Here is a 60,985-nt window from a genome sequence, read left to right as displayed (position 1 = left end):
GTCAAGCGGAGGAAGAGGAGGCCGCGCACAAGGTGGCAGATCAAGCGGAGGAAGAGGAGGCCGCGGACAAGGTGGCAGATCAAGCGGAGGAAGAGGAGGCCTCGCACAAGGTGGCAGGTCAAGCGGAGGAAGAGGAGGCCACGCACAAGGTGGCAGGTCAAGAGGAGGAAGAGGAGGCCTCGCACAAGGTGGCAGGTCAAGCGGAGGAAGAGGAGGCCACGCACAAGGTGGCAGGTCAAGAGGAGGAAGAGGAGGCCACGCACAAGGTGGCAGGTCAAGCGGAGGAAGAGGAGGCCACGCACAAGGTGGCAGGTCAAGCGGAGGAAGAGGAAGGAGAGGAGCATGTGAACAAATGTAGGGTAATAGAAAAATGAAGGCCAAACCAAATGTGGTAGGGTGAGAACAGGCAAAGTGTCTAAAACCAGAAAACAAGGACAAAAAGCTGTCACGGGTTTTGAGGATACAATAAAGCAACTTTGAAACCAACAAAGTATTGATCATTCTTAATTTTTAAAATCTAATACAGTCAAGCAAAAAAGTTGTTTTCATTGAAATAATGTTTTATGCATATTTTTAAAAAGCATCCATATTGAACATTGTAAAACATTGATTGCCTGCATTAAAAGTAAAAAAATGAACTTAAAATGTGTTTGTGGTTTTTACAGAAAACTGTTTAGCCTTACTTTTGTGCATGTAAACGGTTTTAAAATTAGTGTAAAAGCTAACAGAAGCTGCTCACTGCAATAAGAAAAGCAACTATTTTGTAATGATGTTGCTTTAGAATGAACAGAACTGGTGTTGAGTCTGGACTCCTGGGTTTTGGCCACAGCCATAAAAAGCACCGGGGACTAATGTAGATCAAATTCCTGCAGGAAGAAGTCAGGTATGAGGTTGGCATGCTAATTCTGGGCATGCAAAAAGGTTTTTGAGTCAAAGGTTTTGGTTGATATCTTGCTAGACTTTACATATATAGCAAGAAAGACACGGAGGTTGTGCTTGTGGGGGCAGCAATGTTTGTTTGGAGAAAAATGAATCTATCAGGAAGGTTGTGATGAGGAGGAACAGCTTCCACAAACTGTATCTGAGCTTTGCTGGCATGGGATGTCCAAGCAGAAGGTGTGTTTGAGGCTTGGCTCAAATGTGTGTTTTCTATCCTGTCAATGGTCTACTGGTCAGTTTTGTAATCATCAGACTTGTGGTATTAGGTCAGTGTATTTGACAACTACTACATAACTGTAGTTGACTGAACCTCAAAACTAATCAGTTTATTGTCTTCCAGTCGTTACAGGAAGCAGCAGCTTCCAAAATGTCTTTGCCGCCATCTTTGCTCTTCTAGTTCAGCCTCCAAGCTCCTGCATCACCAGCAGTAATGATATTAGGGAAAACTTCAGGAAATATACGTTTCTATCTGTTATGAAAATTTTTTTACTGCATTTTATTCAAGAGACATCTGAACAATTGTATAATTTTAAACTACTGAATCACTTATTGCAAAATCTTTGGGGGTGAAATTAAGCAAAATTAAGTGAAATTAAGAGACAAATGAATAAATTAAGAAAAACAACTTATTTATTCATGTTTGATTGTTTTTAAACATCAGTATGTTGAGCAGGGACTGCAGGAACTCATCCCTCAAACTTGACCATTCATTTTTTGTGTTGTGTTTTATTATTAGACAGCAGGGCAGTAAAACAACAGAAACAGAAAAAAATTATGCAAATGCAAAGACAGATAAACACCTGATTAAGGATTTCAAAGATGCTCTTTAGCAGAACTTGAACAGCAGGTGTCTCCACTGCTCAATGTCTGGGTTCAGTACAACTCCAACGTCACATGTCTCTTCAGGGTAAAACATCCTTATTGTATGACTGACAGGTTTATCTTCAGCTTCTTTAGTGGAAACACAGAGTGAAGGAAAGAGACATCGGAGCCGTCAGGTAGAAATTTGTTATTGAAACTTTTAACCAAACCGTTTGGTTTCAGACTAAACTGGACTTCAGTCCTGTTTTGTTGCAAAATGAAATATCTAAAAGTTTAAGAAGAAATTTAAGGATTACTTTGATTATAATTAATTACTTTTAATAAATTAGTAATTAAAAGTGGCTTTAATTACGAAAATTCAAAGCTGCCCTTTTGCAGTACTTTTACTTTAAATTTTTTTTTAAAAAACCATTTCTTAAAAAAAAAAAAAAGAAATTAAAGGATTACTTACTAGAATGTCTAATTTCAGCCATCTTATTTCTTCTCAACACTCATGGAGTTGCTGATGCTTGTGATGCAATTAATTTTTTGGTCTTTTTGATAATCTTAGTGTGCAATTAATTTTAATATGTGCCAAACATTTTCACTGTCACTCCAACATCAGAGTGCTGGACCCACCCTGAGCAAAATTAGTAAATTAATAAATGTTTGTGTGTCTTTGTCTTCTGACAGATCAACACCTGAGACAACAAAGGTGAGTTTTTCTGTTTGATCCTCCAATCATATAAGTAACAAGCAGGTCTTGTTACTTATGTGAATTGTCATTTTGGTGCTTACAATAGTAAAATTTCCACTTATCTTTATATTTTGGTACATCTGATGATGTCATTTTAAAAATATATATTTTTTTATGTTTTGAAGAAAACTTTTTACCAAATACTTTTTTACTCTTACTTCAGTAATTTCTTGGACGGCTACTTTTTACTTTTACCTTATTACAAATAGGTTAAAGTAGCGCTACTTTTACTTGAGTACAATTTGTGGCTACTCTACTCACCTCTGGTAATATATATAAAATAGTCATATTTTTAAAGACTATTATTGTTATTTGATTGAAACAGAGCTGTTGCCTTGCAGCAAAAAGGTTCTGGGTTCGATTCCCGATCTTTCTGCATGGAGTTTGCATGTTCTCCTTGTGCATGTGTGGGTTTTCTCTGGGTACTCCGGTTTCCTCCCACAGTCCAAAAACATGACTGTCAGGTTAATTGGCCTCTCCAAATTGTCCCTAGGTGTGAGTGTGTGTGCGCATGGTTGCTTGTCTCTGTGTTGCCCTGCGACAGACAGGCGACCTGTCCAGGGTGACCCCGCCTCTCGCCCGGAACGTTAGCTGGAGATGGGCACCAGCAACCCTCCCATCCCCACTGAGGGACAAGGGTGTAAGAAAATGGATGGATGATTGAAACTGAAAAACAGATGATTTTAGACAGATCAGATTGAAAACCTTGAAACTCTGAGTTGTCTTTTTTAACCTTTATCCCACTTTAGATAGGTTTCAACTAAATGTATCTCCAAATAAAATAAAACAAAAGTTATGAGATCTAGTATTTAACATGTTTTCAGTGAGTGATTTAACATCTAAAGTCTATTAACTGTTAACTTCAAAGTCTTCAGACAAGTTTGGAAAAATACTGAAACCAAATGTGCAGAGAATCCTGAGAGTTGATGAGGTTTAATATAAGATTTAACATCAGCTGCAGATATTCTAAGCTTACATGTAGCAAATACATTTATTTCAGATAAATGTTCACTTTTGTGTTCAATCTGTAGTTTACATTAAATGTTCACTTTTAATAATCAGCCGCCAGTCTGAAACGGCAGGTGGTAAACAGTAGGTGGGGCTCTCATGATGCATTACATGAACTTTAGCTTTGCAGGAAGATTAGATTTATTCTTAAAATAATATCTAGGTTATTTGTTAGTCAACTGAGTCCATGTTAATATTCAATGCCATAAATCATGTGAATGAAACACAAACAATTAGAGATTAACTGATTTCACTGACCAGGAAATGATTAGACAAATTGTATTTTGTATTTTCTTGGGTGGTTTTTGTGATTTTAAAGTTTCATGATCAGAAATATTAAATGTGTGTTAAAAAAAAACAGAGGGTGTGCTGCAGTGGCGCAGGGGTTAAGCACAACCCATGTATGGAGGCCTTAGTCCTCGACGCGGCCGTCGCAGGTTTGATTCCTGGCCTGGTGACCTTTGCCGCATGTCTTCCCCTTCTCCCATTACCAACTTTCATGTCAATAAAGGCCACTAGAGCCAATAAAACCTTAAAAAAAAAGATGAAATCTATGAGAAAACTTTTCTAAAGTGCTTTATATGAATATTTTTCTGACACTTGATGTACTTTTACACATTTGTGTAGGTCGCAAACAGCTGTTGGTGTAAAATAACCCAGACTATTACATTTGATCAACATTTCTGGAGAGTTATCAGAATTTATTTAATTGATTTATGGCACAATAATGATGTATTTACTGGACCTTTTTTTATTGCCTTGATTTTCTCTTCACAATAAAGCTTTGTTCAGCATTTAGTCTGTTTTATGTTTATTTTTATTGAGGAAACAAGTAAAAATCACAACAAAGTAAAAATTTCCAAAGTTTTGACCAAAAACAAACAAAACATCACATTTGACAAAAATATACAAAATAAGCAAAGATCTTTATTTTTTTTTACAAAACTGCTTCCTGCTGTAGTGCTGATTGCTACAGGAGGCATTCATAAATCAGTTTCCTGCCTTTTACTTTCATCCCTTTTATAACAAAAGTATTAAAACCTTTGCCAGGTTGTCGTTCCACTGTTGGTGCTCTAACATGCGGTGGACATGGAAAGTATTCAAAGCACATTAAATTTTTTTTTCTTTGTTTCATTTGGTAAAATAAAAAAGTAAATATTATTTCTCATGAAACTCAGCATCATCTGATAATGAAATAGGCTTCATTATAAGTGCAGCGATCATTGAAATACATTGAATATGTTGAAATAATCAAGCTGGAAAACACCAAGAATGTTTGGTTTATGCATATCACAGGGCAGCTCCACTCTGGGGAAGAGAGAAAAAGTCCCTTCCTGCCCAACAACACACTGCTAAGATGTTTTCAATAACGTTTTATTAGTAAGATATGTTGTACAATTGTTCCACCCAAAACAGAAAATGGTAAAAAAAAAAAAAATTAAAGCTGCAGTTTGTAACTTTGATTACTTAAAATTTTTTTTAAAAAACTTGTCAAAACTATCCCAATGTTGTGACAGTACGATATAAGAAAGATAATCTGTGAAAAAAAAGGAGCTCCATGAGGAGGAGGAGGGTCTTAGCACTGTCAACCGCCCCTGTGTACACGCTGCTCACATTTACCTGATTCACCACAACAGAGCCATGAATGCTCAGGATATTAACACAGCCACTGATAATGAACGGTTTTACTGGAATGATGCGTTTGTTTCTCCATCATTAGCACATTGAGCAGCAAGTACACAAGATTGGTTGACTGCGCCAAGACCCTCCTCCTGGCTCTGATTGGTTGTTTTTGACCAGGAGTTGTGCTTTTCTACAGCCAACAATAGTAGCACTCGAAGGATGTGGAGGAGCTCAGTCTTTCCACAAATTATCTGTCCCATTTTTTACTGCAACGACAAATATTAAATATTAAAAAAAAACTATTTTATAAAACACTGCAGCTTCAAAGGTTAAAATGTTAAAGTAATAGTCATCTGAACCATAAAGACAGGTACAAAAGATTTCTTAGGTCTCATAAGTCGATTCTTCACTTTAAAAAAACCCCAATAAACTAATTTTTTGAAAATCTTCAGAATAATTTCCAAAATGTCAAAATCTGAGGCGTTCATATGGAGGAATTCAAAGGCGCTAAACTCATGAATAAAGAGACGATACACAAAACTCCAGTCTCTCCGGTTCACTGACAACCAGGAAGGCATCTACTACACACCTGCGGAATCACATATTACATTTTCATCATCTCATTTTCATCGTCTCAGAATCCAAAATGTCTTCTCTTTTGCTTCTGGCTTTGAGCATTTATACCGCTTTCAGTCTGCTATTGTGTATTGGAAACCATCTGACCAATGGCATTCTGAATCTTGCTTCTGACTCTGTTTTACATTGAGTGTGTATTGGAAGTTCCGAGAATTCTGGGCCGACCTCGTGGACGTTAAATCTGCTCCTTCAGAGGACCATTAGTCAGATTGTTAGTTCTTATCTGTCCAAACAGAGACTCTGGCTGAGTCCCTTGCCTGCCAGGAATGTCTCGTACAACACCTTATTTGGTGTTGAACCAGCACAACATAACACATTCCTTTCAGTAAAACATATCTCAATGTGAATTAACACAACTTTTAACTATTAACATAATTATATTCCTCAACATTCACTGGAACAAAGGTTGTGGCGGCCACAGTTTGAAAATTGCCTAACAGCACAGCTGAACATGCAGAGTATCTGCATAACATGAAATCCATGCTCAATAATCACACTATAACATAAGGCATGTTGCTTATTTATGTTTATGCTTCTTTATGTTTTAAGAGATGTACAAACATCAAGAATGAGGATCATATTCTGGATCTCTTACAAGGCTACATTTTTATATAAGGCTGTCTTTGTGTTTTCTAAAGTATTCAAGCCTCATAATGATACTATAGTATCATTTGTACTATAGTAAATGATACTATAGTATCATTATGAGGCTTGAATACTTTATCCTCCAGAGGATCTGCGTACTTCTCTGAGAAGCCTTGGGGGAGCAATCGGTCTGCACCGCGTATTTTGTTGTGATACAGTAAATAGTGAGAATAGTGAGTTGCATTGCATGACATGCAATAATACTGAAAATGTGGCTGGGTGGTGTTATGATGATAATCAACCGCCTGGCAAAAAAAGACAGGGGGCAGACAGTAGATGGGGTTCTCGTGATTTATTACAAGAACTTTAGCTTTGTAGGAAAATGAGGTTTCTTTTTAAAATAAGTATTATTTTAAAAAATAAACTAATAAACTAAGTTTATTTTTAAAATAAGTATTATTTTAAAATACTTGGATATATTAAGTATATCAATTAAGTTGATAAACTGGCTAAATACAGATTTAGTCAGCTGAATCTGTATTTATACCTTGTCATAAATCATATGAATTTAACCCAAGCAATTAGAGATTAACAAATTTCACTGAAGAAATTATGTTGAAAATTGCATTTTATATTTCCTCGGGACGTTTTTGTGTGATATAAAATTTTGTTTCATAATCTGAATTATTAAATGTGCATTAAAAAGAAAAAGATTAATTTTCTGAGAAAAAACTTTGTACTTTTATACGTAAAAGTTGCAAACAGTCATTGGTGTAAAATAACCCAGACTATTAAACTTGATAAACATTTCTTGAAATTGGAGTTATCAGAATTTATTTCATTGATTCATAGTATATTCATAATAATTATGTATTTACTGGAGTTTTTTTGTTGTTTATGTCTTGATTTTCCCTTCAGAATAAAGCTTTGCTCAGCATTCAGTCTGTTTTATGTTTATTTCTGTTCTTAGGGAACAACTTCCTGGCTGTATCACAATAAAGTAAAAATGTGCAAAGTTTTGACCAAGAACAAAAAGACATCAAACACATTTGACAAAAAAAATGCACCTATTTAAGAAAAGACAAGGTTTTTATTATCTTTATAAAAAATAAATCCTGTGACTTAAGTGTGTTTCTTGTAGTGCTACTGATTTGCTAAAACCAAAAAAGCTTAGATTAATTCTCATGAATGTACATTCAGCATCTCATCAGGACAGAAAGAACTAGAAATGTTTGCAAATTTATTAAAAAAGAAAAACTGAAATATCACACATGGTCATGTGATATTTTAGATAAAAAAAATAAATAAATAAATTTGTAAAAAATATCAACATTTCTTTTTTTCTGCATATGGGATGCTGAGTACATTCATGAGAAATAATCCAAACTTTTTTGATTTTAGAAAATGGCTGCAATGAAACAAAGAGTGAAAAATTAAAGGGGTCTGAATACGTTCCGTTCCCACTGTACCTGTTTAGTAACTTTTCTTTGTTCAGGGCCACTAAAGGCTCGACTGAACCGCGTTTCTTCCGTACATGACTTGCAATCAAGCACAAATGTGTATTTGATCACCATAAACAGAAGCGTTTTTACAGCCTCATACCAACTTCCTCATATGTTTCTAGAAGCAGACGTGCAGAAAGAGATGAACAAACCATCTTTTCTAATCTTTATATCTCTGTTTCCATCTGCAAGTTAGAATGAGGCGGCAAAACTGGTTTAGGTATTTCTCACCATCTTGGGTCTTTCAAAGGACATTTCAGAGTTAAGGTTGAGAAAATGATCTGTTGCATGATTAGTTTCAAAAGAGGCGAAAACTGGTCACACATGCAAACATTCACATGCTGTCATAAACTCATCAAGTTATGAACATGAACTCCAGCAGCATATTTATGTTGTACTGTCACAACATGATGACTACAGTTTTAACATGATGACAGTTAAAACTATATATATATAAACATATCTTTGTTAAAGTTACTTAAGTTATGGTCAAATGTGGTTTGCTTTATTATCAGATCTACGTAAAATTAGTTTTATCATTTAATTAGCATAGCAGAAGATGGAATATCTTGAAATGTGTTGAATAATCTACATATCATCAATAAGTAAATAAATCCTAGAAATTTTAACTTATTTCTACAATTTAAACCAAATCATTATTTCACAATATGTAAGAAAAAAATCTGTCCTCACCTGGTTAAAGAGCCACATTTATCTATTATTTTACTCACAATATTAAGTTACTATAACTACTTATTTTACTTTAGAATAATTTTAATTCTTGTTTCAAATTACATGAACAAAATTTCTGACCTGATAATGAATTTTATTAAACATCACAATGAATTCAGCTCAGAAACATTCAGTGTGATCAGGACTTTATCCTCAGGCTTTAAAATAAACATTTTCCTTAATAAATCACCAGAGTCAGATCAATGTAACGCACTTCCATCTCACGATACAGAAACATGCCGCTAAGCATTCTGGGAAATAGTTCCTGTCTTTTTCTTCTTTCAGTTTTTTAACCTAAAAACTCTAGTTTATTAAACTCTTGGAGGTTTGATCAAATTAATAAAAACTTCAAAACAACTTACTGCTGTAAGTTTATCTTTCACAAACTCACATTTAGGTTCAAAATCTAAAACTTTACATTTATTTAACTTAAATAGTAGAAGACAGTAGACACAACTAAATGCAGCTCAATTCGATGTCAGTTATTGTAATGCAGTTTTATTACTACCCTGTACAAAGTCTAAAAGATAATTATTTGCCCTTCCTCTCAGATAAACTGGACAAAGGGATCTTTGTTGCGGCGTCTAACATTTCAATAACAATATCTACTATCACTACACATTGGAGTCATTTTACATGAATGAATTTGAATGCCACTAACTGCTGTGAACGTTAAAGATAAAACATGCACATAGATGCCTTTCCAAAGGAGTGACAAATATAATAAAGACCATCAAGCAAACTTGTTTTTGAGGATTTCAAGAAGTAAAAAGTTATGTCTAATGTTTCCTCTGCTCTTCTGTAAAACGTCTCACCAGCAATAAATAAATATAAATGTCTGTAGTATTTTATTGGGAATCTATTAAAAGGAGACATTAGGAGAAAGGAGATTATTGGGTGGGAAAGCAATACAGACTGAGGTAAAATATGCAAAATCTTCTCAGAAAGGCTTCAATTAAAGTCTGAAACAGGAATTATTACACTACACTTCTGTCATAAATTATATACCCTGTTTAGGATAATTGAAAAATGCTTAAAATAATGTTAATTTTTAATTCTGTGTATTTGTAAAATCTGATAATGACCATTTCTAACACTCTTTAGTAGTATATATCTTTGAAGTCAATGTTGTAATTTTAAAGATGTTTTGGGGTATTTGCTTCACATTCATAAAGAAAAAAAACCGGATACCATCCTTATTTTGGAGTCATTTCCTGTTACCTTCTTTTGAATAAATTCAAAAAAACCAATTTGTATGTTTAGATAAGATCCCAATGACTTTGGCAGGCAAATAGCCATCCACTCATTTCTCTATAAAAATGCCATTTGGCTGCTCAGAGGATTCAACGCAGGAAGCGAACAGGAAACCTTCTGAAGCTCCAGCTTTCAGGTAAAAAGACACATTTTAAAGAAAAACACTTTGACAGAAGGAAGAATTTGTTAAAATGTGATTTTGTTTTGAACTAAAGAGACTCTGTTCCATAATGCTTTGGTGCACATATGACAGAAAATATTTAAATAATCAGATGTTTTATTCTTTTAAGAATCCAAAAACATTCCAGGCTCTCGTTTACTGACAGATATTTTAAATTACAGCCTTCTATATGTCATTGCCCTCCTTGTGTATAGTAAATTTTTGTCACAGCTCTGAATTAAAAGCGCCGCTTCTTTAATTAAAGCATCTTTTAATCAAACAGCTGACTGGACTTTGTGTGCTGGTTGTGATTGTGGGACTTCTTCTGTCAACTGGAACCACGGCAGAAGAGCAAAGTTCACACGACAGAAATGCTCGAGGTCTATGGAAAAAATAAAGTAAGTCAGAATTACTGGACTCATGGAATATGGTACATTATTAGTGTTGATACACACTTTAAAACATTTGAGCCGCATTTAGTCGTGTCTACTGTCTTCTACTGTCTTTAAAGTTTTTGATTTTAAAGCTAGACGTGAGTTTGTGAAAGATAAACGTACAGCAGTTAAACCACCTTCAAAATGTTTTACAGTCTATGCACCTCTATGTTTTGTTGTTTTACAAAATTACTTCAGTTTGGCAAAGACAGCATCACTAATTTCAACATGGTGCCGTCAAAAACCCGACTTTGAGTTGCAGAGAGGAGTAAACTGACACATGTAGCAATGCTGGCAAAGGATATTTTCAGAAAAATCTGAATAAGTTCGTTACTTCACTAGTTAAATAGTTCTCCCTTGTACTTTGCAGATGAACCAGTTCTACAGACTTTGATAAAAGCTGCTCAGACTTTACACATTTTCTAAAATCTCATTGAAAACCTTTCATTATGTTTTGGGTTGTAGTAACTTTAAAAAAGCTCAGAAAAACTGCACAGACTCATATTCTGCTTAAAGTGTCATAAAAACCTCTATATCATTAAACTACAATGAGCTCATATAACCTTTTTATGCTGCAGATGGTTATGATAGCTTATTAAAATGCATTATTTATGACCGAAATGCTGCTGAATGGTGAATTTAGCTCATAGTGCTAAATGAGCCAAAACAAGGAAATATGCATTTATGTATTACTGGATAATTTTATTTTACCACTCAAAATATTGTTTTCCTTTTTTTTATCACAAGGCTTCAGTTTATATGCAATAAGAAAAGAACCTATTATCATCCTAACAAGCCGTGTTTTGTTTCCTAACAGGGAAAAACTCACTGGGAAAGCAAGTAAACCAGAAGAAGCTCCAGCGTCTTCAAACGGTGAGGCAGCCTAAATCAAAATGACCGAATCAAATCTGTATTAAAACTGTACATTTTTAATCCTGAACAACCGTAACAAGCCAGAAATAAAAGTGGGATATTTACAAATGAAGGAAGTATTTTTTATGTTATATTAAAACAAAATTACCTGCAAAGTATTACATTGTTTTAGCAAACCGTTTTTAGATTACAGAGCCAGAAGTCCAAAAGTTGACTAAATTACTGTTTAATTTTAACACATTTAACTTGTTTATATTGTCACTGTTCTTTCAGGTGCAGGTGATGGAGAAAATTAGCAACAAGGACCTGAAGTTACCAAGAACCTCATAACGCTGCGCAGCTGACAACGTAATTTCACTTCATGAGGTTGCAATAAAAAATCCCACGTCTTGTTTCGTTGTTAAACAGCTGATTTATTGTTTTACCGCTATAATAAACCTGGTGCTCATAACAAAAAAAGCTGTTTCATTAGAAGTCATTGCATTTATGTAAATAACTCTGTTTGCTCAAAATGAAAACTTAAAACCACATGATTACAAAGGCACAGTGACTGTAATTATTTCAAAGTCGATTAAAAATGTAAATAACCACAGAAATGTAAAACCAAAAACAACTTCATAGCATTCATACGAACACTATAGCAGCAGAGAAGATATGAAGATCTCTGTTTTTAAGAAAAAAAAAAAAAAACCTGACCATCAATAGTCTATGTAGAAAAGACAAAAGAATCAGGACTTAAAAGCTTGAGGAAAAAAATCAAAGGAGGGAAGAATAAAGCTTCAGATAATAATTTGATCATCTACTAAGTACTTCAATAGACTTTTTACTTTTCTACGCTTACTTGAGTAATTGCTTGGATGGCTACTTTTTACTTTTACTTGAGAACATTTTTTAAATACTTTACCCACCACTGCTTTCATTTAAATGTTTTGTGGGCGACAATTAAGGGTTTATAAAGTTCAATAAATGTATTTTTAAAACAAAAAGACAGAAAAAGAAAAAGTATATACACAACAGAGTAAGGAACCAGCTTATCAACGGAGAGTTGTTGGAACTGACTTCTGTTTGCCTTCTTATTCTTTTCAGGTGCAAAACAATAACTCTAGTAAATCCCCTTCAGAGTTTAAAATATTCAATCATCCTCTTCAAAAAAATATTCAGTTTAATTACAATTTAGTTTTTGCTTTCAAACTATCATCAAATCTAGCTTTGTCTCGACTTCTTTTGGTGAGCATTCAGAAACAAACACGATGAGTGCAGATAAGAGATGTTGTGAAAATGTGTTTTGAACCACAGCTTTTCTGTCGGTCATTACCTCATGACGAAGCATTTCACGGTTCACAGAGAAATAATTTCACGGTTCATGTAGCTCTAAGCTGCAGCAACACGCCGTTGTCTCTACAGACAGAAAAGAGGAAATGAACGTGTTGCAAAAACAGCAACGTTAAACATTAAAAGTCATGCAGGAATTTTCTACACATCATCCACCTGACAACATAAAATCTACTCTGATGTAGAAATATGTATTAGAAACTTTATTTTCCTCCCTGGTTTATTTCAATTAGAATAATTTGCATTCAAGTGAAGAATTTTTTAAAATTAAAATATGTGTATGTTAAAATGTATGCACTACAAAACAAGTACGTTCTAAATCCTAACAAAAACCAATTTGTAATCCTATATCCCTTGACAACAATGGACACTTTCCTTATTACTGACACAAATTCACAAAACGGGCTGCACAGTGGCGCAGTTGGTAGAGCTGTTGCCTTGCAGCAAGAAGGTTCTGGGTTCGATTCCCGGCCCCGGTCTTTCTGCATGGAGTTTGCATGTTCTTCCTGTGCATGCATGGGTTTTCTCCGGGTACTCCGGTTTCCTCCCACAGTCCAAAAACATGACTGTCAGGTTAATTGGTCTGTCTAAATTGCCCCTAGGTGTGAGTGTGTGTGTGCATGATTGTGTGTCCTGTGTGTCTTTGTGTTGCTCTGCGACAGACTGGCGACCTGTCCAGGGTGACCCCGCCTCTCGCCCGGAGCGTTAGCTGGAGAGGAACCAGCAACACTCCTGACCCACTGAGGGACAAGGGTGTAAGAAAATGGATGGAAGGATGGAAATTCATAAAACATGGAGTGAATTAATGAAGAAGCTGCTCTCAGCTTTGCACACATGAAATGATTCCCACCACGGTGAAACCAAGGAGAAGTTTTTAGTTTTTAATTGGCTGATGATATCAGTTTTATGAGGTCAAATAATTGGTGTAAACAAATGTATATTTACGTGTGAAAAATGTGCGAGAATTCAATTGTTTCAAAAGAAATATTCACAAAATGATCAAAATATCTTCAGCTAGATAGTTATCTCAGTCATTCACCAGTTTCTTACATCAGTCTTCCAGCTGTTAAATGTTTGAGAGGTTTTATGTTTGTAAAGCTTTTCTAAGTCGTCCATGTTGTTATGTTGCAGTGTCCAGTTCTGCTCTAGCTTAATAATCATTTTTATGGAAAAAGGTCTCATATTTTCCTGAAGCTCCTTCTGATGATGGGGAGTTAAGGCCAGAATAAGGCAAAATGACAAGAATAAAGTTATAAAATCACAAGAAAAAAAAGTTGAAACATTAGAATTAAGTTGTGCGAGACTAAAGTTACAATATTGCGAGAATCTTAATATTATGACTCGTTTTAAATCTTATTATCATACAACATAGTTGTCCAAATGTTACGACTTTATCCTTGTAATATTATTCTCTTTATTTTTTTAGAGTAGCCCTAACACTCCGCTGTCCTGATGCACAGTTATCATGGCAGCAGTTCAAGTCCTGCTGCAGAAAAACGTTCCCACATCATGACTCTTCCAGCGCTGTGCTTCACAGTTACGATGCTCTTTTGCCTTTTTCCTGCGTTTGATTCATGCCATGTTCTCTGTTCTGGGATGCAAATAAATAATTTTAGACTCAGCTGTCCAAAGAACAGTATTTCTAAATAGCTGAGTTAGTTGGTTTGGTGTCAACCACCAAAAACTTTTTATGGTTGCATTTATTTCCACATTCAAACAAATTAGAGAAATAGACAAAATGCATCAGGATGTAGCTTCACACAATCTGTTTCCTGGATCTTTTATCTTTTTTTTAATCCCCCAACTAATTTAATATTTTAAATTAATTACATTTTCACAAACTTCAAATACTCAAATATTTAGAATATCCTCTTATTAGCTCCTGTTTGCTTTCTTATTTACGAGTCAGAAAGGTTTTGAAATATAACATTTCATCATAAACTAATACGTGCTCCAGCTGGGGTTTGCTGTGACTGAGAGGCTCCTATAAAATAAAGCTCTTCAGTGTGTCAGGTTCATCAACACGTTGACAAGTGGAGCAGAAAACCTCTGAACTGCATCTAAGGTAGAACATTTAATAAAAATACCTCTTTTCACTCTTTAAATTAAAACTGCTAAAAATAAAACATTTGTTATTTGTTTGAATCTTTTAGGGCAGCTGGACCAGCGAATCCAGCTGGCTACCGACAGGAAGGTGTAACATTTTAAAATATATTTTTTATTAAGTAATAAAACAACAAAGCATATCTGTAAAATAAGCATCTACAAACTCAACTTAATAGGCAGTTTCTTACAATGAAATACTAAAATATAAACTTAAAATATTTCTTTTGTTATGTGAATTCAAATAATTTACTTTGTAAATTTTTCCCTGCTCAGATGAAAGGCCTGTTCTGGGTGACTGTGATCTTCTTCCTGTCTGCTGGAAACACTCTGGCTGCTTTAGACCAGAAATGGCTTTCAGATATTGTGCAAACCATCAAGAACAAGTGAGTAATTGATTTGTTTTGTTCCACCTATAAGCTACAGAAGCAGAGAGAGTGAAGCATAGAAAACTATGGCCTTGAACTCTCTATAGTGAGAACTGACTTGTGCTCAACAGATATTTTCTGAGTAATGTTTTCATTATTAAGACTGTAGTTTTAATATTGAAGACACAACCTGGTGCTTCACTTGGATGCTATAGTTTTGCTAAAAAAGCCTCTGATTTCAAACGGTTTTATAACCCGAAGTAAAAACGTTTTCTCTGCCATTACCTCCATTTTTTGACTTATAATCCACAAAATACCAGTTTCAAAAACCAGTGGCCCTAGATGCCAAAGGAGAAACAATGTATATTAGTATAAAAAAATGTTTTGTACTTTGATTTGGGTTTTTACTACCGGTACTTTTAAAAACAACCCAAGCTCTTAAACAAATCCCCGACCAGACGCTTCCTACCCAGAACCCAGAAGCTACCTACCAACCTTAGCAAAGCCCAACCTGTCACCAGGCAACCCAAGCAGAGCTCTAGCACATTTGATTGGCTGGTTTTACCGCTGTATGCTCTGTACAATGGCTGCTGGAAAAGACAAGTGTCTTGTTGTTAACTACTGTTCAGAAACCATTTGCTGCAGTTAGTTGTTGGTTGTGCAGGAGGCTCTACTTTTGCTTTTCAAAGATGTACAGTCATTTGATTGTGCATGTGTTTGAGCAGCAGCTAATTTGGATTTAAAGTGATTTTCTGAACATGTTTTGTTTGGCCCATAGACCTATCCTAACCTGTTCAAGTCTTTAATAAAACCTTCTATATTCCAATGTTTTACACTAAAATCAATAGTGATAGTTGTGAAATACTTTTCTTTGACAGGTATCAGCTGGGTGACACGTCCAGTTGGGCTGTAAATATACCACAGAACCAAGATGCAAGCCGTCTGATGGAGGTTCTGCAGGAAGACCCACCAGATGCAGTGAAAACAGCGGTTTCAAAGGGTGACGTGTACCAAGGCAAAAGAATGACAGCATCAACACAGTCACTCGCGATATCCCATGTGCTAGAGAAAATAAAAGTCAGCCAAACAGGAAGCCAGGGCAACACCATCATAATCTATTCTGAAAAATACCAAAATATAAATGAGAATGGCATTGCTGCCAACATTAACAAAATCATTCAAAGTTGGGGATGTTACGCCTTCGTATTTTCCAAAGTATTTGATGTTGCTGATGCTGGGATGTCGACAAGGGCTGAGCTCTTTAAGCAGCAGGAGCTTTCCAAATTTGGACTAGAAAATATATTTCGCTGTTATGAACCTGGTGGTTCTTTCCGGTGCACAAACTGCGGCTCTGTTGAAAATGTTGCTCCTTCCTGCCTTGTAGACACACCACCATCAAATGACGTCACAGAGTTGGAAAAACGCAGAATTAAAAAAGCTAGAGGAGGTGGAAGGGGGAGGAGAGGAGGAGGAGGAGAACGTAGGAAAGGTGGCAAGGTGAAGAGAGTAGGAGGAAAACAAGGCAATGTGGGAACAGTAAGAAAATGTCCAATGCATCACAAGGTGGGAGGAGGAAGAAGTACGAAAGGTGACAATGTGGCAAAAGGAGGAAGACGTGCACAAGGTGGCAAGAGGGAAAATGGAGGAAGACGTGCACAAGGTGGCAAGAGGGAAAATGGAGGAAGACGTGCACAAGGTGGCAAAAGGGAAAATGGAGGAAGACGTGCACAAGGTGGCAAAAGGGAAAATGGAGGAAGACGTGCACAAGGTGGCAAAAGGGAAAATGGAGGAAGACGTGCACAAGGTGGCAAGAGGGAAAATGGAGGAAGACGTGCACAAGGTGGCAAAAGGGAAAATGGAGGAAGACGTGCACAAGGTGGCAGGTCAAGAGGAGGAAAAGGAGGAAGAGGAGGACGTGGAAAGATGTCATAGGGTAAAAGAAAAAGGAAGGCCAAACCAAATGTGGTAGGATGAGAACAGGCAAAGTGTCTAAAACCAGAAAACAAGGACAAAAGCTGTCACGGGTTTTGAGGATACAATAAAGCAACTTTGAAACCAACAAAGTATTGATCAATCTTAATTTTTAAAATCTAATACAGTCAAGTAAAAAAGTTGTTTTCAATGAAATAATGTTTTATGCATATTTTTAAAAAGCATCCATATTGAACATTGTAAAACATTGTTTGCCTGCATTAAAAGTAAAAAAATGAACTTAAAATGTGTTGTTTGTGGTTTTGTACAGAAAACTGTTTAGCCTTACTTTTGTGCATGTAAACGGTTTTAAAATTTGTGTAAAAACTAACAGAAGCTGCTCACTGCAATAAGAAAAGCAACTGTTTTGTAATGATGTTGCTTTAGAATGAACAGAACTGGTGTTGAGTCTGGACTCCTGGGTTTTGGCCACAGCCATAAAAAGCACCGGGGACTAATGTAGATCAAATTCCTGCAGGAAGAAGTCAGGTATGAGGTTGGCATGCTAATTCTGGGCATCGCAAAAAGGTTTTTGAGTCAAAGGTTTTGGTTGATATCTTGCTAGACTTTACATATATAGCAAGAAAGACACGGAGGTTGTGCTTGTGGGGGCAGTAATGTTTGTTTGGAGAAAAATGAATCTATCAGGAAGGTTGTGATGAGGAGGAACAGCTTCCACAAACTGTATCTGAGCTTTGCTGGCATGGGATGTCCAAGCAGAAGGTGTGTTTGAGGCTTGGCTCAAATGTGTGTTTTCTATCCTGTCAATGGTTTACTGGTCAGTTTTGTAATCATCAGACTTGTGGTATTAGGTCAGAGCTATATATTGAGCACCACCTGGTAGGGAGTTTCATCAACTGGCAGGGAGGCTACAGGCAGACCTGGGTCATGTTTGTGAAAACAAAGAGTGGTGGAAGTTGTCAAGATAAGAAAGTAAGTCTTCAGGCTAGACTGGAAGACTACCCTGACGTAACCTCTTGAAACAGCTGGCAGGTATCAGATCACCAGACGGCCTGCAGCTTCTGTGGTCACAGAGGCAAAGATGTAGGAATATGAGGGATTCAGAAAGGCTATGGAGAAAAGCTTTAGTTTGACAAACAAGGAAATTCTACAACTTAGAAAGAAAAACAGTTTTTTTGTTGTTGCTGTTGTTGTTGTTGTTGTTGTTGATTAGAACCAAACAAACATTAACCAACAGGACTGAGACTTTACAACGGAGGAGGGGCTGTAGAGACGAAAGCTGTTCGTTGGCCAGCCTTTCTCCAGCCTTGCCCTTCATATATTATATTGCATATTCATATATTAAAAATGTTATCTTGTTTTAATGTAGTTGTAAAGCTAATCATTTAAAGCAGCATTCATATAAGGAAGTATGAGGGTGATTTTATGTTGAATCTGTTGATTCTACAACACACATTTAGAGTTAATTTAGTAATTTTAAATCAGCATGGACAACAGAGTGATTAAACTGTGCTTTTCTAAACATACACAACCACATGCACACATGCAGAAGCTCAATGCAGCCATTGTTGCATTTTAGGACACATTGTGCTGCATCACAGACATTCTGACTGATATTAACAAGCGATGTGCAGAAATACTGAAGGTTGTGATCAACGATACGGTGATCTGGACATTATGTCAAAGCTGATCAGATGGACTGACTGACTAGAGAGACCACTGAAGAATAATAACCTTATTGATATATTCCATGCTTTAAAACTTCAAACAGATCTGTGAAAATGTCGGGTCATAATATATGCAAACTTATGACCATTTTGGTGCAAGAACGCCTTAATTGAATGATTTGCTTTAAGTGGAATACTTGAATGATTGCTTTAAGTGAAATACTTTTATGCCTTTTTAAGTTCCTCTTCCTTGAGTTGAGTGGTACAAAATACAAATAATTGGAAGAGGATGATCCATCAGGCATATATTCTTATTCCACCAAATATACCAAAACCCCAAAGAGGACAGTGACGTGCGGCGAGGTTTATTGCTGGTGAGGAACTGACTTACAACTTATACACTATGCATGTTATTTCACGTACGGAAATTTCGCGCAGGCACACAACGCTGGGGGGCAAAACGACTAATCTTTTACATTCATCCATAGCCGCGTTAACTCAGCGAAACTTAGAAATGTAGGTATTAATTTCGTGCTATGATCCACAGCAAAGTGATCTGTATTCGCCACGCTACACGCAGACTCGTTGCCATAGCAACTGACAACAATGCCACTTCATGTTTTAAGATTTAACACCAAAAAACATTCAAGAATTTTGCACACAGAACTGAACATTTAGTTTGTTGTTATAGTACGTTTTAGGCTTAATGTTTTATTAATAAATAATTGCTGTGGTAGATTAGCTACCGCTTCTACTTTACTGAATTATTTAAACATTAACTGTAGCCCACAAAACGCACATTTAATTAAAAAACTAAACAAAAACATCTTATTGCTGTCTTACCTTTACGTGCACAAAAATATCCGTTCATCCAAAGCCAAGTCTATCCTCGGCATGTCTTTTCTACTCCGTTTGAGAATCATCAAACTGTCTTGAAGTAAAACTTTCAGCTCCGGTGTTGCTCTTCCTTTAGTTATTATCTCCTGCTTCAATTGAAAATCCACTTTAGAAAACTGTTTAAGTGTAGAAATGTAGTCTTTCATGTTCACGTCGGAAGAGAGAAGAAAACAAATGTTTCGCTGTACTTTACTTATTTGAGCTTATTTGAGCTAGCTCCATGGCTAGCTCACTGTGTCTTACTCTGCAGTTGTGCAGTCACAATATCTGGGAACATGAGCGCCCCTAGCGCTAAGGCAAGAGAACTGCCTGCCTCACCTCGAGTCTGTTCTCTGCCGTTTGTTATCACTCCTCTGCACACAAAACACTATACACACACAGCTGGTGACAAAAAACACTGTACATTATGTACATAAGCAAAATTATGGAAAATCAGCCCATATATTAAATGTTTTTAGCCATTTTAATGCCAGTGTACAGACAGGATGAACATGCTGTCATATAATGGCAGCCAGTGCAGTTAGCGAGAGGTTGCGCAATCCCAGGTGAGGCTCAGCTCGCTGCTGCCTCACCGGCTTCGCTTCTGAGCATTTGAATGGGAAAATGCGAAAATCCAGCGATTTTGAAGAAAAACTAATCAGAATTGGTTAAGCTAAGTAAAAAGCAGATACTTTATAGTACATGAAAATAGCAATATAAATGATTTTATATTGTATATTATTTTTCCATGATGGCAGGTGAGGCTCTGCTAAACACAAGTAAGATATTCTTGAGCAACCCATTATTTTATCACAATTCTAGTAAAAGCATCTGTCGAGGCTCGATGCGGTTCGAGTGTGATAGGTTCAGCCTTATTTGCAGGCGTTGTCCAATGAGGTGTTCACTTCCTGTTCACACATATAATAAAAATTACATCCCATCCGAGCATCGTTATAGCAGAACTGGATAGCACCCAGACAAAGTGGAAGACTCCTGGTGCATCTAACGAGAGGTAACAATATTATTATAACAACTTCTTGATGAAAAATGCACAGCAGCTTGGATTATGTTTGTGTTGCTTAGTCATTATTTATGAAAAAAATTAGACAACTTTCAATTGCAAAAAAGTAGTATAAAATTTAATAAATTTGTAACCAATAACTGAATTTGCCAATAAATAAATAATCTCTAAAACAGATAAATGTGGTTTAACAGGTGTAATACAATATATATTTTTTAAAATTTGAACTATAAAACCTTGCAATTTTCTGTCATTTCATCAGACCTGCAGCTGGCAGATCCCCCTGAAACTCAGCAGAAAGGTAAAACTCAATTTATTTATATTTTCAAATTTATTTGACCAGGGACAAGACATTCCCTGGTCAAGATTTTTAAAGGTTAACCTGTAAAACTAATGAGACAAAGAAACCTATTTAAAATTAACGATAAAATGTGACTTGAATTTACATATTAAAATATAATCGTTGCATGGTTTGTCATGAACTTGGTTGCTGCTTTTATTATTGTCTTAATGTCGGATTTGATCCATCCAGATGGCTGTCCTGTGCTGGGTGGTTCTGGGTCTGGCCGTCTTCCTGTCTCCTCAACGCAGTTTAGCCGCTGTAAACCAGGACTGGCTAACCAATATTATACAAAACCTCAAAAATGAGTAAGTTTTAAATCAGTTTTCATTGTTTCTTGTGTCTTTTATCCTCAAGAATATGGGATTGCATCAACTTATTTACAGGTTATTTGACATTCAATTTGTTGAATTAGAAAACCAGAGCAGTAGAGACGCAGAGCCAACTTGGATGCTGGGATTTTGCAAAATCACTGGAAAAAAGGCTGCAGTGCACTGAAAAGCATCAGACATTATTATTTTAGGGAAAGTTGAAATTATAGAGAAATACTCTCTCAAATGAATAACAAAAATAATAAAACTAATATAGAAAAAGGGTCAGTGATTGCGGTTCTATCAACATTTCTTTACTTGCATTTTGAAGTATTACATTAGGAAAGGAGATGTCAACATCCAAATGATCTTCCTCAATTTCGCAATTTTTTTTTTACACTTTTTTGGTTTCTCCAAAACAGTTAATGCGCTAAAAGATAGACAGAAACACATATGCTGAATAAGTTCTGGTAACGTTCTTTGTGGTTCAGGCATGAGAGTTGCAGTTTTTTTTGTACAGGTTTGGTGTAAGAGCAATAATTTAGCCATAAAAGGCCAAAAGGTGACAGAACATTACGCTGCGTTGAATGCTTTCTGTACTAGAAATCACAACAATCATGTAATCATTTTTAATGGTTTATCATCTGTCTTGCTTCGTCCACACTCCACTGAATTTCAAAGGAAATAGTAATTAAATCACCTACAGTGTTTTGGAGAATCGCAGCTTTAGCCACACTGGCCAAAATGCCTCTGATGCCACTGATGATGCAGCTGAATCAAATGAATTGTTTACAAAAACTTGCTAGGCAATTAAACCTTTTGAGGTGTTGAAGCAGAGATGCATCCAAAGGTCGAAGGACACTGGAGATGTAGACGTCCGCTCTGCATGATGCGTCTCATTAAAATTTTAAGATGTTACTGACGTTTCCGCCACCTGGTGGCGTCACGTGGTATTTCAGAACTTTCATGGACTTTTTTTTTTCTGTCGCAAGGCAAAGATTTGATTAACACGAATCTGGGACGGATCAGGTTTTTTAAATTTATTTATTTATTTATTGCTCATATTTTAAACTAAACAACCACTTAATTTAGTCCTTGCTATACCATTGTTGATATAATTTTGTTTTAAAAAACAAAGTGCTTTTGAAAACGCTTAATTTTGTTTGGTAAATATGTTGATATTTTATTAATCTTTTTCATGCTAAAGTAAGTATTTTCGAAATAACTGTGTTATGTCCATCAGTATATTAGGGTGACTAAATTTATGCAAAAAAAAAAAATTTTCTTAAAAAATCTGAAATTTTCTTAAAAAAGAAACATTTCTAAGAAAATATCTGAGATTGATCTAAACATTTCAGAGTTCTTCAAACAAATTTTTGACTTCTGAAACTGTACAATGATCCTTGTCATACATTATATCTTTGCTATGTCGAAATGACACAAAAAACAACAACAATGGCAGTTATAGTAATGAAAATAAACAATTTAAAAACTGTACAGGCAAATTAATTTTAACAAAGTGATATCTTGTAGTTTTCTGCAATAAAATGCAATTGTCAGACTGACTCAAGGTTTTTTTTTTATCTTATCAAATGATCATCTGATATGAACTGGAATACTCATAATTTATGTGTGTCTTTTTGATAGGTATGCTCTGGGTGACAGCTACAGTCTGGCTGTCAACCTCCCTGTGAACCAAGACTTAGACAGTCTTGCAGAAGTTCTTAAGGATGACCCTGCAGATGCAGTGAAACAAGCTATTTCAGCAGGTCAAGTGTACCAAGGCACCAGGGTCGTTGCAGCTGTCCAGTCTGGAGCGCTGGCCCAGGTTCTAGAGAAAATACAACCCCTGATAAAAAGCAGTGATGGTAACGTCCTCATCGTCTACTCCGAAGGATACCCTGATGCAAATGGCATTGACAACAAGATCAGTGACGTTGTTCAGAACTGGAAGAGTTACGCTTTTGTGTTTTCTAAAGTAGCTGATGTTGCTGATGCTGACACGCTTCAGAGGGCTGCACTGTTCAAACAGCAAGAGCTTTCAAAGTTTGGCCTTGAAAACATATTCCGTTGTTATGAGCCAAGCGATTCTTTTCAGTGCACAAACTGCAAAGCAGGCGATGATGTTGCACCATCCTGCGTTGCAGATACAATACAATCAAATGGCGACGAAGAGACAGCAGTAGGTGCACCTGAGCCGCCTGCAGGAAGTGATGAAGGCGCAATTTCAGGTTCAAATAATGGGATTGACACAGGCTCAGATACTAGTGAAGAAGGTGGAGAGGTTATAGAAGAAGGTAAAGGTGGAAAAGGAGGCAAGGTGAGAAAATCAGGTAAACGTGGAAAAGGAGGCAAGATGAGAAAATCACGTAAACGCGGAAAAGGAGGCAAGATGAGAAAATCACGTAAACGCGGAAAAGGAGGCAAGATGAGAAAATCACGTAAACGCGGAAAAGGAGGCAAGATGAGAAAATCACGTAAACGCGGAAAAGGAGGCAAGATGAGAAAATCACGTAAACGCGGAAAAGGAGGCAAGATGAGAAAATCACGTAAACGCGGAAAAGGAGGCAAGATGAGAAAATCACGTAGACGTAAGCGTAGAGGCAAGAGAAGGGGGTAGAAAGCTAACAGTGCATAGCAAACTGCTATGCCAAATTTTGAACAACACAATAAGGGCCATGAGTTAAAAAATCAGCTACTTTGCAAAAATTTTCTTATTTCCTTTATTTAAACTGATGAAACTGTTGGCTTTGTCTGGCTAAATAAACATAATTCATTTATCTGTATAGACATGAACTACTTGAAAGTTAGTTCATGTTTTGCTTTTTATCTCACAGAATTCCAACTATTTACGTGGAACCTGTACAATTGTCTTTTGACATTTTCTCTGCTTTTGATTAAAGTTTGCTTCAGCATTTTAATGTCTCCTTCTGCCCATCACACTTTAACTGCATCAGTTTTAAAGTAAGAGTATTTGTTTGCTGAAATGTAGTATTTCTGTCAGAAAACGTTCCGTTCATCCCTGTGCAGATCTGAGCTAACTATCCAGTGAATGCAGGGACGCAACTACTTTCTGAGGTGTATGCAAACACAATAACGGCGCACCCCACACATACACACACACGCGCACACACACACACACACACACACACACACACGTTTGCATGGCTATCTTTGTGGGGACTTTCCATTGACTTCCATTCATTTCTACAGCCTAAACCTTACCTTTACCCTTTTCCTAACCCTATCCATCACATACCTAACCCTAACCAAAACTCAATTCACACCTTAGTCCTAACTCTGACCCATAAACAGGGTTTACCCTTGTGGGGACCAGTCTTCGGTCCCCACAAGGAGCAATTGGTCCCCACAACGTAGTATGTGTCAGGAAAATCATCATCATCAAAATAGATAGGGCATGGAAATATTAGCAAGCTAATAATTTGCTTTGCCAAAACATGCATCCTCCTCCAAACTTGAAGAAATAAAGAGCTAAGAGGGATTTCACCTTTTCTGCATAATCACACTTGTTATCTGAGCTATAAATTCCACACCAATAGGACAATAAACAGGGGATGCAGATATTGGCAGGCTAATAATTTGCTTTGCCAAAAAATACATCCCCCTGCTAACTTGGAGAAATAAAGAGTTAAATATTACATGATCAGATGTTATTATCAGTTACTCTTACGGAGCCACTTAACAAAATACTTCTTTACTCTTACTTGAGTAATTTCTTGGACGGCTACTTTTTTACCTTTATTTAAGTAAAAATATGTTGAAGTAGTGCTACTCTAAACACTCTAAACTTAAGTATATTATCTTCACACGCTTTTAGTCAACCTGAAATGCAATAACTACAACTCCCACAATGCCATGCATCTGTATTTGACACGTGATGGCCTTCACCCACTCATGTGACCCGCACGTAAACATGGCGGACGTGGAAGTAGCAAAATCTTTGAGCGGTTTACTGAGCGGAATAGCTCAGATGGTGTATTATAATAAAAGCGAAATTACGGAGGAGTTGCTGAAAAATGAGCTGTATCCGGAAATGCCGCAGGAGGAATTCAAAGTTTTGTTCGAAAAAATGAAAGGGCTCATAAAGGTAAGAAAATTCTTTCTTCCTGTCTGCAGATACAAACAAACAGCCCAAAACAAGTATTTATGCATTGTCATTACTATTAAAGGTACTAAAGAGTATTTTTAGTGTTAGAAAAACTCTTTAATATAAATTCTAAGATAATAAACTCTTTGTATTTCCAGGGTTCAGGCTCAACATTAGTCATGGCTTTTAGCCATTGACGGTTACGATTTTAACTGCGCCCTCTTCAAAGCTAACTTAAAATGAATGCTAAACGTTTTAGATATTATTTGTAAATTAACACCAAATAATGAAGTTATTTGCGTACCCCTGCTTCGTTTATTAATGGTTGTCAACAGAGGGCAGCATTGTCTGCTAATTTAAACGTCACAGCCACAGTTTTGAGGGAGCGGGAGATCGACAGGCGGATTGGGGCAGCGTCTACTGTGAAGCGGGCGCTGTACCGGTCCGTCGTGGTGAAGAGAGAGCTGAGCCAAAAAGCGAAGCTCTCGATTTACCGGTCGATCTACGTTCCCACCCTCATCTATGGTCATGAGCTTTGGGTCATGACCGAAAGAACGAGATCACGGGTACAAGCGGCCGAAATGAGTTTCCTCCGCAGGGTGGCTGGGCTCTCCCTTAGAGATAGGGTGAGAAGCTCGGTCATCCGGGAGGGACTCAGTGTAGAGCCGCTGCTCCTCCACGTCGAGAGGAGCCAGTTGAGGTGGCTCGGGCATCTGGTAAGGATGCCTCCTGGACGCCTCCCTGGTGAGGTGTTCCGGGCACGTCCCACCGGGAGGAGGCCTCGGGGAAGACCCAGGACACGCTGGAGGGATTACGTCTCTCGGCTGGCCTGGGAACGCCTTGGGATTCCCCCGGAGGAGCTGGAAGAAGTGGCTGGGGAGAGGGAAGTCTGGGCCTCCCTTCTGAAGCTGCTGCCCCCGCGACCCGACCCCGGATAAGCGGAAGAAAATGGATGGATGGATGGATGGATGGATGAACAGAGGGCAGCATTGTCTGCTAATTTAAACGTCACAGCCACAGTTTTGCCTTAACATCTATCAGAGCTTAAGTTTACCTTTATTTAATTTTAGCATGTAATTTTTCTCACTAAGAGAAAAAAAACGGATGAGAAACAAAGTGACACATACACCCGTGTTTGTAATTTAAAATATACAACTAGGGCGGAAAGACCTCAGAAACTTTTATTTTTTTCAAATGTTTTGTTTCATTTAAAAAAAAATTTAAACAGAGATAAGACGAAGAATAAAGTTGCATTTAAAAGAAGCTGTTGCAAAAGGCCAATTTGTGAGCATAGTCCTTGGATAGGGCTTTATAAATTAAACACGAAGATAGTAATAGAAGTAAATATATTTAAAACTTACTGTAAAATACGGCTTCTGTGCAATCCAGAATTTAGCATGTAAAACTATTATTTTAATAGTAATTTCATTACTGGTGGCAACCTGTTCCAAATTTGGGATTATTTTTAAAAGAGGAAGATGTTTCTTGAAATAATGTTTTGTCTGTCCAACTGGCAAAAGATATGGTTTGAATGCAGAATTTCCATACATAAATCTTGAAATAAAAATCATTTAGATAACAATTGTCTATTGATATATTTTGCAGCTACTACATTTCATGTAAACAATTTAAAGAACCACATAAAAAAAGAAGAAATGGATCCTTTTCTTGCAGCACTCTTCTAAGAAATGATTTTAGTTAGGATGCAACTGGAAAAGCCGCAATAAACTTTGACTTTTTGTAGAGATGTGACCTTAAAAATAAACTACATTTTCTTACGTTTTCTGATTACAGGATTTTCCCCGATGGTTTACTTGAGATAACGAGTTAATTTTCTGATTGTTTTCTTGGCATAACAAATTAATTTCCCAGTGGTGTTCTTGAATTATGAGATGATTGGTGTGTCTTAAACATGTGTGTGTGTTTGAGAAAAACATCAGGACATTAACACGTTATCTCGAGGACATTATTGGGAAAATGTATATGTGAAAACAATCTGGAAATGAATTCGTTCTCTCAAGAAGACGATCTGAAAGGTAACTTGTAACTTGGTAATTTTCTTGAGAAAATTAGCGAAAAAATATATATGCGAAAAATGAGAAATTAATCAGGAAATTGGCTCATTATCTTATAGTCTTGAGAAAACCATTGTGGAAAAAGTATCTGCGGAAAAACGTCAATTCTTGGCTTCTGTAATTGTTTCATTGTGACATTCAAATGATTTTATTTAATTTTTAAAAAACAATTGAATGCTTGGTTTATATGACTAAAGTGTTTTTAAATTACTTCAGTAATATGTGGTCCAGTCAATATTATATAGGGAGTTCATCAGCTTGAATGTGCCAGAAAGGCTGAACAGAAATGAACAGTGAAGTCGCAGAATCCAAACACCCAGTCTGATCCTCGTTTTGCTCTCTTCTTGCTCTGAAGTCCATCGCCACGGCAGACATGGACCACGCCCAGCTGGAGGCCTTCCTCACAGCTCAGACCAAGAGGCACGGTGGCGGCGGGCTGAGTGCTGAGCAGGCCGCCGCTCTCTCTCGCTTCTGGAAGAGCCAGCGAGTACGGGTGAGGGAGAGCCTGTTGGCTCAGCATCGCTGGGAGCCCACCCTCAGGGGCCTCTCCTGGAGAGTGGACCTCCAAACCGGTGACAGCCATGGGAACGCTGACCACAGAGGGCCAGTCGCCCTGATGGAACTGGAGCTTGGCAGAGCTGGACAGGTTGGCGTCGCTTTACACACATATCAGCAGAACATATGAGGAATATTTATTTATATTTGACTGAGGGCTTGGGAAATATAGCTGAAAAACAGATTACAATACATGCATTTCATATCAGTCGATATCAATAATTATTTCACTGCATAAACATAGAATCTTACCAAGTATTTTTGGACTAGTTTCTACTGCAAATATCTTATTACACTTGAAATAAGAGAAAAATAACTTTCAAGTAACTTTTAAACAAGATATACAAGCTCGTTGTAAGCCAATAATTCCTTAATATTTCACTTAAAACATGGGGAAAATATCTTGTTAAAAGTGAAATAATCTGCTAATGAAACTAGTACTTTTTCATCAATATTAAGGAATTATTGACTTAAAACAAGCTCAAATTTCTTACTGAAAAGTTATTTATAAGTACATTTGTCATATTTCAAGTGTAATAAGATATTTGCTCTAGAAACTAAACCCAAAATACTCAGTAAGACTTTGTGTTTTTGCAGTGTTATTATATATATATATATATATATATATATATATATATATATATATATATATATTACTGCTAGTTTCTGCTGTGTTTCCTCTCTAGCTGTTTTCCTCATTCCACACTGTTGTTTTTTATATTTATTTAGTTATCTGGTGGAACCTTTATCTGTTTCTTGCCAAGTGACAGTTTGTTGCTAGGTAACCACAGAGTGAGTGAGTTGCTATGGTTGCTAGGTATCCACCAGCTTTACTTAGCTAGCCATGAGAGGTTGAGAGGCTAAAGCCTTTCCTCTGCTTACTACATTTCCCAGGATGCTGTGTGGCTCTGGATCGGGAGTTCATTCAAATTATTAAGTATTCTATTGGATGGATTTTGATATATAAATTGATTTATTGCCCACCTGTACTTTGACTTATTTTTTTTTAGCAAAAAAGAGCGTTAATAGAAATGGTTTAGACTAACTGGGCGTGTAATGTCCATAAAATACAACTAAGAAAATAAATGTTGTGAAACTGTCAGTCTTTCCAGTGACAGTGAGAGTTGAAAAGCAGAATGGGTTTTAAAAAACAGTCATAATTTACCACAATACTTGGAAGTGAATGAAAGGACTTTCATCACGAGCCAAGAAAGCATTAGTATCTTTATATTTAAATCAGTAACAATATATTTGTCTAAAAAGGCTTAATTAGAGATTTTGTTTTACAGAATTTGAAGCAGGTGATGCTAAAGCTACTTGAGGAGCTCTAGGTAGAAAATATTCACAGATGAAGAATTTTTTTAAAAAATATTAAACGCAAAATTTATATATATAATTTCTGTACAGTTTTGACTTAGTTACTGCTCTGAGGTTACTATTCTTTCAGCAAATTGCCTTTCTTGAGTCTGTATACTCCTGTTAACAATTAATCAGTTATTAAATTAGTTGACAATTATTTCAGTAATCAATGGATCTTAACTAATTCATTAATTATTTCAACAATAGATGTGTTGTTTGTAGATCAGGTTTGATATAAAATCTCAACTAAATAGCTTGTGCTTAACTCAAAGATTACCCAGAGATCTGCATATTGATCTCTGGGTTGCTAACTATTGTGAATCATTTGGGCTACTGATACGGGTGAAACACAGGGAACATTCCTGGTTTTAGACAGCCTGAATTACAGTAAACACAGCTGACAGACTGGCTCAGAGCTGGATTAGAAGACAGATTTCATCGTGGCTGGAGGCCTGGATCTGAATGTGACCAGATTACTTGTAGCTTTTCATAAGCCTCAGCCCCATGACTAAGCTACATTTGTTTTTTTCAATTTCACTGAAAGCAGCTTCAGAGGCTCTCCCAGACAAAAACCTCACAGAGGTTAACCCCTCAAAGGAAATCCACAACATTAGTAATTTAACTCGTGTTCTTTATCATAAATGACCAACAGTGGTCATGTTTTCCTCTGGTTTTTACATGGAGACGTCATCAGCTGACGTCTTCATGTCAGCTGACGTCTCAGCTGACATGAAGTAAATATTTATTTATTTACTTAAATATAAGTATTTTACCACTTTACTCATTTTTGTTGTAATACTACACTATGGCATATAAATAAATACATTATCAATAAGGTAATGCTTTATTTTTTTTGCCTGTAATTTGTAAATTATTTCAGTAGTTTTATGGTTTATGTTACAGAGCCCCCTCTGGACATGGAGGATTTTTTTTCTTTTGTGTTCCCTTGCAAAACTTTTGATCAGTCTAATATTGTATGTTCTTTAGGAAATGTACCACAAACCTAAGTGCAAAAAAAAAATCAATTTTCAATAAGTTTTTTGCACTCTTAATGAGTTAAGAACATATAAACACGTTTTCACTGAGGCTCTTTAATTAAATGTGTCTACATTTGAAAGTTTGAATAGACATTTGTGACTGTATGCAAAGTAGACCTGGGTGTATTTGCTTATTTAAGATAATGCAACATATTTTTCCCCCAAGGCCTGCAGGTGGCTCCGTACGTAGTAAATGAAATAAACCATATAATTTAAATACATTTTACTGTATTTCCTGTTTAATAACAGTAGCTGCATTTCCGTTGACCCTACAATTACACAGTTTTCTAAAATAAATTTGCTTAATGGAAACATGCCACATTTTTAAAAAAACTAATTATTTAATGTTTTTGTGGTAAGTTGAGGTGCTTTTTCAGCTGTGTTGAAATTGGTTTTTCTTGCAAAACTGCAGTGGAAACACTTTTTTGACACACAAGTCACAAGAGTGACATGATCAACAACCTGATGTTTTCGCTGGCGCAAAACATGAAAAAGTATTTTTTTTTTAATGAGTTACATGAACAGATTTATTTATGTGTGATTTTTAATTGCATTTCTACTTTGCAATTGCAAAATTTTTTTTTTTTGCCACAAAATTATGCGCACATTTGTAACGGAAACACAGCTATTGCATGTCAGCTTGTTTTGTTTCATCAGCCTGATGTGTAACTTCTGCACTGATGAACAGATATCCCACAGCTTTCTGCAAGGGAGTGTTAATAATATGCTTCCTATAATAAAATTACTGTTCTTCCTTCCACCTTTTTCCTCGTTTCCTATCAGGACTCAGAGTTTTTGTGTCTGGAGTTTGATGAGACCAAGGTGAACCAGGTGCTGAAGAAGATGGCCGACATCCAGGAGAGCATAGACAGAATAGTTCAACGTACATGAAACCCCAGAAAGTTTGTCACACTGACAGTTACTGGACTTCTGAGCAGGTCCAGCTGTATTTTCTGGCCAGAAAAGTGGTGGTTTTACACCAACCTGGGAGAAACGATTGTCTTCATTGTAAAATCACCTGTAAGTTAGGCCACAATAGAGCGATGGCTCCAGGTTCATATAAATTATGTAAAATAATAACCTGATGCTGTTCAAAAATCTTTTTTTTTTTATTGCCAGAAATCCATCTGCTTTGAATTTAACCTGCTTGATATGCTGTAATATTGAATGAAGCAAATGTAACACTCAACGTAATATCATGTAATTTAGATGTTTTCTGTCCGAGTGCAAATAACTTTTTTAAAATAAAAATGTAATTGTCCAGTCAGGTCGTAGGTCTGCTCCTTACTTTTGTGGGAGGTTTATGATTTCTTGGAGAAGAATCTGTGTTTCTGATAAGAACTGTGATGTTCTTCTGCTGTTTTTTTTATATTGTTGATCAGATAAAAGACATAAAGATTATATACATTTAGGACGATAGTGACACCAGTGAGTCCACCTGGTGTCTTATCAATTATTTATGAGTAGGAAAGAGAAACCTAAAAACCTGCACAGCGGCACGGTGTTTGTGTAACACTTATCAAAGCAACGGTTTGGTTTTTTTATTACCATGATTGGATCTGAACGGTAATTTTAAGCTGTCTACTTCTGTACGTAACAGACATGTTTTGTCAAATAAACACAGTTAGTGCATGGTCATTTATTACTGGATTAAACAACTGTAGTTAAAGTTGTGTTTGTTTTCAACGTATTTGTCTGAAGCCGTTTGGGATATAGATCAGGTTACATCAGAGTAGATGACTCAGCGGTGCGCATGCACCATATCTGACGAGCAGTAAACGGCTCCTGCAATAAAATCACGAGATTTTAAAAGCGAGACTGTGTGAACTTTGTTCAGAGCACCATATTGTTTTAATTATCCAACATCAGACTGATTTAGTAATAAACTAAGAAAAAGTTACATTTCTGGGAGTATATTTTCTCCGAGCTTTTCTTTGACTTGGAAAAACTGAGATTTGGGGCTTTTTGCTTTTTCCCCCTGTGTTTGCCCTTTATTAACCCTAATGATAGGGTTGCAACATGTCCTCCCACTTATTACTGATTGTGCTGAGGGTAAAGTCTGCTTTTGTTGTCTGAACCACTGAGGCATGTGATGGTTTGATAAGATTTCCAGATTTTCAGAGGTGCAGTGCCTTCTTGATTTACACCTTCGCTGTGTTTTTAGACATTATCAAAGAACAAACTCCCGTTATTCGAAGCTTTAAATGTGTTACAGACTGAACTCATGTCCGTAACATCAAAATGTAGTTTATGTGAGTAGTTATTTTTTGAAAACATTAGGCTAACACTGCATATTGATTAATTCTAACTTAAATAGACCCATCATGAACTACTGACAACATGGCTCTGAAATTGCAAGCAAAAATTTAGTATTTATTTGCAGAAAATAAGAATAGTGAAAAGGATGCAGTGCTTTCAGACCTCAAAACAAATTCATATTCATTTAGAAACAATAACACTAATGTTTTAACTCAGGAAGAGTTTAGAAATCAATATTTGATGGAGTAACCAGGAGGTTTTCAATGGGGTTCAGTGCAGTGGGCTCTTAATTTTTTCCAGAGCTGTATGTGTAGATGTTGAACGTTTCACATTTGTCTCAGTCAAAGGTTGTGCTGGTGGCTAAATAAACACTTCTTTTTGAATTTCAAATTGTTTTAAAGACTCCTTGAGTGTGGAATAAACCCCCTGAAGTTTGATCATTTGAAAGTATTGGAAATTTTGAGCGCTGCACAGTGGCGCAGTTGGTAGAGCTGTTGCCTTGCAGCAAGAAGGTTCTGGGTTCGATTCCCGGCCTGGGGTCTTTCTGCATGGAGTTTGCATGTTCTCACTGTGCATGCGTGGGTTTTCTCCAGGTACTCCGGTTTCCTCCCACAGTCCAAAAACATGACTGTCAGGTTAATTGGCCTCTCCAAATTACCCCTAGGTATGAGTGTGTGTGTGTGTGCATGGTTGTGTGTCCTGTGTGTCTCTGTGTTGCCCTACGACAGACTGGTGACCTGTCCAGGGTGACCCCGCCTCTCGCCCGAAACGATAGCTGGAAATAGGCACCAGCAACCCTCCTGACCCCACTAAGGGACAAGGGCGTAAGAAAATGGATGGATGGATGGAAATTTTGAGCTATTTTTGATCAAATGCAGTTCAAATTATAAAAATACACAGTGAAGTGGCCCTTTAATACATCACCAAATAGGATTCTCAAAGTAGACTACCAGCATCATTATCCAGTAGCAGTTCAAAGTTATATTTCATTGCAGTGCTTGAGCATTGCAATGAAATATGACTAAAAATTCAGAGATGCAGTTGCTTTATTGGAAAATGTTCCTGTTCATCTTCATATCTTTTTCACTGCAACTGAACCCTTTTTATTGTTTAAGTTCCTAATGATTTAAATGTTTTACCAGAAGCAAATTTGATCCAAATTGATGGATGTTGCATGTTTTTCTTAATGCAAGAAAATCAATTATTTGAAGCCCAGATGCCATTCAATCTAACTAGATTGATGGAAGGATTTTATAGCAACGTTTCTGTTGTGAAGGAAAAAAAAAGAGAAAAAAATTAACAAAACTATTTGCAGTAAATTGCAACAAAAATTAAGCACATTAAAAATATGGAAAAAATATGAATTGTTGCACAAAAAGAGAAGCTGCAAGCCTTGCATTGCTTCACTTATAAACATTTTTGCTATGACTGTTCTGCAGTTTAGCCCAGAGTCTCAAATAGTTTCAATCCGCCCCTGGGAAACATCCTGAGCAAGTCGGAACTTGCGAAAAACCCCGCAAAGGAGGAGTCACGAGGCGCAAGACACAGGAAGGAAGGACGGGACGTACATCTACAGACTACGTTTATGGAGTGGCGATAACAGAACTGTACGTTTGATAACTTTAGGTGACTGACAAAGAGTTTATTATCCGATTTGGATTTTACTCACTATCCGGATCTACAGGACGCACCGGCCGGTCCGGAGGTGGAATTGAGTCTGCGCCAAAGGAAGACTAAAGAACCAACAAGTTGGTACCAAAACTAAATAAATAACGCTTTTTATTTGTTCGGTTAGTGTACAATTTATAATGTTTAATATGTTTGTACATGAAGGTATTTAGAAACAAGGCCAAACACATATTTTTTTTTCTCGAAACTCCAGTCGCGGATTTTAGCAAACATCTATATTCATACCCTTTAAATCTTTTTACAGTTTGTCACGTCACAGTCACAAAGTTTCATATATTTTATTACGAATTATTGTAAGAAAGGGAAGGATAATCTGATAAACTGGGTGTGCGTATATCTCCTTTTACTCCGATACCCTTAAATAAAATGCAGTGCAACCAGAAGTCACCTAATTTTTAAACAGGTTCCACCGGTCTGTAATTTAACCTTAGCATTAGTCTTCCTGTTCCGCGAATTTGTCAGCGGTTTGTGTGAGAATAAGCAAATAGAACGAACAGGGAAGACACTAAGGAAGAAGTTTAAAAGTTAGATTATAAATCCCAAACTCTGCATGCTGTTCAATCCATCATCTGTACATGTCAAAGGCTCAGCTGCTAATCTGCCAAAACAAGACCTTTCACTTAACAAGTAACACTGTAACGTTGTAGAGGTCCATTGTGACTCTGGGAAAGATGTAAAAATCCACATCAGAGGTTGGAGAAGCCAAAATTCATTCGTTTTTCACTCCATGGATATGGCTTTTATGTAAGAGGTGAAAATACGAAGCATTGTTCAATAAGAAAAGCTTAAAATGTTCATCACTTTGAACACAGAGTTCTCTCAGTCAAGCACGGTGGAAAGGTTTAGATCAAAGCATATTCGGGATGGTCCAGTCAAAGTCCAGACTAAATATAAGAATGGACAAATATTACAGTTTCTAAATGTACAAACCTGGTGAAAGTACACCTGAAAAGATAGTTCCACAAAGTATTGACACCGGAGGCATAGGTACAACTGCATGCCACACTTTTCAGTAAACCAAACCAACTTTATTTATAAAGCACTTCAAAACAACCACAGCTGATACAAAGTGCTGTACATTAAAACACAACATAATAAAAAAAATTAAATAAAAACTTACAGTTTAAAAACAAAAACATACAATTTAAAACTAGATCCCGCTGGTGTTGAAAGCCAAGTAAAATAAATGGGTTTTAAGACGAACTTTAAAAGTGGACAGTGAAGGGGCCTCTCTGACCTGCAAAGGCAAGTCGTTCCATAACTTAGGGCCAATGACAGAGAAAGCCCCGTCCCCTCTGAGCTTCCTTCTGGATCTTGGTACCAGCTCAGAGAGGTAAGCCGGGGCAAGATAATGTAGTGATTTAAAAACAAACATGAGAATTTTAAAATGAATCCTAAAATGTACAGGCAGCCAGTGAAGTGAGGCCAGGTCAGGGATCACATGCTCCGTCTTTCGAGTTCCTGTTAAAAGTTGTGTAGCAGCATTCTGTACCAGCTGCAGACGTGAGAGCAGCGACTGACTGACTCCCAGATAAAGTGCGTTACAGTAATCCAATCACGTTGAAATAAAAGCGTGGATCAATGTTTCAAAATGCTGCCTGGAATTTATGTTTTACTCCTCATCTGACACCTTGAAACGAACAACCACATCTCTAACTTCACCACTGCTTCTGTTAAACTCAGATGTTAATATGAGCCCAGTTTTATTCATTGGACTGATACCAATATGTTACAAAATGACTAATACCGGCTGATACCGATGTTAGCGCCCACGCATCTCTACTTTTCAACTTTTTTCTTGTAAAACAAATTAAAATATTTTTTTTCTATAATCTTTACAGTTATGCACTTAAATGTGTGTTTATTTATCACATAAAATCCCAGTAAAATACAGTAAAGCTTGTGACTATAATATAACAAAATATGAAAAATTAGAAGGCTTGGAATCCTTTTACAAAGTGCTGTACTGACTTAGATTAGTTTCGTTTTTTTGTTTTTAAACTGAGGATTACATGTACACAATATAATGAATCACAACCATCATTGCAATACCACTGTGTGCAACTGCTGGGTGCAATATTTGCACTAGATAGATATTTTTAAGTGCCATGCATAGAAACCCTGCAGGCCGATAAAATCTTTTAATCTGTTGAAAAGGCGGCCTGCCCTCACTGGCCACACTTGTGTGTGTTGGCTTAGATCAGGGGTGGGCAACTCCAGGCCTGGAGGGCCGGTCTCCTGCAACTTTTAGATGTGTCTCTACTTCAACACACCTGAGTCAAATAATGAGGTCGTTAGCAGGACTCTGGAGAACCTGACTGCACTGAGGAGGTGATTCAGCTGTTGGATTCAAGTGTGTTGGACCAGGGAGACATCTAAGAGTTGCAGGACACCGGCCCTCCAGCACCATGATTGCCCACCCCTGGCTTAGATGCTACAACTCACAAACAGTGAGTTTGTGAGTTGTAGCATCTAAGCCAGAGTCCGAAAAATGTAGATTCATTTAGCCAAATATTGTGATCACAATATTATACCAGCAAAAGGTATAATGTTGCAATTATACTTTTTACTGGTATCAAACAGCCACCAACTACTGAGGAACTACTGGCCTATAACTCATGTTCTGACATGTTGACACAAAGGAAAGCCATCCTCTGGAAGCTACAGGATAGCAAGATAATACAATAAATAATACTAGAGTAATTGTTCTATTGAAACCACATGTCCAACAGATAAATACAAAGCAAAAGGATTGACCCAAAAATGACTTACTTAAGGAGAGGATTTCCTCCTCTCACAGGTAATGTGTTGCCTGAGATCATGCAAATAAATAATGTTTTAATAAATAACCTGATACAAATTACAAAGCAACAGCTCCCAGCAACGAGCAGCTGACAGCAGTTAGAGGCGGTCAACATTTTTAAAATTAAACAGCTAAAGTGGACATTAATAATGATAACAGTTAAAAGTGTAAACAAAACATAGCAAACACTCATGAAACACTGAATATTATTACATTTTCCTAACGTGTATGTTAAGAACATTTATAAGGAAAACACAGAGCTGATCCTAATGCATACCACAGTTACCGACGGCAACAGAAAAAAAGGGGGAGGAGCTGTCAGGTACCGGTTGCTATGGTAACCACAGCTGCCAAGAGCAGCATAGCAGAACTGAACACACCAATAAATGTCTGAAGAAACAACTTGTTGACTAAACAAAATAAATTCAAAGAATAAATACACAAATTTTGACAAATTTCACATCTACAATATTGTTAAATAAAACCCTGTTACACTTAGACGTAACTCAGAACATTTCCGAATGTTGACAATGTTTTGACATCTGGGGCTCAGAAATGTCCTTTTTCTCTAGAACATTTCTGAGATTAAATCTTAAAAGATTTTTTTTTTTCAACAATGTAATTTCCTCATGTGGTTTATGACTAAACCACACCACAAAACTATCTAGAAGTAGTTGCACTTAGTGGCATATTAACAAAATAATTAACCCATTTAACATCAACAGTAACAGTATTCGTTTGAATATCAGCCCAACACATAGAACACGATGGCACCTTTTGCTGTGTGTATTTAGTAATAAATCACATTTAACTTTGCATAAACATTTATTAGGTCTACTGAGGATAATATGTGTGATGAGTGATCACATTCACTTTAACATAAACAGTTCCCACTGCTTTAATGTTTACAGTTTGAATTCCTGATGGCTACAGAAAAAACAGAGAGAGGCTTCTCCTTGCTGGAGCGCATCCATGTGAAACCAGGGGTAATGTGAGTGCCACCCCCAACCAGCATGGTGTCAGCCTTTTCAGAGGTATGCAACAAGTTGGTGTTCTACTCTTTGGTACAATACTTGCTCTGGGCACAGTCGGAACTATAAAAAAAAATTGTTTTTCTGAAGAAAAAGCACATTTATTATTTTTGCAAAAGTTCTACTTTGTAGCTTTTCCACATTTTATCACGTTACTGTGTCAAACTTCAATGTGTTTGTTGGGGTTTTGTTTGTGATTGCCCGACTCCCTGCTTAATTGTGACAAGTGATGAAATACTTTCTTGTGTAAATGTGTTACACTTTATTTGAACTGCATAGTCACATAATAAAGTTCTAATATTAATATTTATGTGGCCCTTTGTGTGTGCAGTCTAAGCCCACTGAGCCACTGCTGCCTGTAAAGTGGTGTCATGTGCATGGCTGAATTGGAAACGTATGATTCCTGCTTGCCTGTCTTTGTTACGGAGAAAGTAGGAGGGACTAGAGAAGGGATGAGGAAAAATTGTTCCTGGGGAATTAAGAGGGAAAACGTGGCCAAAGTTTGAGCTCTACAACTAAACTTTGGGGAATCAAACTTCCCGTTGACCTTCTTGTAACATATTTCTCCCAGTCCTTTCAAAGTGGGCTATTATGTTTCTGCATATTCCTATTCATTCTGCCTTTACTGTGAGTCTTGACATGGCTCTTCTGGTTTTTCATTTATTTGCTGTTGTCATCATTTATTAATATATGGTCTTTTCTTCTAGATTCAGGGTGCACACATGCCATTGGGCCGGAAGAAAGGAAAGGCCCTCTGCATGTTGATGATGATCAACATCTTCATCTGTGTTCTGGTGGGCGTTTCATGGAAACTTGGGCACAAACGCGGTCCGAAGGGGATTCGGATTCCATCAGAGAGGTTCTGGCACCGAACGTTAATGAGCAAATCCTTCTGGAACAAGGAGCAGCAGCGCTCGGACATGATTAACAACCCGCTTATCAACGCAGAACTCTTTGGAGGCTCCTTTATTGCTCTGCCGAATTGGATTAATGATACCGGACCTCTTGACCCATGTGAAGCAGATTACCGGGTCCCAATGCAGGTTTTGGACTACAACACCCTACCAAAGCGGTTCCAGGACTTTCTCCTTCACATGCGCTGCAGGATGTATCCGATGCTGATAAATCAGCCCCACATCTGCGATGAAAAACCCTTCCTTCTGCTCGTGGTCAAGTCGCTGATGCCGCATTTCGACCGGCGCCAGGCCATTCGCCAGACATGGGGGCACGCTGGCTTCTTAGCCAATCGGAGTGTGGTGACCGTGTTCCTGCTTGGCAGTACTTCATCGGTGGACAACTTCCCCGACCTGCAGGATATGTTAAACCACGAGGCTAAGCTTCACAAAGACCTGCTGCAGTGGGACTACAGGGACACGTTCTTCAACCTCACCCTTAAAGAAGTCCTTTTTCTAGAGTGGTTCAGCACGTACTGTCCTCACGCTCAGTATATTCTCAAGGGTGACGATGACGTCTTTGTTAACACCTTACGAATTATTGACTTCCTAGGAGGCCTGTCTGAGGGCAATGGCAAAGATTTGTTCATAGGTGATGTTATCAAGAACGCAGGTCCGCACAGAAACAGAAAACTGAAGTATTTTATCCCTGAGAGTGTATTTGTGGGGCAGTACCCGCCTTACGCTGGCGGTGGAGGCTACCTGCTCTCTGGGAATTTAGCAATACGTCTTTCCAACATTTCTCAGCAGGTAGTCTTGTATCCCATTGACGATGTCTACACAGGGATGTGTCTGGAGAAGCTGGGCCTGGTGCCCGAAAAGCACTCAGGATTTAGGACGTTTGACATTGAAGAGAAGTACAGGGACAACCCATGCATTTACAGAAGCCTGATGCTGGTTCACAGTCGAACACCGCAGGAGATGCTGGAGATCTGGCCGTGGATTACTCACCCTGAGCTGAGCTGCCAGTGACCTGTTTCAACTGGTTTTAAAGTTGTCAGACAATCTTCTCTGTATTTCATTGAGTATTTTAAATGTGTTTTGTTTACTGCTTACTGCTGTCAATCATCCTCATATATGAGCTGCACTCACTCTCCCCCTTTCTCTCTGCTACCACAAAGGAGCATAACTATGCTCGTTATGCTAGCATGACCTAGCATAACTAGCATAGTTGGTTATGTTAACTATGCTAGTTAGCATAGCCAAGCAGTTTTCCTGAAACTGTAAGTTGTTCCTACAATATTAGCACATTTAACAGAACATACATGAGGATGACTGACAGCGCTAAGACACTCCTCCTGGCTCTGATTGGTTGTTTTTGACCAGGAGCTGTGCATTTCTGCTGATTCTAGCTTAAGGAGGAGGTGGAGGAAACTGATCTTTTCACAGACTATCCGTCTTATGCTGTACTGTCACGACAGTTTTAACAAATATGTAAAGAACATATTTTTGCAAAATGCGACTTTAAAGTAATTATACAGTTTTATTGATTTAAATAGGAGTATTTCATTAAAGTACAAGAATTAAAATTTTACTGTGTGAATTATTGGTTTTGTAATGAACTGGAGGAGGTAACTGAGGAGGATGAGGTCTGAGAACATCGCTAAGTGTTTCATATCAGTTGGGATAGATATTTATTGGTTAATTTTCTTGTTTTAAATATCTGAAATACTGCCAAACTGGTGGCATGACCTTTCCTTTTTTATCCACAGTTTCCTTTTGAGTTGTACTCATTTTCTTCTTTCACTTTATGCTGTCGTTTATTTTTAAGCAGTTATGAGGCAGAGTGGCAAAACCTGAAACTGCAGCTGTGAAGGTTTCTTTGCAGGTTGTTGCTAGGTAACCGAAGAGTGAGTGAGTTACTAGGTACCAAAGAGTGAGTGAGTTACTAGGTAACCAAAGAGTGAGTGAATTACTAGGTAATCAAAGAGTGAGTGAGTTAGTTGATGCCACCAACCTGGGTCAGCTCAGCTAAAGCATTTCCCCTGCCTACATCCCCCAGAATGCCATGCGGTTGTATTGATCACGTGTATATTGTTATTGATTTATTTCCCAGCCCTAACCAGGCCAAAGTAAAACACAACCAAAAACAATACGTAAACATAAATAAAAAACACTTAATTAAAACCATAATTAAAATGAATTATGTAGTCTCTGTAAACAAAAAGAATCATTGAATCCTTGAAAACTGCCCTTTAAAAAATATTAATCACCATAAAGGAAATTATCCATTTTAATTTATCATGTGATTAACTGATTAATTGCTTATTGCAACAGGCTTGGTAAATAGGCCTGTCATAATAACAAACAGTGCTGGATGATGAACTATCCTAATATTTATTGCAGTAAATGATCATATTTTTGTTTTGAGGCCATTTTAAAGTAATTTAATGATAAAGGCATAAAGCAAGTTCGTCCTCTTAAAGATTAATAAAGATTAAACTTTAATTTTGTATAGAACATGTAACACTGGAACTGGAAGATATTTTAAATAATCAAAATAAAACGCCACACAACCAAAAGCAATAAATAAAAATTAAATAATAACACACAACCAAAACTATACATAAAATGAATTATAATGTCTCTGTAAACAAAATTGCCATTGAAAAAATATTAATAATCGCAGTGGAAATGATGGAGATCATTTTAATCTATCATGTGATCCACTTTTTGCGATAGGCTGAGTAGTACATTGTATTTTTTATTGAATATTATTGTTTTTGAATCACTAAAAGGTTAATAAAAGAAACAATATTATTTAGTTGTATTTTACTTGTTTAACCAAGTAATTTGTTTAAAAACGGCAGGAGTACACTGAACCTACTTTTTGTGGAGTTTAGACGTCCATTAATCCTCTGATCAAATTTGAAATACTACAGCGACATCTGCTGGACGAAATAATCCCCGCAGGCGGTAAAAGGAAATCCAATCATCTACTTGATGAGGTTCACCTGCGCGGACAGGAAAGGAAAGGGAGTTTGACTGAAACAGGGAAGTTTTCTTTGGCTTGGTTCTTTTTTTTCCTTACTCCAATAAAAAGTTAAACAGTAAAGATAAAGGTAGTAAAATGCCTAAAAGAAGCAGCTTGAATTTTCCAAGCGCGCTGCTGGTGTTCCTGTTGACATTTGGGAAACGTTGTGACGCACAGGTTGGTTAAGGAGACATTCCTCCGAAAGCAGCTGGTTCTGGTTTAACTCTTCGTGTTGCTGTATTTACACGACTGTCTTTTCTCCGCAGGGGAACACAGAAGGAGTCAACAGGCCTCCAGGTGAGAATGTGTTTGTGTTTTTCCTTTTACAACAGGTTCTTGACCATTTAGCATTTAGTAATTGGCTTATACAGTAAAAAATAAGGTGCATAATTATACGGTGTAAAAATACAGCATTTTTTTAAAACATGCAGAAAAGCTTCCTGTTTTATTTAAAGCGGGTTTTATTGTTGTAATGCCATAGGATATTAAATTTATACCAGCTAGCAGAATATTAGGCTCCTGACGATCTTTTTTTTTGTATTTGGTTAAATTTAAAAAAGTGTGAAATTACATATACTACAGTAAACTGTGATGTCTTGGTTCTCAAACCATATCTGGTGTAAGCCTGTTGCAATTAACCAATTAATTGCATGATGAATTAAAATGAGCTTGATGATTTTCATTATGATATTACTATTTTTTTTTGAAGGGTAATTTTGTTTAGAGACATCATGATCCATTTTAGTTATGGTTTTAATTGAGTGTAGTTCTTATTTCCATTTTAGTTATTTTGGTTGTCATGATGGTTAGAATATCTCCCATTTAAGGTGTTAAGTGTTCTTTACAAAATTATAGTTTATTTGACAGAGGACGTTTTTATTATGGTATTAATTTTAATTGTCACTTTACTAAATAATGGCAATCTCTTTTATTGCTATTTCTGTTTCGTTTTTTTGGTTAAAAAAAAAATAAATTTTTTTTTTTCCATTTATTTTTACCTAAAGTTTTTTGGCAAAAGAAAGGTGTGCTTTTTGTCTTTTTATTTTATTTTTTTTTGCCAAATGCTCTTTTGGTGACAATTATTGAGAAAACGGTCTCAAAACAATATTACATATAATCATTACATTTTATCATCCGGTGACAAGCCTACATACGTGACAATAGAAGCTCCTGTGGAGCATGAACATTTTGTCAGACTCTGAGCGATAATGCATGGTTGGTTTTTTTCTTCTTCAGATGGACCCAGAGGGGACAGCAGTGCTTTCTTCGCCCTGCAGAGCTGCCACCAGCTGTTGAACAGCGACAGCGGCGAGTTTTTCTCCCCAGACTATTTGTGCTCCAACCCTCCTCTGTGGTGCAACTGGACCATTCAGGTGGATCCGGGGAAGAGGATTCATCTCCGCCTGGAGGACTTTACCCCCGATGAGGCCTGCCCACTGAAACAGGACCAGATCCATGTGGATGAGCCCGGCGCCCAGTCAGGGGGCCACAAGGTGCTGCAGAAGTGCTGGCAGGAAGCCAAGTACACGTCGTCCTCCAACACTCTGTATGTGGTGCTCCTGATCGGCGGCTGGCCTGACCCTCCTTACCGGGGTTTTTATGGTCACTACCAAGCATTTGGACCGCCGGTGGTTTACAACCCACATGAAGGCTCAACAGGAAGAAGCCAGGAGTCGGAACGTTCTCCTGGACTGAGTGAGCCGGTAGCAAATGACGTGGAGCTGGAAAACGATGATCTGGCATATGACTATTATGATCAGCAGTTGGCAATGGCCGGGCTGCCCTGGGTGCCGCTGGGTGGAGACAGAGGTGCAGAGGTGAGTTCTCTCTCACGTCCAGGCGGTTTCACACAAATTCAATGAAAAAGCAATGAGACATGTTAGGATTATGTCAGTAGTGACATTGTAAGATGTATCTAACATAGTAGCCAATTTGAATAAATATTACGTTTAGTCAAATGCCATCAAGCAAATACATGAATTGATATTCCAGTTATTAATCAAAAGCAACTCAAAGCAGCTGGGTTTTGGTTTAGATTTAAAGACACTCAGTGATTCAGCTGTTTTGCAGTTTTCTTTAAGTTTATTCCAGATTTCTGGTGCATAGAAGCTGAATGCAGGTCCTCCATGTTTGGTTCTGGAGATGCAGACCAGAACCAGAAGACAGGAGAGATCTGGAGGGTTGATGTAATGTATGTTAGTGTTATGTTGTTCAGTAATTTATAAACTAACAGCAGTCTGTTCTCTGAGCTACAGGGAGCCAGTGAAGGGACTTCAGAACTGGGTGATGCGCTCTAGCTTCCTGGTTTTAGTCAGAACGCCAGCAGCAGCAGCATCTGGATCAGCTGAATCTGTTAATTTTTTGTGTTTTAGGCAGACCTGTGAAGACACAGTTGCAGTAATCAATGCAACTACAGATGAACACAAGGATGAGTTTTCTAGATTTCGCTGAGACTTTAGTCCTTTAATTTTGGAAATATTCTTAAAGTAACAGACAGCCAATTTTTGTAATTGAGACCTAAAATGGAAGTAAATTGCAGCTTTCAGGCCGATCGCTGATTGTGAATCTCTAAGAAGTCTGCCCTGCTGATTCTGATTTTGTCTGAACTGTTAAATGTAGCAGGAAAGTTGGTGAAAGTGAGGTGACCATTGTTGGCTGCAAACATGCAGACATGACCTTGTGGGCCGACCTGTCGCTCAAACTTCTCTCATAAAAAAGCAAAAGAGGACAGTGGCTGATTTTTAGACCTTGGCTGAGGTAGATAAGATTGATGGATAAGATCAGCTTCACTGCAAGTATCGGTCAATCAAAAATCTCCCAAAATCAAGGAAATCTGGGCCAATTTATTGGTGCACCTCTAGCAAAATGTGAATTAATGGGCCCCCTTTAAATGTACAGTTTTTCATCCTAATTTGTGTAGTAAATAACCAAGGAGTATTAATAATCTATAACCTCAGACCTCCATTTTTAAATATTGTAGACTTTTGCTAAAGTCCAGAACATTATACGCTGTGGAGCCGTAAGAAGAAAATCCACAATTATTACAGTAAAAATGTTTTTGGTTGTATAAATCTTTGAAGCTGAAATCTTTTCCACTCTCAGGCAGTTAAAACCTTCTATCCACCCCTGAGGAACTACTCCCATGTCTTCCAGCCTACGGCTGCACCGACGTCCACCCACAGGATGTTCCGGTCAGGAAGAGGAGCCACTCGCAGCCTTTCCGGCCAGGCCGACTCGAGCGGCCGCTCTGTAATCCTGCCACCACAGCAGCATGATGAACTCAAACCTGGCAACGACACTCCAACAGCAAGAAAAGGGAAAACGGTGGAAGCTGCGTCTGCAGAGGAGAGCAGCCTGAATGGTCAGGTCTCTCCTGATGGTTTGGAAAAAGTTGAAGATGACAGACTGCGGGTCAATCAGGCGTCAGACCAGCAACCATCTTCTCCTTCTGACGGCACAGAAACCCAGAATATGGACCACAAGCATAACCACACTAAAGTGGTGGAACCCCAGTCTGAACACAAAGGGAACTGTGAGTCTATCAATCTGTCTGGATTCTGCAGATCTTTGGTTTATGCTTGCTTGTTCACATGTGACTTTGATTCATGAGATGTTGAAAAATCTTAATTTTCCTTTGAATAGAACCAAAACTAAAGCCGTTCTGAACCCTGAAATCAAATTGATTTTCTGTAGCTACAAATGATTTTAGCTGGACTATTACTTCCTTAAATCTTCCAGATTTTTGGATTTGATATAACAATATGACAGAATAGAAATGACTTTTATTGTTCCATAAAGGGAGAAATCCAGGGGTTACAGCAGTACCGGATATAAAGTCGCAACAAATAAAATATTGTACTCAATCCATGGGATGTGCAAACTAAGTAGGATGATGTTTTTCTTACAATGTGTATTAAACTTTAAAATACACTGTATTGTAAGTAGTCTGTCATGTATCAATAGCACAGAACCAAAAGTAAAAACGGGTCTGTTGTGATGTTTCAGCGTCGTTCCCCATTTATGAACATTTTAAGTTGTTTTAAATGTCAAAGTTTTGCCAAAACATCTCTGCTTGCTAGCTAGAGGAGATATTTGCTATTTAAAAAAATCAATTTCTGATGATTTCTCTGAACCCGACTTCAGATAATCCAAACTCCCTTTTCATGACCTTCTCCACTCCTGCTGTCAACAAAGTACTGAAGTAATTGTTGCCCAAACTACATTTTAGATGAGCTACCTCTACTTGGAGATTTGTGGTGTTGAGTGAAGTCTTAACCATAGAAACTGCTTTTACTTGTTTGATTTATCTCTGCACTTTTTCCACCTCTGCACACAAAACAAAAAGTTTTGGACTTTAAAAAAAAAACAAGAATCCAGAATGTCCCCTCAAAAGATCCTGGTTTAAGTTTTCTACTTGACTGCTTTCAGGAGTTACTGATGATTACAGAGAGCTGGGATTTAAACAGAGAGCTGGGATTTAAACCTGCACAGTGCATCCTAATTTCCATGTATCTATAAGGTTCAGAGGTCTTAAATTACAGCACAAAAGAACAACATGAATGTTTAGTTCTTTAATCTGACGATGTGTTTTCTTCTGTGTGACTCACAGCAGACATGAAAAATAAATCGGAGAGTCCACATCTGCCTGGTGGTGAGTAGGACTTAAAGTAAAAAATGGCAAAATAAAAATTTGTTTTTCACCATTAGTTTTGTAGAATCCTGCAGCAGCATATTAGAACCATTGTCAATTAAAAAAAAAAAAAAAAAAGTGTAAATTTCTGCCCAAAAACACTGCAATTTTGAGATTAATCTCAGAAATTTTCTTCAAAAAAATCTTGGTAATGTGAGTTTCTAAAGTCTACATTTTCACATTTTTTGATTTTTTTTCCTAGAAAAGTTCTGAGATTAATCTCAATGTTTTCTATGTGCAATTACTCTAATACCCTCTGTATGATTCTGCTGCGTTCTAAAGCAGCTTTCTGATTTATTTTGGGTCAGTTTGACATGGGTTGCAGTGTTTTGGGTCTGTTGACAGATCACCTGTTTGAAGTGGCTGTTGAGGTGAACTTCAGTCACGATTTGGAGGATTCCTGGGACAGTCTGGCTCAGCTGCTGCTGCTGTCAGTAAAGACTTTGGTATGTCGTTTCAAAAGAGAAAACTTTATGATCTAAACACAAGAAACAGCATTTCACCGATCTGAAACAAGCTCACTTACCTTTTGTGTTTCTGCAGATCAGCAAACAGCTGGAAGCTCTTCACACACGACTTTCCCTCTCGTCAAAAAGAATTAAGAGGTTTGGTCAGAACGGCCGGTTAGGCTACGATCACACAGCATGTTTTGATGCTCAATTCGGATTTTATTTTTATCTTGTTGCTGAAATCCATTTTTTCCTTTAAATCTTTTATTTTTTTATGGTATTCATAATTGATGAACTAATTAATTAAACCCGACCGTAATCTGACTTCCTTGCCAACAGTTTATAACACCAAAGCGACCCGCATGTGGGTGACGTCAAGAACGTTGTCACACAACGGCGTGCTGTTTATGGACGTTTATAGATGGATTTTAAAGCTTAGCCAACAATGGCAGCCAACAGTATTGTCACAAGATTATAAGACGGCAAAGTAAGCTAATAAAAAGAGAACAACTATTGGCGATGGCCTTTTGTGGGATTATGGGATTATGTTGTGATGCACTTCAGTTGAACAGATTTCCTTCATACTTTCAGAATAACTTTCAGCCATTGTTTACGTCTGGCTTTACCTCGTCTTTCTGGTGCAGAATTATAATGCGTGTTTCACATCAATGACATAAAAACCTGTTAAAATTTGACATCAGTGTTCAGAGTGCAGACACTCTGAAAACGGTTGGATATGCATTTGATTTTAGGGGGTGAAAAGACTGGAATTGGGTCGATCAGATTGGTGAAAACGTTGAATGGTAGGTCACATATGGGTATAAAAAGCAGATTTGAGTCGCAACCGCCTGCTGTGTGAATGTAGCTTAAAATGTTCAGTTTATTTTTGGAGACGGAAAATCAAAAGTCCAGTGAAATAAAGAATAGTTGGTGAAAACTGTTTCATGGTGATCCTGTGTGCAGGCTGAATGCAGGAGCGCTCTACATCCTTTGGCTGCAGCTCGGTCATGGGCCTGGAGGCATGCAGATCCACAGGGCCGTCCACTCAGCCATGCAGGGGCTCCTCGCCACGGGCGCCAACCTGAGAGTCAACCACAGGAGCGCCGTCATCATGTCTGTGTCCACGGCAGGTATCACTGAATCTCTGACATGGACTGGGTTTAGGCGAGATGCTATGAAGATGCTGAACAGCTCAAAAACAAATGTCAGGTCGTTGACTATCTTTCCACTAAAGTTTCTGAAAACTGCTGAATCTTTTTGTAGTATAAGAAGAGCTTAATGCAGGAAAGGTTGAAAACAGAGATGTGTAATCAGTAGCCAGCTGTGTGCGTTTCTTTCAGATGTGAATGAATGTGGGACCCAGCTGGTCCTGTGTGACGCTAACGCAGACTGTGAGAACCACTTTGGCACATACGCCTGCCGCTGCAGAGCAGGTTTTAGGGATGAGTCCCGTCTGGGATCCGGGGGAACCACCTGCATGGAGGCGCAGCCAGCAGGTACGATTGCTCCGACCGACTGCACAGCTTAAAGTTTTTAAACTACAGTTATTATCAATTTACAAGGTCTATGATGTTGGAGCAATCATTAGTTTAACAGCAAGGAAACCCAAGCTATTACTCTGGCTTTGCATCAAAGGGCCTTCCTGATGAAGGGATTTTGCTGCTATAAGAGATTGCATCAAAATTTCATTATGAACTTTAAGAAGAAAATGTTGTGCAAAATATGCAAGCTCGGTCTCCTGAAAACGATTCAGCAAAGACATCCTTATTGGATTGCAACCTAACAGGCCTGGTGTCAAGAAGGACATTGAACATTTTATTGGATGTATTTCACATTGATATTAATCACGTGTCTATCATGATATGTAATATTGTTGACTGACTTTTGAATCAAAACAAATTTTATGTCCAGAATTGTTGTTCCATTAACTTATTCATAGTTTTTGTCTTTATCAAATACTGAAACATTTAAAGGGGCAGCATTATGTTTTCCAGGCACTTTAATGTGCAGTCAAATAACTGTCACCTTCAGCTGTTAGAAAAATGCTATAAATATGACTTAAAAAATGTGACCTCATAATTTAGCACCTTGAAATAGGATCTGTCTCTTTAAGAAACTCCTGTTCTTTCTGAAACTCCGCCTTCAGGAAGTCGTCGCATCCCTCCTCTAGTAACCCTTTAACAAAGTTTCTACCAGTGTTGCACTGAGAAGTATCTTGTATAGAGTCTAGCAGATGCACAGCTCCACCAGGTGTTTGCTAAATGCTGCTGGCTAGTCAGAAGGAGCTGAGTGGGAGAGTAATTTGGAAACTGCAGCTCTGAGGAGGAGCTGTGTCTCAAAGGCGGGGCTAAGTCCACCTTGGCATTTTGTACAGCTGAATGGTTGCCATGGAGATTAAAGGACTTCCCAAACATGCATGAAAGAATCAGTTCAACACTTTGGGTATGTTTTTGACGAGGGAATAACATAACATGAAGTAAAGTTAGTTTTTTACATAATCCTGCCCCCTTTAACTATGAAAACAAGTCTTTAAACCAGACATGAAACATTTCTCCTTGATTGTAGCCAGACTTGCCATAAACATTTCTGGATGTCAGCTGTTGTTTTATCCACCTGCAGGTTGCGGATCCGGCCTGTCCTCGGAGGCTAAAGGGGTCTACATCCTGTTCTTCCTGCTCAGCTCCCTCATCCTGACGCTGCTGGCGGTGGCTGGCACGCTCTACCGCCGCCATCACTACGGAGGCTTCATAGTCCGCTGCCCCAGCAGCCTTTCCCCACCCGACCCAAACAACAACCATCTCCAACCCGACGACAGTTACTCCACTCCCACTGACTGTGACCTCCCCCCTCCGCCTCCACCTGCAAGGGGAGGCAGGGAGAGCTGGGCTCCAGGGAAGGAGCGCTGCCCCCCTGTGGATCTGCGTCTGCTGCGCTTCAGCTCTCTGCTGCCTGCAGACGGCTACATCGACCCACAGGAGAGCGGAAAGTTGTAATCCATAACCAAGTTTGTTTTCTTTAAGATGCCTTTTTTTTCCGTTTTCTAAATAACACTCTCATTCACTGTATGCAACCTGCTCAATTAAAATCACAAAACACCATTTCTCTGTTGTTTTATCTGCTAATATAAATAAACGTGCAGCCATGACTGCATGTTGTCTAGACTGTAGTTTGTGTAACTGATGCTGCCTGCTTAAAGCTTCCTACCTGGTACCACAGCATGCAGACAGTCGGGTCCAGTTTTCTAAGCTGTAGGAAACGACTAATACAGGCTTAAAGCAGCTAATCCAAAGCAGTGAAGAATCACTTCTGACCTTATTGCAAGACCCCCAGGAGGTCTGCTACAACCTACGATGGAGTGGTGGGGCCAGGCTAGAAATAAAAAAATTAAGTGTAATTAAAATTACAATGTATACAAGAAAAGTAAAAAATAAGTCATATTTTGAGAAGTCAGTATTATGAGATTACAGTAGAAATGACTCATGTTTTGAGAATAAAGTAAAGTATTACGAGAAGTCATTACAAGAATAAACCGTATGACAGTCGATCGTATTCTCGTGACTTTTTTTGCAATTTTCTCAAAATACATATTCTCGATATATTGACTTTATTCTTGTAATCTACTTATCAATGTAACTAATACTTTGTCAGTAAAGCCAATTCTGATGAATAAAAGCAATTCTGACGGAGCAAAAATAAAGACGTCATTTCTACCAATTAATTGGCAAACCTAAACAAACACTGGTATAAACCATAAGTCTGAAAAACAAAATGTAACTTTCAAACGTGAGAATTTAGTCGTTTATTTGTTGACTGGAACAAATTTTAAAATCTCATTTTTTGCAAAGCAGAAATTATTGATGAAAATGCATCATCACTGCTAAAAGGCTCACATTTGCGTTTAGTTTTTGAAATATTACTAAAGCAGATTTTCTAACTGAACCAACATTGCTCCTTGGACTGTTAACATTTTGCTTCTCTTCTGTTTGGTTTCCTTCTTTTACACATATTTCTACACTTTGAATATGAAATTAAACCATCATCACAATAACATCTCGACAAAATCTGAAAAGGAAAAGAGGTAAATGACATGCCTTTAAATTTACGATGTGTGCAGATTTATCGGGCGTCTCTATTTCTGGGCTAAGATGTGCTAGCAGGTGTGGTGCTTTGAAAGTTGCAGCTCGTGCACCGAGCTAATCGCTGTCCGAATGCTCCTCACGTCCAGCAGGCAGAATCCCCAAGGACAGAATCCCCACAAAGCTGCTGCTGGGTGAGGAGTAGATGGTTGTCAGCGGTTGGTCGGCCCTGAAGGCTCAGCTTCCTTTCTCTGCTGGCAGCCTGAGGTCAGAGAGGTCGGCACTTCCTCGTTCTTCCTCTCCTGTGCAAAATTCGGAGCAGCAAGCAGCTCTCAAGTAAACCTCACACCGCTCTCTGTCAGCAATATGCGCAGATTCCTCGTCTTTTACAGCCAGATGTCTATTTTCTCACATCTTGCAAGCTTGCAGGATCTCAGATCATCTTTTTGTTTTGTTTATATGCACTGGCTGAAAAAATGCTGCTTGCAGCAATTAAAGTTAAGGCATCATAGCGAAAGAGCCTGGTTTCTGGACATGCCATATAAAATTTATCAGAACTTAAGAATGAAAAACATGGATAGGAAAACATGAAGGCAGAAAATTGCACACACTTTTTACATCAGGTGCTCTTGATTACTTAGCATTGTGAGCAAAGCTTGGCATTTAGTTTCATTTTCTCATAAAACATCCAACACCTATTTATAGGCTGTTTTGAAAAAAGATGCTTTTCAAAAAAAGATGCCTCCTTGAAACACATAAAATCTGACTGTAAAATGTTCTTGTTTCTGCCTCACTTGGTCCATTTTGTTTTGCACTTTTAGAAGAAAATTCTGCACTTGAACGATTTTCAATTTGATGTCGACATAATGGGTCAAATGGTGAAGCAGCAGGTTTGGCTGCTGTTATTTTGTACATTTATTTGAAGTCGTTTTATATATCAAAAAATATTTGTATACTATTTAGTATTTTTTAGTGATAAGAGTATAATTTGCTTACATTTTTCCAACATTTGTTGTTCTCCAGTATTCATTTCAGAAGCATGAATAGTCATACATGTCTTCATAATAAATGTTTTATTATAGTCTCTTATTCTTAAAATAAGAGACTCAAAAGAAAAATCAAACAATGCGAATAGATCCTAAGGATAATTTTGAACAAAACCAAAAAGTTATTGACCATAAAGACAGAAAAACTGAAAGAAAAATAAAGCATATTCTTTAAAATAAACCAAAAAAATCCATCAGGATTGAGAGTAAAATGAATGTAGCTCATCAGGGGAGAGTCTGGATACATGGAGTAATTATCGATACGTTTCCAGGAGTCGCAACTGTCTCGCTTTGGGATCAAAATAAGAACCTGTAGCAGTGGATGCTGGAATCCATCCAGGTTTTCTCCCTCAGCTGTTCTGGCTCCAGCTGAGAAATGCTGACCTTGCATCTACAATCTAGATTAGCAGGTGAGTAATCCCCACCAGCATTGGTTAACCTGTAACACTTCCCTTCTCTTGTTGAAGCTGGATCTGCTGCAGTTTATTTTCTTATTAGCAGAGCCGAGTGAAGTGTGATTGGGCGGTGAGCCGTCGCAGGAGCTGCTTGGGCTGATAAGGAGGCAAAACCATCACAACGTGCAGCTCGGAGTCAGCCTGCACCACCAGGGGAGTCCAAATTCTCACAGAGGTATTATTTTAGAGAACAGAATCCAATCGCTGATGCCGTCATAAATGGATCGAAGCAAGCCTGAAGAAATTAATTTCATTTGGCCAAGTGCAAAGGGTCAGAGTTGTCATGTTGCTATAATGAGATCCATCCCTAAGGCTTCCAGATAAAACATTTAATTTTGTTCTCAGTGGAAGATGTTTGCTGTTTCCCCTGCAAGGCGAACTGACAACTGAGGCTTTCAGACCAGGATTGGCATGGAGGAGGTGAAAGGAGGCTGGTCTTTTCCCAGGTTATCTGTGACAACATGGTGACAGCTTTAACACATATATAAAAAAACATTTTTTAAATAAAAGTTATATACTGCAGCTTTAACCTCCTTCCATAAAGGCCAGATTTGTGGATTGTTTGACTAAGAGAGCGTTGTTCAGAAAAGCATTCAATTTGCCCAGATTGACTCGCGGAGAGGGAACTTAATCTGCTAACAGAACAAGTTCTGATCACTATTCCCACAAAACTGAGGCATGTGGAAAGAAACACATAGTGGACAACATGAACAAGGTCCCCCGTCACATTTAACAGCTTCTAAATAAATGAGACTTCAGTGCGTCATGTTTTCTGTCTTCATGTTGTATTAATCCAACAACCATGACTTAAGATGAATGGAGACTTCTTCTGACTGGACCTGTGGGGGTTTCATCAAGTTTGTTTTTATTTGTTTTTATAATTTTGGTCTTTCCCGACTAAAGGAATATTCTGATATTATTCCATTAGACGTAAATAACATGAGGTTGAAGAGGTTCCGTGTAAAATGTTTAGGATAACTGATATGAAGAGCCCATAAGTTAATAATTCAGCTCCATTTAGGTGGAAGAAAACAGATGAAAAATGATCAAATTATGTATTTTATTATTTTATGCACATTAAAGCGTGTTGCCGTGGTCTTATGAATATAGATGTTGCCTTTGAAAGGAACCCCGGCGCAGTGAGCATGATTGTCCCACAGGGGGCAGTATGCGGCCTCTGCTTCTCACTCCATCTCCTTCCTCAGGCTTTAATCATTTGTTAACCATATATATATATAAAAAAAGATGCACTTATAATCATATCCCTGTAATAAAGGAAATGTCTCTTTGTCCTCTTTCATTCAGCACATTGTCACAACCCAGAGCCTTAATCCTACAAACTGACGGACAGTTGCATCCTGGGAAAAGAGCCTCACGCCTTTGTTTGAGCTAGTCAAATCTGTTAAGCCCCAATTCTTTTGTGGGTATTTGCATACTCGGAAGTATTCTTTTATTGAAGGGCCAAATCCTCCTTGTATGTTATGCGAGGCATTTTTAGTATCATTTGTGGGGTATCTACATGCACTATTAGCGCCGCATAATACCTTCATATAATACAGCGGCATAATCTTGCAGATAAAGGATTTTTTTTCCCTGAAGTGTAGCGTTACGACGGGATGAAATGCAGCGTTTGCAAGCGGATTCAAAAAGGCTCAAATGTCATCAGAAATGTCAAGCGCCTCTGCAGTGACGGGATACGAGAATTATGCTTTTTTTTATCATTTTCATCAGCGGCTTCATTTCTGAAATTCACCTCTTGAGTTGAAAGACCGGGCTTGTCGGGCCTCTGCGATGTAATGGGCCTCGCTTTATACCTCTGATTTACCTGCTTTTCTTATTTTCTACTTTTCTACCCGCCTCTTTCCATTTTTGTCCCGTCTTTGGAAAATGTTCCCCCTTTTTCCAGCGGAGTTTCTCTAGCCGGCTGATAAACTGTTTATCTGCCGGTGGTGTTGGGCCCAGTGTGCTTCACACATTCACACTCTCCACAGGCCTTTTCTCTGCAGCTCTCTGGAGTCCCTTCTGCAAAACCTCTGATAAGATTGTGAAGCAGAGATGGCAGATGGGGAACTAGAGAGTGAAGGCATGAAACCTTTAGAGTCCAAAAATATATCGACCCGTGACATATTAGCTTACGTTTTCATGCAGAAATTGAGAAAAAAAAAAGGATTCCATCTTACAGTTTTGATATTTTACAGTTTGATTTTATGACACTGTCATGGAATCTCTTCTTCTACCAATTTCTAATTTATTAGCTGAAATAAATGTGGAAATCTACCATTAAGCGTCTTTTGGAAATAAATGTTTGAAGTTTTATCGCCCTTCCGAAAAACAGAAAAACAAAAACATACCAAGAGCAAATTCACCAAACAAGCTTTACATTTCCAGTATCAGTTTTCATTGCTGTTCTTCCAAGCAGCATTTTGCATTATTTGCTGCTTTTTCCTACTACTCTCCAACTGTGAATTATCTGTAGTTTTTGCTCCCATTAACTTTAACTTCTCTCTCTCTGCGTGTCACACCTGGCCTGGTGTTTCTGTTCAGGTGTGATTCCTTCCCAGAAGGAACCAACCATTGAACAGCTGCTGCCAACAACTTCATGTTCGGATTCTACAGTTTGACTTTGTCTTTCTGTGTTTAAAGGGGCAGTGTTATGCATTTTCAGGCACATACTGCCTTTTTAAATCACAATCAAGAAAATATGCTACCCTCAATAGCTGTTCTATATATGGAATGTATCTTAAAATAAATTTGTTTTTGGAATCTAACCCCTTTAAAAGGGCGTCTGTCTTTTTAAGGAGCTGCTTTTTATCACAACAACGCTCCTCCATGATGCCGTTCACAGCTGTTCTGAGGAGTATTGGACTGAGGAGTAGTTTATATAAAGTCAGCAGACGTGTAGTTCCACCAAGTGGTTCTCTAATTGCTGCTGCTGCCGCTAGTCTGGAGGAGCTTTGTGTTAATTGAGAGGACGCTCCCATATATATATATATATTTCACATATTTGTTAAAACTGTCACCATGTTGTGACAGATAACCTGTAAAAAGACTGATGAAGAAATGCACCACTCCCTACCAAAAATAACCAATCATGGCCAGGAGGAAGCTCTCAATGTTGTTAATCAATGTTGTGTACTTGCTGCTAAATGTGCTAATAGTGGAGAAACAGCTCACCGTTCCAGGAAAACTGTTTATTTGTATCTCTGATTGGTTGTTTCTAGTTAGCCCTGGGAGAAGGCAGAGAAGTAACATTTTTTTTTTTTACAATGATCAGTCTCAGTCCATACGGCTACGACATAGTGACAGTTTAAACCAATATGTAAAAAGATATATATTTTTATGAGTTACCTACTGCATCTCTAAGGTGCTTTAAAGTGGCGTTTTGATGGGCCAACGAAGAGATAGGAGGTATTTTCTGGGGTCTTGAGTAAAAAATGTCTCCTTTAGTGAATCTTCACTATCATATCACCGACTAACAGCTTCTCCAGTTCTTCTCCTGATAATGGAGCACAAGATTAGCTGCATATATGACTAGTAATTATCAACAAAAGTCCCAAAGACATTCATAGACCAGCTCGTGTACACAGCCAAGTACCTCTGTCGTGTTTCACCGTGTTGCAGCATCACTTTCCCTCCATATCTGAGCAATGTCATGCAGTTAGCTGCTTTGCATCTGTTTTCTGGCTGCTGTTTGCCTGTTTGTTTTTGTTCTGTCCTCCTGTGTGTTTAAGCGCCGATTTGTGCCAGCAAGGGATACATGAAAAGAGCCACAGCACGGACGGAAAACAAGCCTTTGGAGACGAAGGCGAAGAGGAGGGGGAAGAAACGACAACACGAGGAACGAAGCAGGGCTCAGAAATAAGCTCTGATTAAATAGTAAAACAATCAAACTGCAAAGATGAGAGGGAGAACAAGACAGAAAAATAGATGCACGACACACATTTGCACACACACTCAACGGTAAAAGCAAACACAACAGGCAAACAAGGAAAACAACATGAATTTAAAAAGACCCGGTGAGGACAAATTACACCAGCTGCTGCTTCTGTTTGGCTTCAGTCACAGAAGCAGAAAAGTTCTCCTGGGGATGCAGCTTAACTTTTTACAGTGTTGGTTCTCGCTTTATTTGTGTTGCAGGATAAATGTGCACAGTACTCTGATTACACTTTGATATTTGATTTGAGAATGAAGACAAACATAAAACCCGCTGCTCATACCTGTGGTGTTTTAATATTTTAATGTTTATGTCCTTGTAGCTGGACTTCTCTCTTGGAGTTGATTAAAAGTTAAATTTACCACTCTGCACAGTGGTAGTTGGTAGAGCTGTTGCCTTGCAGCAAGAAGGTTCTGGGTTCGATTCCCGGCCCCGGTCTTTCTGCATGGAGTTTGCATGTTCTCCCTGTGCATGGTGGGTTTTCTCCGGGTACTCCGGTTTCCTCCCACAGTCCAAAAACATGACTGTCAGGTTAATTGGTCTGTCTAAATTGTCCCTAGGTGTGTGTGTGTGTGTGCATGGTTGTGTGTCTCTGTGTTGCCCTGCGACAGACTGGCGACCTGTCCAGGGTGACCCCGCCTCTCACCCGGAACCTTAGCTGGAGAGGCACCAGCAACCCTCCCGACCCCACTGAGGGACAAGGGTGAAAGAAAATGGATGGATGGATGGCTTTACCACTCTGTGTATCTGCCTGGTTTTGATATTTCTTTGAAAAAAGCTGCAGATCATAAAATATTAACGTGGACAAAACTGTCAAAAATATGAATTTGGCAGCTTATTCAACTGCAAATCACCAAGTTAACTTTTCTATCAATGCTGACAATTTTGTTTTCTAAGGAAATGTATTTTTATTATATTATGAATCAAATTTTAAGCCATTAAAATATCAGGGGCAAACTCAAAATAAAGCACCTCTATTCATTAGCTTGTAATATATACTGTTCAATTCTGGAACATTATAGCATTATATTTTAACGCTATGTTTCTCAAATAAAAATCCTCAGCATCTTTTTCACTCCTATAATTATTAGGAATTTACCATTAATGATCATATTGGCCAATGCTGGTCAATTTATAACATTGGTATCAGCCTGATGAGTAAAATGATTTATTTTTGGAGTTTTGCCATTAAAAGTGTGGGAACATGTATAAAAGTATAATAATTTACTAAATATAATAAATGCATATATATGTTTACATATAGGAAGTACTTTGTGTTTTTTGAACAGGCAAAACAAATTTATTTATAGATTATGACGATATGAGTTAGCCATATTTGGACTAAACTAAACCCTAAATCAGTTAATCGTCATGGTTTCTGTTGCCTTCTGCAAATTAAAGTATCATTCAGAGCGTCTAACTTATTGCACTGGAAGATTTTGAGAATCTTAGTTTGCTGGTGAAAACAATAAAATCAGGAAAAATACAGGAAATAAAAATAAAACAAATGCTGGAATGAAGAAAAGTAAATTTTATTAAGTCACGGGTTGAATAATAAAGGACAGAAACATGCTGTGGATGGTCTAAAATATTTTACATGGATATAAATCATGTTTAAGGAAAATTTACCGACATCAAGATGTTTGAAACGGTTAGTTTGATTGGTGCTAAAGGAAGAGGGTTTTTTCCATTCACCTGCTCTGACGTGTTTGATTTATCTTAATTTAGTAAATATTTTCATGACTGTAAGCTGAAGCATGAGAACTTTCTATAAATGAAGTAATGTATAAAATATGATAACGTACATCCGTTGGCAGAACATTAGCTTGTTGCATAAGCTCCAGCCACAGACTGAAGGAAGGTTTGCGGTTCTTCTGACTCTCAGCTGCACCATCTGGCTGCTCGTCTCCTGAAGGAAGCGGTTCTGTTTCTTTGTGTTGCTCCAGTCCAGCGACTCCCTGATGTCTCGACTCCCAGCCTTTTATGACACATGGAAGACTTTTCAACCACCTCTATGCAGAGGCAGTGGACTGGTTCCTGTTAATTAGTACTTTGTCTCCTCTTAGAAATGACCTTTTCTCTTTTGCACTCTGAATAAATTGACTCCTGGTCTTCCTCTGTGTGTTTCTTTGGATTTTCATGGCTGCTGGTGCGTGCTCCAGTCTTGGCGCTGCAGCAGAATCAAACGACTTTCTTCTACTGAAGCCTGACTTTACTAAGTGATTACTTCAGTTGAATAAATAAATTGCAGTTGTCTTGAATCCTTTTCTGTAGGATCAAGAAAAGGATTACTAAAAAAATGACTGCAATGGCATTGAGCTCAGAAAATGTTTGAAACCCATCCATCCATTTTCTTTCACCCTTGTCCCTCAGTGGGGTCGGGAGGGCTGCTGGTGCCCATCTCCAGCTAACGTTCCGGGCAAGAGGCAGGGTTCACCCTGGACAGGTTGCCAGTCTGTTGCAGGGCAACACAGAGACACACAGGACACACAACCATGCACACACACACTCACTCACACCTAGGGGCAATTTAGACAGACCAATTAACCTAACAGTCATGTTTTTGGATTGTGGGAGGAAACCGGAGTACCCGGAGAAAACCCACGCATGCACAGGGAGAACATGCAAACTCCATGCAGAAAGACCCCAGGCCGGGAATTGAACCCAGAACCTTCTTGCTGCAAGGCAACAGCTCTACCAACTGCGCCACTGTGCAGCCCCGTTTGAAACCCGAAGGTTACAAATCTGTCTGCTGCCCATGAAGCCTAAAGATAAAAGGTATTTACACTTCTGATTATTTGAGCACTGTAAAGTCGTTAGTTCTACTTTTTTATACATATCAAGTTGTTTTACAGTTTAATTCCATAAAATACATCATTATCTTACCGTGGGGTTGTTACTGGAAGATGATGGGTTTCCTTTATAAAACTACAACCAGAATCACTGCCCTGATTTGGAGAATCAGAGATGAAGAGATGGCTTTTTCATAAATTAAGTAAAGCCAAAGCGGATTAGAGCAATAAAATTAAACAAGAATAAATATACATACGTGCAGTCCATGGGGAAAGTTAATGGGACATGGCTGCTTCCTATTCTATGAATTAATCCTGAAAAAATGTGGAAGATGTTTTATTTAAAATAGATTTTTTTTTTATTATTATTTCATTTTGTCAAGTTTTTTTTTTTTTTCCTTTTCCGGCCTCATCGATCTTTATGCCTGTTACATATTTACATGTACATATTTACATGTAACAGGTGCAACAAACTGTTTTGCAACATAATTTTATCTGTCATACTTGCTTGAAAAGGAGTGAGAAGAAGTTTACACTTTTAATTGTCCAATGGAAAAAGTCAAATCATCCTTTCTTTCAAACAGTGTCTCTACTCCACCCACACTCTGTGGATCTGTAGGCGTTGTTACAAAAAATAAAGCAAAAAGGAACTTGGTTTTAATGTAAAGTAGGAACTGATCTTGTGTAGACTTAAATAAACAAAATATGTATAATCCCTTTGTGATGAAATTGCATAATTACCATCAGCCACCGATGCATTTCACTGGAGACAGGACGATCTGTGGATAATGCTCTTATCCTATATTTGTTGTGCTTTACCAAATCCATATCTCACTATATGTAAGCAGAGATTGTATTGATTAAAGTAAATGATTTGTCCATAATAAACTGCAACAATATAATAGTAATTCTGAGTATCTGCATGTTTCTTATGCTTCAGAAAACGCAGATACTTGTTAGCGTGCACTATGGTTTCGTATGTTGAAAGGTTGATTCAAGCTAAAAACAAACCTTCTTTTATCTGTTATATGGTCTACTTTCTGTAGCTGCCTCGTTCTTCTGACCGAAACAGTTTGATTATTTTGGAGGAGGCCTTTGAAAAAGAAGCAGCTACTTGGAAGAATTCATTTCATCGGCAGAATCAAGTCGCCACCAGAGCAAGACTTTACTTTACGCCTGCTGCGTTTCCATTACAAATGTTTGTCTATTTTGCATATATGTTGGGGGAAAAAACACAATTTCTCCATTGCAATGTTTTCATTAAACAGGAAACACCATTAAAAACACTTGTGAATAAGTTTGTTCATGCAATAAGTCATTAAAAAACATGCAGCGCCATCATCCTCCAACCACTTCCTGTCTTCTTCTTGCACCAGGGCCGACATCCGGTTCATCATTTGACTCGTGTGATGCAAAAACTAAAAAATAAATGAAAAATTTCCATTG

At 37.9% G+C, this 60,985-nt stretch overlaps 5 protein-coding genes and 2 long non-coding RNA genes across 12 annotated transcripts; 6 read left to right on the top strand and 1 right to left on the bottom strand.

Moving 5' to 3' along the window:
* Positions 1–10,076: 10,076 nt before the first annotated feature.
* On the bottom strand, positions 10,077–19,896 carry LOC145552661 (uncharacterized). Its single transcript, XR_014088810.1, has 3 exons — positions 19,550–19,896; positions 12,620–12,702; positions 10,077–10,379 (listed from the first exon to the last, which is right to left on the bottom strand). It is a non-coding gene; the product is annotated as an uncharacterized LOC145552661 (long non-coding RNA).
* Positions 11,042–11,696, top strand: LOC145548004 (uncharacterized). Its single transcript, XR_014084339.1, has 2 exons — positions 11,042–11,304; positions 11,578–11,696. It is a non-coding gene; the product is annotated as an uncharacterized LOC145548004 (long non-coding RNA).
* LOC103469942 (uncharacterized) lies at positions 14,670–17,318 on the top strand. Its single transcript, XM_081598028.1, has 4 exons — positions 14,670–14,701; positions 14,790–14,830; positions 15,016–15,125; positions 15,986–17,318. The coding sequence occupies exons 3-4, from the start codon at positions 15,016–15,018 to the stop codon at positions 17,037–17,039; spliced, it is 1,164 nt and encodes a 387-aa protein (XP_081454154.1). The 5' UTR covers positions 14,670–14,701; positions 14,790–14,830; the 3' UTR covers positions 17,040–17,318.
* A 630-nt stretch (positions 19,897–20,526) lies between the features above and the next one.
* LOC103469933 (uncharacterized) lies at positions 20,527–24,169 on the top strand. Its single transcript, XM_081610429.1, has 4 exons — positions 20,527–20,594; positions 20,866–20,904; positions 21,136–21,251; positions 22,902–24,169. Exons 3-4 carry the CDS (start codon positions 21,136–21,138, stop codon positions 23,872–23,874), a joined length of 1,089 nt encoding a protein of 362 aa, XP_081466555.1. The 5' UTR covers positions 20,527–20,594; positions 20,866–20,904; the 3' UTR covers positions 23,875–24,169.
* Positions 24,170–25,161: 992 nt separating this feature from the next.
* On the top strand, positions 25,162–31,651 carry commd1 (copper metabolism (Murr1) domain containing 1). Its single transcript, XM_008418004.2, has 3 exons — positions 25,162–25,362; positions 27,793–28,083; positions 31,172–31,651. Exons 1-3 carry the CDS (start codon positions 25,189–25,191, stop codon positions 31,277–31,279), a joined length of 573 nt encoding a protein of 190 aa, XP_008416226.2. The 5' UTR covers positions 25,162–25,188; the 3' UTR covers positions 31,280–31,651.
* Positions 31,652–33,932: 2,281 nt separating this feature from the next.
* On the top strand, positions 33,933–40,657 carry b3gnt2a (UDP-GlcNAc:betaGal beta-1,3-N-acetylglucosaminyltransferase 2a). Of its 5 annotated transcripts, none has more exons than XM_081610409.1 (4): positions 33,933–34,254; positions 34,332–34,395; positions 38,027–38,173; positions 38,878–40,657. In XM_081610409.1, exons 3-4 carry the CDS (start codon positions 38,153–38,155, stop codon positions 40,093–40,095), a joined length of 1,239 nt encoding a protein of 412 aa, XP_081466535.1. In that variant the 5' UTR covers positions 33,933–34,254; positions 34,332–34,395; positions 38,027–38,152; the 3' UTR covers positions 40,096–40,657. The 5 variants fall into 5 exon arrangements, with proteins under 5 accessions (XP_081466535.1, XP_008416205.1, XP_081466517.1 ...); XM_008417992.3 differs by having other exon boundaries at positions 33,934–34,254; positions 38,051–38,173; XM_008417983.3 differs by having other exon boundaries at positions 33,933–34,395.
* A 1,159-nt stretch (positions 40,658–41,816) lies between these two features.
* On the top strand, positions 41,817–50,327 carry LOC103469901 (uncharacterized). Of its 2 annotated transcripts, none has more exons than XM_008417953.3 (10): positions 41,817–42,274; positions 42,364–42,394; positions 43,334–43,914; positions 45,200–45,629; positions 46,707–46,748; positions 47,133–47,233; positions 47,331–47,392; positions 48,200–48,366; positions 48,577–48,732; positions 49,856–50,327. In XM_008417953.3, the coding sequence occupies exons 1-10, from the start codon at positions 42,194–42,196 to the stop codon at positions 50,227–50,229; spliced, it is 2,025 nt and encodes a 674-aa protein (XP_008416175.2). In that variant the 5' UTR covers positions 41,817–42,193; the 3' UTR covers positions 50,230–50,327. The 2 variants fall into 2 exon arrangements, with proteins under 2 accessions (XP_008416175.2, XP_008416185.2); XM_008417963.3 differs by having other exon boundaries at positions 41,818–42,274; positions 46,710–46,748.
* Positions 50,328–60,985: the final 10,658 nt, after the last annotated feature.

This window comes from Poecilia reticulata, chromosome 1 (assembly GCF_904066995.2).
Source record: "Poecilia reticulata chromosome 1, P_reticulata-male-v2, whole genome shotgun sequence".
Taxonomy (NCBI): domain Eukaryota; kingdom Metazoa; phylum Chordata; class Actinopteri; order Cyprinodontiformes; family Poeciliidae; genus Poecilia; species Poecilia reticulata.
This window is presented reverse-complemented; position numbering and strand designations above follow the sequence as displayed.

Coding starts and splice junctions, on each gene's coding strand:
- LOC103469901 (XM_008417953.3), top strand. CDS start 42,194: ATGCCTAAAAGAAGCAGCTTGAATTTTCCAAGCGCGCTGCTGGTGTTC. Junction 42,275..42,363: donor GGAAACGTTGTGACGCACAG/GTTGGTTAAGGA, acceptor TTTTCTCCGCAG/GGGAACACAGAAGGAGTCAA. Junction 45,630..46,706: donor GTCTGAACACAAAGGGAACT/GTGAGTCTATCA, acceptor TGTGACTCACAG/CAGACATGAAAAATAAATCG.
- b3gnt2a (XM_081610409.1), top strand. CDS start 38,153: ATGGTGTCAGCCTTTTCAGAG. Junction 38,174..38,877: donor TGGTGTCAGCCTTTTCAGAG/GTATGCAACAAG, acceptor CTTTTCTTCTAG/ATTCAGGGTGCACACATGCC.
- LOC103469933 (XM_081610429.1), top strand. CDS start 21,136: ATGGCTGTCCTGTGCTGGGTGGTTCTGGGTCTGGCCGTCTTCCTGTCT. Junction 21,252..22,901: donor ATACAAAACCTCAAAAATGA/GTAAGTTTTAAA, acceptor TCTTTTTGATAG/GTATGCTCTGGGTGACAGCT.
- LOC103469942 (XM_081598028.1), top strand. CDS start 15,016: ATGAAAGGCCTGTTCTGGGTGACTGTGATCTTCTTCCTGTCTGCTGGA. Junction 15,126..15,985: donor GTGCAAACCATCAAGAACAA/GTGAGTAATTGA, acceptor TTTCTTTGACAG/GTATCAGCTGGGTGACACGT.
- commd1 (XM_008418004.2), top strand. CDS start 25,189: ATGGCGGACGTGGAAGTAGCAAAATCTTTGAGCGGTTTACTGAGCGGA. Junction 25,363..27,792: donor AAATGAAAGGGCTCATAAAG/GTAAGAAAATTC, acceptor CTTGCTCTGAAG/TCCATCGCCACGGCAGACAT. Junction 28,084..31,171: donor AGCTTGGCAGAGCTGGACAG/GTTGGCGTCGCT, acceptor GTTTCCTATCAG/GACTCAGAGTTTTTGTGTCT.